Genomic DNA, 72089 nt, shown 5'->3' on the forward strand with positions numbered 1-72089 from the left:
TGCAGAAGATGTAGCCAAGGGTGAAGCTGAGAGGGGGACAACGAGAAAGGGAAGGTTAGTTGGGAACTAGTACCTGGACGGCACGAGTATCGGGTTGGTGCACACAAGGAGGTCGTGCAGAGCGTCCAAATGTCCAGTGCAATGCACACTAAAGGAATGGAAAGAATTAAGAAGAAGAAGGTAAGCAGCAAAATGTAGTGAGTAAAAACAGAGAAAGTCAGCAATAGGTGGGGACCCTTAGATGGTTCAGGAGTACAGTTCCTGTTTAAAATGCTGTAGGAATCCGCCCTCTGGTAGCATTCAGGGTCTCTTATCCGTCTGTAGCTGCGGAACGGCAGCAGATAACAGGAGGCCGAGTCGGCAATATGCGGGCAGAAATATAAGCAGAAGCGGATGCAGTAAGCAATCCAGATGGCAAGCAGAGGTCGGTAACGTGCGGGCAGGTATCAGCAGAATCAGAAAACGGAATCAGGCCAGTATTCAAGCCGAGGTTGGTATCCGGGGATAAGCAGGTAACAAGGACAAAGGCTGGCAAGGAGACAGTGGACAGAAAACAGGTCAGCAACAGGAAATATACACAGCCAAATGGCATAGCAAACAGGGAAACGCTTCGGGTCAGATCCTTAATCAGAAGCCCTAGTAATTTCACACCTTGATGGGAAACGCCCGCTTTACGGGAGGTTAGCTCAGGGGCAATGTGCTCGCCTTGGAAGGTTCGATCCCCGGGTCTGTGCTTAGAAACCTCTGGGTATTAAGCGTGTTATAAATAACCTATCATATCTGGCTAGTTCCATGGCAATCCAAGTTTCAGGGTGGTTGCAGAACCTCTTTGCATTGGCAATACACACAAAAGAACACATTATTTTCCTTCTGTAGCCTGTAGCGTGGGAAGTATTGGCTGGGGAATACCAACAATTACTCCAGGTGATAATACAATGATGTTTATTTAAATTAGTGCTTGTTAGGGCAGACTTCAATTTTTGGGGTTATTTTGCCTAACCTTGTGGGTCCCCCAGGCCACCCAATCTGTGGGAGCAACTGGATGGTTGGCAGTTTTTCTAGCCAAGCCTGATTGGTTCACCTCCAAACCTTTGTGTGCTGCCTGGAGTGTGATTGCTGGACTGTCTAAGGCTACCCCGTGAGTGAATGTGCTGCTGCTGAGGATCCTGGTGGGTCTTACTTACTGAGCCCTAGGAGGTCGTTTGTCCTTTACATCCCTGTATTTCTGGGCTAGTTGAATTCCTTGCTGAGCTTCCTTTGCTTCCAATCATTATTTCAGCAATGTCTGTTCACTCCTCCCTGCATGCGGGTTGTTGTCCTAAAAAATCTGGCACAAATGCCTAAAGGTGGGAGTCCTCTCTTTTGTCCCTGGCCTGGAAATCAAGTGGCTGGCTGCTACTCTTCCCAACCCCTTGGGGTCCAGACTTTGCCCCATCAAGGCCCTTGTTCATGCTGGGTGGCTAGACAATGCTGCTGCACTGACACAGTCTTCTTGAATGCTTCTCTGGCTGTTGTCCCTTCTAGACTGTTGTGACCTTATGGGTTCCCATCCTAAGTCTTTCTTATTGTTGGGATTGCCTCATCTGGGTGCTGGTTGCAACCTGAGCTCAAGTCCTACTGACCGGACAACCTAGGCAACTGCTAGGCAGAACGAAACCTGACATAGAAATCTACCTATGGATCTGTTGTTCCTGGGTCTCACACAGTAGAACCGGCACAGATAGCACTCTTCCCTGGGCCCTTAGACCCCTGTTGTTTGGTCGCGTCTCTATGGTCGGATTGGAAGGTGCCTGAAATGAGCCGGGCTGCAGCGTGGTGACCTGCCTTGAGGGGGGCCAGTGCACGACTGGAAGCCAAGTAAAGAGGGCATTTCCCATCAAAGTGTGAAATTACGAGGGCTTGGACCATCGTGTGGAAATAATGCATGGGGAAGAAGAGTTTGATTTTGATAAACGTGGTTTATGTAGCCACACGGTTTGTGAATCTTTGGCTATGTGCTTTTGGAAGGAAAGGCTACTATCAACAATGAAGCCCAAGGATTTTGAGTTTGACAGCTATGGGGTGAATCCTTCTAGATGCATAGCGTGCAGCGATTGTTGCACAAGTTGTCAGGTAGGGGGACCGATAAGGATGATTTTGGTTTTGGTGAGGTTCATTTTGAGGTTGGCATTTGACATCCATGTTTGGAGGGTAGCCAGGCATTTGCAGAGGCGAGCAATATCCTGGGGCATTGACCTTAAGGTAAAGCTGAATGTTCTTAGCATACTGATGTATGGCTATGTTGGTGTCGCTTAGGAGAATTCCCAAGGGTTTCATGTATAGATTGAAAGCAATTGGGTACATGATGGGACCTTGTGGAACCCCACACATGGGAGCTGGCTGAATATGAATGAGCCCATATGTATGGCCTGGTGTCTGGCAGATAAACAGGACATTAAACATTTTAAGATAGTTCCATAGAAGTCCATACTGTTGGCAAGGAGGGAGAGAGGTTTTAGGTGTTCGACTGTGTTGAAGGCAGCCCAAAAGTCTGAGATGACTAGGGGGCATGAGTCGCCTGTGTCCATGATTTGCAGCCCATCGTCCACCACTTGCATGATTGGAGTCTTGGTCCAGCATTTGGTGTGGAATTCTGACTGGTAATAGTGGAGAAGGACAATCGCAGAGTACACAGGTTTTTAATGCCCTCCTGTTAACTAATACAATACCGACCAGCTGGAGAAATGGTGCAATTGTGCCAATCTACAAGAAGGGCTCTAAATCATCACCATCATTGCACTGCCCAATTACCCTACTGGATGGAACGTCAAATATGTTCTCCGATGTGATCATGAAAAGGCTTGAGGAATGGGTCTTGGGAAAGAATGTCCTTTCGGATACCCATCTAGCTTTTAGGCCTGGGCTGGGAACTGTTAATAAGTGTATAAATTTGTATTTGTTAGTCTCCAAGTATGTCCTTCTTGCAGGATCACCAATCTACGTGGCCTTTATGGACCTGTGGAGAACTTTGCGTTATATGGGAATTCCTGGTGCCTTCCTCCGTACATTAGAAACCCTACACTCTGACTCTACGGTCCATGTCAGGTGTGTTATGAGTTGCACTATCAGTGTGGAGCAAGGGGTTTGGCAGGGGTGCACACGTGTACCCCTTCTCTTCAACTTGTACGTAATTGGTCCACCGTCCTTCCTGGAAACTGTTAACGCTGACCTACCCTGGTGTGGAGCCAGGAAGATTCCTACCCTGAGTTATGCCGATGATGCAACTCTGCTGCCCAGGAACCTGTTTTTCTTGTCATTGTCTTGTAGAGAGGTATGCCAGGTTTATGCCTTATAGGGGATTGAAGGTTAACACTTACAAATGCGATATCATGTGTTTTACTAAAAAACCTCTCTTTGATTCTACAATCCACCTTGAAGGCCGCAGACATAAGGTTTGCCAATGCTTTGAGTATCTTGGCATAACATTTAGAAGACGGCTAAACTGGAAGGACAATCTAACAATCAGAATGTGTAAAATGAAACAATCCTCTGGCAGCATTTTCAGATTTACCAAATCGCTGCAACAGTTTTCCGTTAGCCTGTTACAGGGGTAAGAATGTGGCTACAGGTGTTTATGGCAGAAACCTTTGGGGTGCAGGTGATGTGGGAGGACTTCAAGCAGAGATGAACTCTTATCGCTCGTCTTCTAGGAGTACCTCCTACAACAGGATCTTTTAACACTCATCTTGAAACAGGTCTCCCTTATGCCGGTGACACTATGAAGCTAAAACCTGTTCTTTTTTGGCTCTCTTTATGGAAGAGCAAAGAAGATAATCTAATTTAAGTTCGGATTAGCCTCTTATTGTCCTTAGGTAACTTCTATAGAGTTGATTGTTTATTTTATATTTAAAAAACTCCCGCCTCTGTGTGGGACTGGAATGTGGTTTCTCCAACACAGCATGTATTGCTGATATGTCCGCGAAGAAACTGAAACAGAGACTCCTGTATTTGTGGAATAGTATGAGGGAGGATACAAATCTTGCAAAATTGACGGTAAGACAGAATCTTCCCCTCTCACCACTATCAGGTAGGGCTGTGTATTTTGATTTTGTGAATAACTTTTACCACAGCTCTCTCCTGTCATGAGCGAGACCAAATACGCTGCAGTTAAAAGCCATATGTTGCCATTGGTCAGGAACTAAGTACGTAGATGATAATTACTGTCTCTGTGGTCAGGCAGAATCTTTAGCCCACTTTGTTTTATTGTGTCCATCGTATTACCTGTGGAAACTATACCTTCTATCATTTATTTTGAAGTTTTGTCTTAATCACTGGAAAACAGCTTTTAAACGCAAGTTATCTGCAACATGCTTGAATAGAAGAAACCGACTGTACTCTCCATGATACTAAATTATTGATTGGTATTTATAATGTATCTTTTATAATTCACTTTTTAACTATGATGTATTTGACCCAGATTTTAATGTATGCTATTTTTGTTCTAAATTTGATGGATTATTGTTCTTAATCCGAAATAAACTATACATACAATACGATAAGATAGTTAAAGTTGGTTCTTTTATTTTTTTTGCTAATGTGTAAAGTAAAGAAGTATATGCATAAATGGTCGCCTCTGTGTCTTCAATAGAATCAGACATTTTTTATTTTGCTTTCCTTATATTATACAAGCATACATTTGTATATGGACAGTTGATTCAGAAACAAAAAATAGTTACATGACAGTTCCAAACATATGGGTACGTTATGAAAGTCCAGTCAATTGCCATGTTTTATTAAAACATGTTAGAAATAATCTGCAACTATTCATTCAAAAATATCTATTTTTGCATTCTTTGCACTTTGATGGCATTTCAACTGGTTGTCGTGGATAACGTGAACTCCATAGAATTTGTTGTAGTCTCATGCAACTTGTAACACTCATTTATGGTCTTAACATGATGCTTTATCATATAATACTTATCGGAATGGATGTATATCCTGGGTGCTGAAAGTTTATTGAATATTTTAGTAACTTGCTTCAGGAATATCTCAGATTTTAGTGTGTAGAGGACAAACATCTGAAGGCCCTGTGGATAAAACAGAAAATCTGGGTTATTAACTGAATTGCTGATAAGTTTGGGAATTGGTGTATAGGGTTCAGCAGTCACTTTCTTACATGTTGCTTAAAATCTGTTACATCTGAACACCAATGTACACAAGTCACCTAATATAAAACCACACAGTAATCAGAGAGATAGAGGATAGACCTAGACCCACTTGACTTTTTCAGTGTAAAATTATTTTATTTCATCAAGCTTATGTATCAAAAAATCATTAAAACAACATCACACAAGCAATCTACAATACAGTGTTTCACATTTACATAGACGCAGGACTAAATTGCTAAATATTACATGCCTTCCTTATCGTTCATTTCCAATGGCTATCCGTCCGCAACTGTAACCCTTCCTATTTTGTAAGCAACTGACCAGATCTCAAGTATCTTGTCACTTGAATTATTGTGCAGTGTACATACATTTACACTGATATTTTTCAAAATATGTCGACACAGATGTGTTTCGGCATCACAAGCAAGTAGAGAATTGAACAGAGGGTCCCTGGAATGCCCCTCTTGACATAAGCATGACAGCCCAAAGAGCCAGAAATGCAAGATGCCAGTCACTGTTTGGCCACCCACTAGGAGGGCCAGTGACATCTACATATGCAAACAGATATTCTGTCAGACAACCATTCAAACCTTGTTCAGCTGACGTCTTCCTGGATACAGGTGCCTCAACACTGGTCATGGATGCAGGTGTCTCACTGGACCTGATTGACTAATGATAAATATCTAGCTGCGCTGACGTCCTTAGAGACACCACAACATAGTAATGTTAGCCATGAAGCAAACTTGCATCCCTGCACAAAGTTACATGGACACACACATGCACACACGAAGAACATACTTACACATTTATGTAGATAGAGGACAGATATATATGCGTATTGTCAGAAACCTTTCTCTTTCACTAGCAAAACGCAGAAACGTAAGAAGAGCAAGAGATGCAGAGCAGATGCAGAGCAAGTTTTCAGCTGCTTATTGCAACTACCCATATGGAACTACAGGATCGTATAAGGAAAGACCAAGTACCTCTAACGCATAAGGTAAATAATACAATATAGAAATATAGAAATCGGAGCATAACTATAGAAGAATTACATGAAGCCACAGGCTTCAGAATATGGGCTGAAGGAAAACAGATTTTGCAGCACACTGTCCAGGACTGATGCTTGTAGCTAAAGTCAAATTCGGGCACACCATTCCTGGCCAGTGAAGCAGACAAGAACTGATACATGTGTTGTTTTACAATGTTGCAACCTGAAGGCACTCTCTAAAGCAAAATGGTTATACCAGTAGCAACAATGGGGACACATAGGGCCTCATTACACGGTAGGCGGTAAGGGTTTACCAGTACTGGTATTTTACAGGTACCGGTAAACCCTTACCGCCTTACTACGAGGTCCCTTTGCGGGTTGGAGAATTTAACGCCTGCTTTTTGCAGGCGTTAAAAACCAACCCGCAAAGGGACCAGGGAGCTAATTACGGTACCGCAATTTGCGGCACTGTAATTAGCGCCTTCCCCATTCCCATAGAGCCCTATGGGGCAAAAATGGGGATGGGCAATGGGGGAAGGGGGAATTACCGCCCCACCAACCTTGGAATAGGGCGGTAATTCCCCTTTCCACCAAGGCGATGCCGGTATTTTACCCGCATGGACCAAGGTGCTAATAGCACCTTGGTCCACCGCCTACCGTGTAATGAGGCCCATAGTCTTTCTCATCACATTGAGAAGGTACACAGAGCACTGACAACAGAGCTGGGTCCCAGGCCTGAGGTGGCTTGCTTCAGCCAATCAGGGAACACAAATCCATGGGTGGATGGCAAAGGGCAAGGGCCAATGGTAATCCTGTGACCCTGCAACGGTGTAATAGATCATTTTTGGGGAAGGCTTAGGCAAAGCCACCTGAGATGTGAGGACCAGTCAACTAACCTCTATAGGTGCCGTCTATAGGCAATAGCACCCCAACCACCCAATCGTGTGAGCTCTTAGGTTTTTGGGGAAGAGCCGCGACTTGTGATGCCACACCCCAATAAAAGCCCCTGACACAGGTTCAGGAGTTGTGAATGCTAGAGATTTTCCTATTTCCTGTATGATCCCTGTTGGTTATGGAAAATAAAGAACAGTTCTAACTTGCCCTTGGCAGAGTCCTCCGCCTGTGAACCCGGGGAGGGTTAGTTTGGCCCTGGGTGCTCTGAACAGTGCTTGTGTGGTGTGAACCCCGGTCCTCTGGTATACCTAAACAATTGGTATCAGAGGGATGGTTCACTACGCCCGTTTGGCATAGAGCTGCCTCTTCCGTTGCAGTGCCTGAGGGGCTGTGAGGCGCCCGTGGAGCACGAGTTACACAGCAGTGCACCACGTGCTGAGGCCGTCAGGAGCTATCTTGGGAAATATCCTGGCCGCTGTCCGTGAGGAGCTCAGCAGACCAGAAGGGCTGTGTGGCAGTTATGGGCAGCGCTGGTGGCCGAGCAGCGTCAGTACATCACGGAGTGTAAGTATCGACTCAGCCACACTGCAATTGAATGGAGTGGCAAAGACATGCTGGGTGTGGGGTGATGATGAGTTTTGTTGAGTATCGTTGAAGTATTGTGAAGTATAGTGGAGAAAGGAGCGCAGGTAGAAGTCATTTGTTCATGGTTTGGGAACATTCGATCTTGAGGTAAAAGGTTCAGGTGGTTAGCCTCGACTATTGACTTAAAGGTACGGATGACAGAAGTTATGTAAATATTGGATTTTATGTGGATTGGGCGTTTAGCTCGGGTCATGAATTATGGTAACCCCGTGCATAGGGCTTATCAAACGAGGCTAGCGTAAATTGCGGAAGGTGTTCTTCTGGTTAAGTGTCGCAGAGGCGTTTTATCTATAAGGCGATGCTGTAGGTAAAGATTTAAGCACATCAAATATTGGTATCCCCTGTTAGGAGGCAGGACGATGGCCGTGGGTACGTTGTTTTTTTAAAAATACCTGTGTAATGGGACAATATCGTTGTGAGCTCTGTTAGCGATTTCCATCATTCCCTTACTTACTGAAGAGGTGACATCATCAGGAAGGTCTGTGTATAGGACTAGGCGAGCAAAAGGAGGTGCAGAATTTGGTTTTGGCGATACAAAAATTGATGGAGTAAGCTGTTCTGTGGCGATGCGCAGAAGACGCATGTGCAAGATTGGTGGGTGTGCCTGAGGAGGCAGAGAGTTGCAGAAGGGCAGTGCGCGGAGCATGCCTGAGAAGTTGGTTGGGAGGCAGAGAGGCTTGTGATATTTTGAAGAGAACTGGTATCTGTATTATTGAAGAAAAACAAGACAAATTGTGTTTTTATGTCTGAATAACAACGGAAGTGTCAAAAACCTCGACTTGAGGTAAGGTAAGTATTAAAAAGCAATGTATTATGGTAAAGGTGCAGGGGACACACCCCTACAGCATCTATGTAAGGCCCTTCTGCAATATAAGGACAGGATTTGTAAATATAGCGTGGAATGGACGCAAAGCACAGAAGGTAAATTGGCTAAGCCATGGCCAAAAGGCAGGAGCTTCTCCAAATATGTGCAGCAACCATTACACACACACACACACACATTCAAGAGGTTTATAAGTGAAAAAAGCTGAGCAATAGTATGGCGATATCTGACCTGTGGAAAATGTTTCAGGACCACGGAGGGGATGTGATGAGGCGTCACTGGATGCTGAGACAGCAGGAGGCTCTGGGCGAAAAGCCCTCAGCCTCTGCTTCCCCACCTCCTCTTGAACATGGAAACGTAGGGGCACCGCCACCATTCACCAAGGAGGGGGGCAGAAAGGGGTCGTCCCAGCAGGAGGTTGAAAAAGGGTACACAGCCAGACACAGACACACACAAGGGAGGGGCTGGAAAATGTAGCATCGAATGACTGAGTGGGAGGACAAATACTCTTGAAATTATGTGGGAAAACAGCAGGGGAAACAGGAGGTGCGAGTAAGGGAGTAGCTGGTTGCAAGGAGAGCAGTGAAGAACGAGAGTGGCAGAGATAATGGAAGAGGGGCAAAGGCAAGAAAAAAGAGGAACGCAAGAGTGCAAAGAGAAAAGGAAAAGGCAGAAGAGAAAGAGCGGGAGCAGCGAGAGATGAGAAGAAAGAGAGCTTGAGGAGATGAGAGTAGAAGAGAGGAAGACGAGAAGGAAAGCAAGTTTTGGTAAAGAGGTAAAGGAGAAAGTGGGAAACAGAGCGGCTCGTAAGAGAGCGCAAACGCAAGGAGTAGGAGGAGCACGCAGTGAAGGACATAAGGCTGAGAGTGGGATTAGCAAGTTTTTACAATGACGAAGGAAGCGACGAGCAAGCAGAGCGAGATCGCGGCAGAAAAAGTGATAGGGCAGCTATGTTGCCAGACAAACAGCAGGAGCAAAAGATTAGGTAAAGTACCCAATCATACAGCCGCTCTCTGAAATCCCAAACTGGGTTTTGTGTTAGTTGTAATTTTACTATGTACAGTTCCTGTGAACCAATCTTGGAAAAAATTTGAAAGTCAAATATGTAATGGTTTTTCAATGTTGATTTTATCCATCAAGCAAAAAGTTTTTTTAAAGAAAAGAGTGACGAGTAGCCACTAATAATGTTCTTAGTGAGGAAGAGTTTGCCATAAGTCACTCTATCCGTAGACTTATATTGTGCCAATGCATTTCGGAATACAACAAATTCTTTCATCAGGGCAAGTCTAAAACATAACATTTAAATGCAATTGTGCCAATCATCCCATGGTTAATATCCATATATAATAAATCCCATATTTAGAAAAACGTAAGTATGTAAACATCAACATGAACAGTCATCATCCAAATAGTTGAAAAAATGTGAAGGTAAACACATACCCGACAATGTAATGAGCAGGATCAGTAGGCAGGTTGAAAAAGAAGCCAATCAGATCAGTATAAAGTTAAGTAAAGACGTCCTATAACAAAATGGAGGGAATTGGGTCCATTACCTGATGTAGGTGAGTAATGGCGAAATCTATGTTTCAGAGGCCAGGCTGATACAAGGCGTTCGGCGAGCAGTTGCTGTAAATAGTAAAGTAAGTTTATATAAAGGGCCTAACCAAAATGTAGCTAATCGCTTAAAGTAAGAGCAAACGTGGATTGTTGCTTACCATATGTAGAGAACGGTGCAGAGAAGTTCTCTCTGCGTCTGCCGGAAGCAGACTGTCCTCGTTGCATCGGCGCGTTGCTGAGCAACCTGGTTTTATAAGACACGTGATTAAAGGCAGACTGTCCTCGTTGCATCGGCGCGTTGCCGAGAAACCTGGTTGTGTAAGACACGTGATTGCGGCTCCACGATAAAGAGCGCGAGCCACGATCTGTGTCTGTGAACAGGTCAATGAGCTTGAATATGATAAAAATTACCTAATATAAGGACCTCATGGGTTAGTAATGAATAAAGTCATCACATAAAAATCAAAAGGAATGGATAGTCTGTCGTCCATGGACATAGAAAAAATACTAAGAGTGAATGATCAAAACTAAAAAGGCTCAATCGGATGGCAGTAATGGCTGTTTCATGAACACCTCAGATGAGGCTGTGTTGTTATAAACGTGCCTAAATTGGATAAATAGAACCTAGGGAGCAACCCTATGGCTGTATCTTATATTGATAGTGTGTGCCTTAATGCCGCTAGTGGTGTCGTCCAGGCAGACGGCACCTCAGGTCCTGGAAGAAAATTCCAGGATGCGCAGCATGCAGGACACATCATGGGAAACATCTCTTATTCATATACACATATTAAACTAAAACCATTTCGAGTGACCCTCAGCATTGAGGTCGTATGTATATTGGTGTCAATTCAAACCAAAAGATGCAAAATACAATAAGAGAAAACGATTAGAGAAAACAATTAGAGAAAACAATTAGAGAAAACAGTGAAAATTGATCTCCTCATTTAGTCCATTGGGTGCCAAACTGCCAAGTTTGTCAATCCAATATGTCTCTCTGCGATTCAAACGTTGGCATAAATCCTCATGAGGGCTATTCTTGGTTAGAACTTCCAAAATCACGAATTTTATTTGTGACACGTTATGTCCATTGGCCATCCAATGTCGTGCCACGGCTGAATTGGTGTTTGCATTGCGAATACAGGATCGGTGTTCACCCCACCTCAACTTGGCTGTTCGGGTTGACTGTCCCACATAAAATTTCCCACAAGGGCATTTAATGCCATAGATGATATTACTGCTGTCCCATGTGGCAAAAGTCTTTAGCATAATCTTCTGCGCCGTCCTTGGATGGTTAATGGAGTTCCCTTTAATAACAAAGTTACAGTTGACACACTGTAAACAAGGAAAAGTCCCAGTTCGGTGTGTCATAGGTTCCCTTGCTGTAGGTTTCGTCTGCACCAGTTCATCTCTTAGGTTCCTACTGCATTGGTATGCAAAGATAGGTTTTTCACTAAATAAATCTTGAACTCGGATGTCATTCTTGAAAATCTCCCAGTGTTTGATAATGGTTTTCTTGATTTTGTTACTCTGCGTAGAAAACTTGGACACAAATGCCGGTGACTTTAATTCTCTCTTATTCTTGGGATTCTGTCCTGATAATAGAGTCTCTCGTGATAAGGCATCAACTCTGTCAGATGCTAGATCGAGTTCATTCTGCTTGTATCCCCGGCCCAGAAATTTTTCTTTCATTTCCATCTGTTGCATTCTGTAGTCTTCAGGGTCACTCACTATTTTCTTGACCCTAAGTAATTGACTGTATAGTAGGTTCTTCAATAGGCTCGGCTGATGGAAGCTGAGGCGGTGTAGGAGATTATTCTGATCCGTCACTTTCCGAAACAATGAAGTGCTGTAGCTGGTGAGTTGCTTTCTGACTTGCACATCAAGGAATGTTATAATTTCATACGAGAGCTCCCTAGTGAACTGTACCCTCTGGTCAATGCTGTTTAGATACACAAAAAATGTTTCAAAAGACTCTCTGGTTCCTTTCCAAATTCCAAAGATATCATCTATGTATCTCGTCCAAATCCGGATATCCTTATTCCATTCTTGTCTATTCAATACATGGTCTGTTTCAAATTTATGCATGAAGCTGTTGGCATATGAGGGTGCCATGGTGGCTCCCATTGAAGTCCCTGCAGTTGTAGAAAAAACTGGTTGCCATATTGAAAATAAGAGTTCTCTGCAATAAATTGTAACAATGCCAGTATGAATTCCTTCTGGGCACGTATCTCTGGGGATTTCACTAACAGCCATTCTACAGCTTCTATACCCAGGTCGTGGGGTATAGAGGTGTATAAACTCTTCACGTCTATAGTAAACATCAGATCTTCAGGCAAAGGTGTCAATGAGCTGAGTTTTTGCAGGAAGTGGGTGGTATCCCTAGTGTAGGTGTTGGTCTCTTGTATCAGTGGCTGTAGGAAGAAGTCTATGTAGATCCCTAAAGGTTGGTTAATGCTCTCTATCCCTGCGACAATTGGTTTACCTGGTGGTTTGATAGCATCTTTATGGATCTTCGGCAACGTGTAGAAATTAGGTATTCTAGGATGTTCTTTTAAGAGAAATTTTTGTGTATGCTCGTTGATCCAATCCAATTCGAATGCTTTTGCCAAGAGGCTCTTCAAGTTCTGTTTGATCGAAAGGGTAGGATCTGTAACGCTCACCTGATTCCCACGGAGGCGCGGGTCTTGGCAGGAAGGTGTCTGTAACACGAAACGTGATGAGCAGGATTCGGTGGGCTTCTGGGGTCGAACCTCTCCGCACTGTGTGTCGGACTCGAAGGGTGAGGTTTCTGCAGGTGAAATAATATGGGGGTTAAAGGTCTCGGTTGTGAATGTCCCTATCTCTCTCCTCCCAGCCTGACTGTTGAGCCCCCCTCCCAGGTCACGTGCTCACCTTAGATAGGTGAATGCTGGGCTCTCCATCTGCGTCTAGTGCAGGGTGCCGTTGCCAGTTCCTTCACTGGTGAAACGTTGGCCTCTTGACTTCAGAGGATGGGTACCGTCGTTGTCTGCACGAGCGGTAAGTTTCTGGACACCTTTAGTCTTTATAGTCTTTTTATGCGTGGCGGTGAAGCGCCTGGAATTGCGTAAGTATGGCAAGCACTCTTACTGTCTCTTTCTTTGTCTTTGCAGACGACGATGCAGAATGAAGAAATCCGGAATTCGCCGCGTGCCGGTAAGTGTAACACTGCTGTTGTCTATGAAGATGCAGCGTGAAGAATCCGGAATGCACAGCGTGCCAGTAAGCAGAATAATGCTGTTTATCTTTGCAGGTGAAGATGCAGTGTGAAGAAGCCGGAATGCACAGCGTGCCAGTAAGTATGATAATGCTGTTTATCTTTGCCGGCGAAGGTGCAGCATGAGACACGGCCGCTGCCGATGGATCAGGTAAGTAAGCACTGCGTGTTAAAGTTCGTTCTGCTAACCTGTTGTTTCTGGTCTTCTGCAGGTGCTGATGTTGATCGGGTACAGGAATGGTAAGTATAATTCTTGCAGGTTCAGGATCCAAAGAAGAAAGGCTGGAACAGACTTGGTGAGCGTTCTGCTGCAGATGCAGAATAACGCGAAGCACGTTTCATCAATCGGGTGTGGTTTAAATAGCCTAGGAGTGATGAGGCATCTCCTTCCACGGCCCCGCCTAGGTAAGAAAAGAGTTCCTGCTTCCAGAAGAGTTCCAGTGCTGTATCCAGGGAGTGGAGCTGCCCCACCCAGGTAAGAAAGTAGTCCCAGTTCACCGAGGACTTCTAAGAGTCTGGTAAGTAAGCAGCATGGTCTGCCGCAGGTAAGTCCACCCAAGCACCTTCACACCAATGATGAGCCCGGCGCTTCCAGTGCCGGGACCTATGCTTCTGATGAGCCTGGTGCCACCGGCGCCAGGACAAGGTCCAAAAGGTCCCTGTGGGGACCGGCTGGTGCCTAGGATCAGGGTTAGGGGCCTGCTTCCAAGGACGTTGGGCTGGTCCTGACTCCTTGGAAGCAGTGATCATGACAGTATCCCCCCTCAAGGCCCCTCCTAAGTGTGTCTTTCCCGGGGGCTTTGGCTTGTCGGGGTGATTCAGATGGAATCTCTTGACCAGACGAGGCGCGTGGACATTTTCTGAGGGTTCCCAAGACCTTTCCTGTGGACCGTATCCTTTCCAATCAACCAGATAGTATAATTTAGACCTGGAAATTTTGGAGTCTAGGATGTTCTTCACTTCGAATTCGAGTTCTCCGTCTACCAAAACGGGTTCTGGGAGTTCAGTCAATCGGGTTTCTGGCTGTACTGGTTTTAATAAGGAGACATGGAATACTGGATGTATTTTCATATGCGTAGGTAATTCCAATTTGGCAGCCACCGGATTAATTATGGCAGATATGAGGTAGGGCCCAAGGTATCTCGGGATGAAAGTGCGGGGTCCTTTTAAAGGCAGGTGCTTAGTGGATAACCAGACTTGATCTCCTACAGCGTAGTGAGGGGCCTCTTTACGGTGCCGATCGGCTGCCTTTTTGAATTGAGCTTTAGCTCTTTGCAGATGGGCAGTGGCTTCCTTAAAGGCACAGGTGATCTCCGAATGCAAGTGATGCACAGCAGGTGCTTCAATTTCTTGGGGAGGATCCAGGTTGGAGGTTCTAGGATGGTGTCCATATAATAGGAAAAAAGGAGTCTTCCCGGTTCCAGAATGAGTCGAATTGTTGTAAGCGTATTCAGCGATCCAAAGAATGTCCTTCCAGGGTTTTTCTGTTTGTTGGAGCATGCAGCGTAGATATTGTTCTAATGTCTGGTTTGTCCTTTCGGTTTGTCCGTCAGTTTGGGGATGGTGACTGGTCGAAAGTCTTACATCAACTTGGGCTAGACGACAGCAACTGTGCCAGAAGTGGGAGATGAATTGACTTCCCCTATCGGAGACTAAAACCTAAGGAAAACCGTGTAAGCGAACGATGTTTGCCAAGAATTCCCGGGCCAATACTGAGGCTGAAGGCAGACCCTTCAAGGGTATGAAGTGAGCCATTTTCGAGAATAGATCCACGACTACTAAGATGGTAGTATATCCCAAGCATGGAGGTTAGTCCGTGATAAAATCCATAGACAGGGTATGCCATGGGCAGGGAGGAATGTCAAGTGGCTGTAATAGGCCAGCTGGTTTTTGCTTTTGACTTTTATTCTGGGCACACACACCGCAGGAGATTACAAAGTCTCTAATATCCCTTTTCCACGATGGCCACCAGAAATGTCTTTTAATCTTTTCCATGGTTTTGGTAATGCCAGGGTGCCCCTCCATTAGAGAATCATGATAACCGGAGATTACTTGTTTTTGTAGTTTCTCACAGGGCAAGTACAATCATCCTCGGAAATATGGTAGGTCTTGATCTACTGAGAATTCTTTTCCCTTTAATTGCCAGTCCTGCAAATCGGTCGGAGTTAGGAGCGATTTCACCGTGGTCTTGATGTCTTCAAAAGATTGAGTGCTGACCAAACCCAAAATCCTTTGTTCTGGGATTATGGGTATTGGATCTGGATTGATCAAATGTTCATCTACTCCCATCCGGGAGAGGGCATCCGCCTTTTCGTTCTTACTACCTGGTCGATAAGTAATTATAAAGTCAAATTCTGCTAGGAACAGAGCCCAGCGAAGCTGTCTGGAAGACTGAGCTTTGGCTGTCTTTAGATATTGTAAATTGCGGTGGTCAGTCATTACGGTGACTGTGTGTCTGGCTCCAAGAAGATAATGCCGCCAGGCTTTAAAGGCCGATCTGATGGCCAAAAGTTCCTTGTCTGTAATTGAATAGTTGATCTCAGGAGGCGAAAACTTGCGGGACCAAAAGGCAACCGGATGTAGTTGGTTTGTGACCGAATCTCTTTGTGATAACACTGCTCCCATAGCAAGACTAGAAGCATCCGTTTCCATGATGTAAGGGAAGTTCTGGGTGAGGATGTTTTAAAACAGGTGCAGAAATGAATTTAGCTTTTAAGTCTTGAAAAGCTTGTTCCGCTTCAGAAGACCACTCAAAACGTTTGTTTTTTTTCAACAGAGCGGTGATGGGCTGGACTATCCGGGAAAATTCAGGAATGAATCTGCGGTAAAAGTTAGCGAATCCTAACATGCTTTGAACTCCTTTTACAGAGGTTGGTGATGGCCACTTGATAATTGCATCAACTTTCTTTGAATCCATATGGACTCCGTTAGGTGACAATATGAATCCCAGGAACTCGACTTCCGTTGCGTTGAAAACGCATTTCTCAAGCTTAGCAAAAAGACTATGTTGACGCAATCTCTCGAGAACCTTTTTAACGTGTCTCTAATGTTCTTCTTCAGATGATGAATATACAAGGATGTCATCATTGTAGACAACTACACACACTTCAATGAGCTCTCTAAGGACATCGTTCATAAAATATTGGAAAGCAGCAGGAGCATTACACAGTCCAAAGGGCATCACTTGATATTCGAATAGCCCGTACTTGGTGCGGAAGGCCGTTTTCCATTCATCGCCCTCTTTGATCCGTACCAAGTGGTAGGCTCCTCTGAGATCCAGCTTTGTGTATATACATGCATCTTTGACTTGGTCCAGGAGTTCAGGGATCAAAGGTAACGGGTATCTGTTTTTAACAGTGATCTGATTCAGGGCGCGGTAATCTATGCAAGTCCTAAGGTCTCCTTCCTTTTTCGGAACGAAGAACAAAGCCGATGAAGCTGGGGATTTTGAAGGACGGATAAACCCGTTAGCTAGGTATTGGTCCAGGTACTGTCTTAGGTGAAGGTTCTCTGGCTCGGTGAGGGCATAGATCCTGCTGCAAGGAGGAGTTGTTCCAGGTATCAGATCTATTTGACAGTCGTAAGACCTATGAGGAGGTAGGGTGTTAGCTTGATCCTTCTGGAAGACGTCTTGGAACTCCTGGTATTCGGGAGGTAATTTGAGAATCTCCTCAGAAGAGATCACCGCTAGTGAAACATCAGGTCGAGGATAACAAGTGGTAGAACACTCTGGAAACTGAACCGTCTTTGCTCGCCAATCAATCTGAGGATTGTGCTTCTCTAACCAAGGGATTCCCAGAATGATCTGGAACTGAGGGGCCTTGATTACATCGAACACTATTCTCTCCCGGTGTCCATTGTGACTCAACAACGTCACTTCTTGGGTGGCATGCGTTACTGGTCCAGAGGCTATCTCCGTGCCATCCACAGTAGTGATGACGTCTTTTACTGCCTTAGGGACAAGGGGGAGATTCATCCTTGATACCATTTCACGGTCCACATAGTTACCGATTGCTCCGCTGTCAATGTAAGCTTCAATTGCATGCAAACGATCCGGACGTTCAGGACTAATGAGGACCATGGGTATCACGAAATGTGAGGTCACGGGACAGATCTTAACGCTCGGCAAGAGGACCTCTACTCTTGTCGGGCGAGGTTGTTTCCCTGCTCAGAATTTGTGGTACAGGTATCCGCGGCTCCTACAGTCTTCTTAGCTGGTTTCACGGGACAGTCCCGAAGAAAGTGTCCTGAATTACCGCAATAGAGGCATAATTGCAGCTGCCTTCTTCTTTCCCGCTCTTTCTGGGTCAACGGTCCTCTCATGCCCCCTATTTGCATGGGTTCCACAGTGTCAGCTCCCTTATTCGAGGTCTGTGGTTTAGAAAACACTCGGGTATCAAATCTGGAACAATCTGCCTTCCTGTTCTGTAGTCTATGGTCCAGTTGGACAACTAAGTCAATATAGTCCGAACATTCTTGTGGATGATTCACCACTTGCGCAAGCACATCCTTGAGCTCTCCACGCAGGCCTCTGTAGAAAAGCGTTATTCTCTTGTCCTCGGGCCATTGAGTTTCCACTATGAGTCTATTGAAAGAGGCTATATAAGTCAATAGGTCTTGGTTACCCTGTCGTAATGAGAGAAGTTCATTGTCCAAGGCCTGCCCTTGTGCATGTCTTGCGAACAGTTTCTCCATGCTGGACTGGAAGGCTTGAAAATCGTGTAAAACCGGATCATCCTAGGTGACTAAAGGGATCGACCAATCTGCAGCGCTGCCACTGAGATAAGAAAGCACGAAAGCCACCTTGGCCTGGTCTGTTGGGAATGCAGCTGGTCGACATAAGAAGTGCAGGCGGCACTGGTTGATGAACACTGCGAATTTCTTTGGATCACCAGCAAAGCGTTCGGGCGGAGCCAAGGGCACATTACCGGGCAGATTGATTTGCACTGGATTTGAAGCTGATGCAGAAGGATAACTCCCTCCTAGAACGGGCAAAGGTGTCTGTCCTGCCTGCGTTTGTAACAACTGCCTATCCAGGTCCTCTGTTCGCTCCTTAGAAATTATCAGTTCTCTTCTTAGGGAGCTCGTTTCCTGGCGAGCTGCATGTACTTCTGCTCTTAATTCCCCAAGCAACTGGGCTAGTTGATCAGTATCTGAGGTTTCCATTGCGCCTGGGTAGGAGTTTTGTGGTGGGCTTCGCGTTCTGTAACGCTCACCTGATTCCCACGGAGGCGCGGGTCTTGGCAGGAAGGTGTCTGTAACACGAAACGTGATGTGCAGGATTCGGTGGGCTTCTGGGGTCGAACCTCTCCGCACTGTGTGTCGGACTCGAAGGGTGAGGTTTCTGCAGGTGAAATAATATGGGGGTTAAAGGTCTGCGTTGTGAATGTCCCTATCTCTCTCCTCCCAGCCTGACTGTTGAGCCCCCCCTCCCAGGTCACGTGCTCACCTTAGATAGGTGAATGCTGGGCTCTCCATCTGCGTCTAGTGCAGGGTGCCGTTGCCAGTTCCTTCACTGGTGAAACGTTGGCCTCTTGACTTCAGAGGATGGGTACCGTCATTGTCTGCACGACCGGTAAGTTTCTGGACACCTTTAGTCTTTATAGTCTTTTTATGCGTGGCGGTGAAGCGCCTGGAATTGCGTAAGTATGGCAAGCGCTCTTACTGTCTCTTTCTTTGTCTTTGCAGACGACGATGCAGAATGAAGGAATCCGGAATTCGCCGCATGCCGGTAAGTGTAACGCTGCTGTTGTCTATGAAGATGCAGCGTGAAGAATCCGGAATGCACAGCGTGCCGGTAAGTAGAATAATGCTGTTTATCTTTGCAGGTGAAGATGCAGCGTGAAGAAGCCGGAATGCACAGCGTGCCAGTAAGTATGATAATGCTGTTTATCTTTGCCGGCGAAGGTGCAGCATGAGACACGGCCGCTGCCGATGGATCAGGTAAGTAAGCACTGCGTGTTAAAGTTCGTTCTGCTAACCTGTTGTTTCTGGTCTTTTGCAGGTGCTGATGTTGATCAGGTACAGGAATGGTAAGTATAATTCTTGCAGGTTCAGGATCCAAAGAAGAAAGGCTGGAACAGACTCGGTGAGCGTTCTGCTGCAGATGCAGAATAACGCGAAGCACGTTTAGTCAATCGGGTGTGGTTTAAATAGCCTAGGAGTGATGAGGCGTCTCCTTCCACGGCCCCGCCTAGGTAAGAAAAGAGTTCCTGCTTCCAGAAGAGTTCCAGTGCTGTATCCAGAGAGTGGAGCTGCCCCACCCAGGTAAGAAAGTAGTCCCAGTTCACCGAGGACTTCTAAGAGTCTGGTAAGTAAGCAGCATGGTCTGCCGCAGGTAAGTCCACCCAAGCACCTTCACACCAATGATGAGCCCGGTGCTTCCAGTGCCGGGACCTATGCTTCTGATGAGCCTGGTGCCACCGGCGCCAGGACAAGGTCCAAAAGGTCCCTGTGGGGACCGGCTGGTGCCTAGGATCAGGGTTAGGGGCCTGCTTCCAAGGACGTTGGGCTGGTCCTGACTCCTTGGAAGCAGTGATCATGACAGGATCATGGTCCAAAATGGCATATGTAGTCTGGTCTTGAAGCTGTCTCTTGCATTCAGCATCATAGTCACATGTATTCTGAATAACCAAGGCTCCCCCATATCTGCAGGACGGATGGTAATACTCTTGTCACTAAACAGGTCTCTAATCAGTCTCATCTCGTGTGGTTTTAAGTTCCTGTGCAGAGGATTTCTGTAGCTGATGCGTTCAAGGTTCCGGGTAACTAGTTTCTGGAATATTTCTAAGGATGGTACTGCAGAATGAACTCGATCTAGCATCTGACAGAGTTGATGCTTTATCACGAGAGACTCTATTATCAGGACAGAATCCCAAGAATAAGAGAGAATTAAAGTTACCGGTATTTGTGTCCAAGTTTTCTACGCAGAGTAAAAAAATCAAGAAAACCATTATCAAACACTGGGCGATTTTCAAGAATGACATCCGAGTTCAAGATTTATTTAGTGAAAAACCTATCTTTGCATACCAACGCAGTAGGAACCTAAGAGATGAATTGGTGGAGACGAAACCTACAGCAAGGGAACCTACGACACACCGAACTGGGACTTTTCCTTGTTTACAGTGTGTCAACTGTAACTTTGTTATTAAAGGGAACTCCATTAATCATCCAGGGACGGGGCAGAAGATTATGCTAAAGACTTTTGCCACATGTGACAGCAGTAATATCATCTATGGCATTAAATGCCCTTGTGGGAAATTTTATGTGGGACAGTCAACCCGAACAGCCAAGTTGAGGTGGGGTGAACACTAATCCTGTATTCACAATGCAAACACCAATTCAGCCGTGGCACGGCATTGGATGGCCAATGGACATAACGTGTCACAAATAAAATTTGTGATTTTGGAAGTTCTAACCAAGAATAGCCCTCATGAGGATTTATGCCAACGTTTGAATCGCAGAGAGACATATTGGATTGACAAACTTGGCAGTTTGGCACCCAATGGACTAAATGAATAGATCAATTTTCACTGTTTTCTCTAATTGTTTTCTCTAATTGTTTTCTCTTATTGTATTTTGCATCTTTTGGTTTGAATTGCCAACAGTACACATACAACCTGAATGCTGAGGGTCACTCGAAATGGTTTTAGTTTAATATGTGTATATGAATAAGAGATGTTTCCCATGTTGTGTCCTGCATGCTGCGCATCCTGGAATTTTCTTCCAGGACCTGAGGTGCCGTCTGCCTGGACGACACCACTAGCGGCATTAAGGCACACACTCTCAAGATAAGATACAGCCATAGGGTTGCTCCCTAGGTTCTATTTATCCAATTTAGGCACGTTAATAACAACACAGCCTCATCTGAGGTGTTCATGAAACAGCCATTACTGCCATCCGATTGGGCCTTTTTAGTTTTGATCATTCACTCTTAGTATTTTTTCTATGTCCTTGGACGACAGACTATCCATTCCTTTTGATTTTTATGTGATGACTTTATCCATTACTAACCCAGGAGGTCTTTATATTAGGTATTTTTTATCATATTCAAGCTCATTGACCTGTTCACAGACACGGATCGTGGCTCGCGCTCTTTATCGTGGAGCCGCGATCACGTGTCTTACACAACCAGGTTGCTCGGCAACATGCCGATGCAACGAGGACAGTCTGCCTTTAATCACGTGTCTTATAAAACCAGGTTGCTCGGCAACGCGCAGATGCAACGAGGACAGTCTGCTTTCGGCAGACGCAGAGAGAACTTCTCCGCACCGTTCTCTACATATGGTAAGCAACAATCCACATTTGCTCTTACTTTAAGCGATTAGCTACATTTTGGTTAGGCCCTTTATATAAACTTACTTTACTATTTACAGCAACTGCTCGCCGAACGCGGTGTAGCGGCCTGGCCTCTGAAATAAATTTCGCCATTACTCACCTACATCAGGTAATGGACCCAATTCTCTCCATTTTGTTATAGGACATCTTTACTTACCTTTATACTGATCTGATTGGCTTCTTTTATTTTATTTTTCAACCTGCCTACTGATCCTGCTCATTACATTGTCGGGTATGTGTTTACCTTCACATTTATTCAACTATTTGGATGATGACTGTTCATGTTGATGTTTACATACTTACGTTTTTCTAAATATGGGATTTATTATATATGGATATTAACCATGGGATGATTGGCACAATTGCATTTAAATGTTATGTTTTAGACTTGCCCTGATGAAGGAATTTGTTGTATTCCGAAATGCATTGGCACAATGTAAGTCTACAGATAGAGTGACTTGTGGCAAACTCTTCCTCACTAAGAACATTATTAGTGGCTACTCGTCACTCTTTTCTTTAAAAAAACTTTTTGCTTGATGGATAAAATCAACATTGAAAAACCATTACATATTTGACTTTTGAATTTTTTCCAAGATTGGTTCACAGGAATTGTACATAGTAAAATTACAACTAACACAAAACCCAGTTTGGGATTTCAGAGAGCGGCTGTATGATTGGGTACTTTACCTAATCTTTTGCTCCTGCTGTTTTTCTGGGTTTGGGTGTCTCCAGGCCTTTTTCAGCCAGCTCCTGTACATAAGTTCTAACTTCCTAAAAGAGATTCATTACACCAGAGACCTTTAAGAACACCAGAAAAATTCAATACCCCTGTGGTGCCCACTCAAATTTGCTTCATGTTGCCAGACAAACCCAACACTGGGTCCTCCGATAGAGGGGGAACTGTAAGAACTTGATAGACCTGGAAGGGGAACCACGGGGAGAAAAGGTACTGAGGAGACTGAGCTTCCATGACGATTTCAGCAGTGACTTGGGAGACACTGAGTCAAAAGATGACTTGGCAGGGAGTGAGGACGAGGGAGCAGGGCGACCTGTTCGTCGATTGACAGGGAACCACACCGATTGGAGCTCCACATGGGGAGCAGACAAAGATACAGGGAATTGCGGGGTGACAAGGACGAAAGACCACAATGGTTCAGGGCTACATCACGCAGCATAGATGACATAACCCTGTATGCGCAGACCTAGAGACCTTCCAGCACGAAGGAGGGGAGAAGTGGCAAGGGCATTCACTGCCACCAAAGACACTGGGAGAAAGGATGGGGAGGTTGGGCTGACACAGTTCCCCTTACTGGAAGAACAAGGGGGCGACCTCAATACATACATGGAAACATCGACAAGGAAAATTTGAGATGTAGCGTACCTTCGTTGACCACAGGTGCCACGGAATGGATATACGAAATGGAAAGTATGACAGCAGGACAGAAGTAAGCAGTGGAAGACATAAAAGGTTTACTAGTGGTGACCCTCAGAGAGGCTGCTGATGACGTATGGAAAAGGGCCGGATACCCAGGAGTAACCACCCAGAACACGGTGCACAATGGTTAACCCTTTGGTAACTATCGAGCAGCCAAATTGGCAAGCTCTACGGGTGCAGTACCCAGATACATCAGATATTAGTGCGATTATGGCACGCAGAATGGGAGAAGACGAAGACCCCCTATAATATTTTCAGGCTATTCAAGCGTTATGGCACCTTGAAAGAACCGTGGGACAAAACAGTGGCATTATTCTATCATATATTATTCTAAGGCTTACTAGAGCAGGTGTAAAGGCAACCAAAGAAGCTGGTGGGGATGGAGGCAAATCTGCGGTCAAAATTCAACTCAATGCAAGAAAGTGTGAGGAAAAAGCGTGAGGAAAGGAAGCAGGAGGAGCCGAAGTTAGTGCAGAAGAAACTGTCTAAATACGCCATGGAAGAGGCAGTGTTAACCAGCCAGCACAGGAGGACAGAGCGCCCCGCCGCCCGCGGGAGGAAGCTTCATGGGGCAGGGGGGGATGCACTGTATGGGTTCCGAGGAAGAGGGGGGCCACCAAGGGGACGTGGGTATGGGGATCAAATGCAACAAAGCCAAGGGGAATTTTCGGGAGGGTATCGTGGGTACGGGGAACAAATGCAGAAGGGTCTAGAAGGGTTCTCTGGAGGGTATCAGAGGCAAATAAGAAAACCACCCCAGTGCTGGGTGTGTGGATAGATAGGACATATCTCTAGGGTATGTAGAAGCAGAGGCGGATGCCACAGAATGGGAGATTGCAATGCCAGCCAGCATATCCAGGGGAACAGAATGAGTTCTATGCCCAGACACATCTAGGACAGGCACCAAACACATACCCACAGACACACTAGTCCATGACACAGACACCACAAATTCAGGCGACAGCACAACAGTATTCACAGATGTCCCAGGTACAGCAGATGCAGAGTGGTACAGCCAAACAACGGGACACTGGCACACACAGACTACATGGCAACGACTCCCATTAAGAAACTAGTGGGGGTTACTGTGGTGGGGGGGGCAACCCATTCGTAGGAAACTGAATGTCATTATACCCTCAATAGGACAGCCCACAGATGGACCTGATGTGTTCCATCCTATCAATTACTCCCAACCAGGCAGAGGAACCACCATAGGGGTGACGATGGGTGACAAAACGTTCTCTTTTCTTGTAAAACCAGAGGCGACTAGATCCTGCAGGCGGGAGGGAAGAATAGAATGTCAGGCGACGTCATGAATGTTCAAGGATCCTCTGGTTCTCTGGGGTGACAAAAATGGTTCCATTTACAGACGATATTGCACTTTCTATAGGAGAGGATGACCTAGCTCTACCCTTACTGTATTCTGGACAGACAACGGTAAACAAAATGGGGAGAGACATCATGAGCAAACTGAACATGACCATCTCGTTCACTGACAAGGGGATAGTGTGTTCCACACCTGGGATACACCTTCTAAACGTGAGGGAGATTATTCAAGCTTATTGTGGACGCGAGGTACAGACGGATGCCAGCAGATGAGGAACTATTTTAATATGGTACTGAAATAATAATAGCATGGCTTCCAGGGTTTCAGGAGAAAATGTGGCACCTTCCAAATGAGTACGTGTTCAGGCCAGAATTACCATTAGAAGAGAAGGAAGGAACAATGGTACCACTAGAATCAGAGCCAGTAATAGTGGGGGACGACTGGATAGCAGTAGATGAGACAGATGATACACAGAGACCATGGCGATCAGTGATCGCCGTGGCAGAAGGGTACAGATTGACTACAGTTACAGATGACACACTGTTCAAAGACAATCGGTCAGATCACAAGGTAGTGCTTGAAATTAGCACAACATACTGGGTGAAAATACATTACAGAGAGGTACCACCGAGAATGGTGATGATGCTACACTGCTGACATTTCTCGAAGAAGACTTGGCAAAGGTCACTAGCATCTTGAGGACCACAAGTCCCTATGATGTGGTGCTTCTGAAAGGGATAGGAGCAGTGAAAATTAAACTGAAGCCAGGAGCCATTTTACCACGAGCTAGGCAATATCCCCTGTCCAGGTATGTGAGCTCTTAGACAATTGCAGCACTAGTTAAGCAAGGGATCCTAATACCATCAGACTTACTGTGCAACACAGCGGTGTACCCTGCAAAAAGGCAACATGCTCATGGTGTTTTATACAGGACTTGCGCCCTTTGAACCATATTGTAAAGGCAGAGTTTCCTTTAGTTCTGAATCCAGCGTCAATTTTTTGTAGCATTCTCACGGAAGCTACTTACTTCATGGTTATAGATTTGAAGAATGATTTATTCTCTATACCACTACACCCAGACTCACAAGACTTAACTTTGTTTCTATATAGAAATAAGAAGTGGAAACAAACTAGACTTCTACAAGGGTACTGCGAATCACTTTCCATTGTTCCGGAAACTCCTCAAGACCTACCTCTTCTCTTCCTCCTTCTCGCTCCCTCTCCCCTGCTAACCTCCTTTCTCTTTGCTTCTTTCCCTCTTTCCTCCTCTTCCCCAACCTGCTCAATTAGCTGACTGCTCGCCTGGCTCACATCCAGAGCCTGACAGGTCCCAGGCTCACTCGACTGTCCTGCACTTGCCTCCGGGCATCTGCACTCTGCCTGCCACTACTGCAATATGCTCCATGACAGGGGCAACCACTGTGCACTTAACCCAGGCCCCTGCTGGACTGGGCACACTTGTCCCCCTCCCCGTCCCTTGCACTTCCTGTTATGCGCACTTGCACGACCTGACCTTGAATGTTCTAAGACTTGCAAATCTGTCTGCCCGGTCCTCCCTCTGTCTCCTCTACCTAGCTTGGTCATGCTCGAAATACTCATGCATAGGCGCATTGGATGACCAACTACCAAACAACCTGAAATGTCGCCAGGCCAATACTGTAGTTTTTTGATCTGTATGCCCCTCTCCCCCCATTTCCCCTCACTCGTTGTCAAGCATGTCACTAGTATATATTCCTCTGGCCTATTATGCTAGCTATTGATGTTAGATCATTTGGAATCTTCAAGGCCTAAGAATGACGACTGTATTCCCTTGTTCCCTTCCTGCCTTGAAGCGCTTTGGAGCACTTCACTTGTGTATAAGTGCTTTACAAATAAACAATAACAATTACAATTACATTATTCAACAGAGTACTTTAAATAGACTTAGGAAATGTAAACCAGAAGGTGTCTCACCCTCTTGTCCCCGCGGATCTCTCTCTCAGATGGCTAGGGCACGGCCATCGCCTTTGGATCCAGACCCTGGCGGTGGACCAGTGCGGGAGTATCACCTGGGTGAGGGGTCCTCGGGGAGTGGGAGTAGGACACTGGATGGTGAGATGCGTTATCCCTCTCTTTCTTTTAACACATTTACCTCATCCTACTCAATGGAATATTTGAAAACTCACCCTCTTTACCTGCAAAAACACTTTTACACAGACAGCCCTCTCTGGGAGAAAAGACTCACACCTGATCCGTGTACCTGACATGTCCCAATACTTTGGTCAAGCTAGATCAGGCAATTATCGACAATCACTCACACCTGACTTCCATTACACTTCCCCACACGGATAAACGGCGGAGTACGAGAGCACACTCTGAGCGAGTTTAAACACTCAAGGTACAGCAGTTTTCCGGTCAGCAGCTGAACGAGGGGAGAAAGATGGTCAGGCACAAGAGGTTCGTGAGCGGGGCAACACCCTTGACCTTTTTGGCAGGAAGCAGTTACTTTCAAAAAACCTTCAAGGCAGAAAACGTAAGACCAGGAAACCAGGCTGAAGAATCCTGCATTGTGTGTCGGAGATAATGAGGGTCCTCCCACATAACTGACGAAGGCGGGAAGGAGCAGCAGACACTGTGGTATTGTCCTTGGCTGCAAGAACAAAGGAGTGACAGAGAACAACACATCCAGTGAGTTGGGGAGACCAATGCCAAACCGGTTTGTTTGGAAGTCAAGGTTGCAAGCGGCAACATTTTAAAACAAGCGCTGGAATGAACATTGTTAAACGCTTGTGATGAAAGATCCAAGTGAAGCTAAATTGCTGGTGAATATTTGAACATTAGAAGGAAAGATACAATACCACTGCCAGAGTGGTCTGGCACTGTGAATGTGCTCAGTCAAAGGTCTCTGTATGGTATCCTGATAAAAGAAATGAAAGTAGAAGATTGATGTGAAGTGTAAATTGTGTGAAGTAAATCGAAGTGGTCCTGTGACGATTTAAGCAAAACCCATCGCACATTTGAAAGTCTTTGATTCTAGTATCAAGAGGGATCTGAGCCGAGATGGAGGGGAGATCCATGGTTCTAGGCCGAACGAGGGAGACCAAGTTGTAAACATTGTAAAAAAGTACTCTGAGCCTGGATGAGGTAGACCTGCGATCCTAGTCCGAAGGAGGGAGACCAGTCTTGAACTTGTGAAAGTGAAAACCCTAACAAAGCAAAGGAACTTTTGTGTTTTGTTTGTTCCATCAGGCACTCTGCAATAAGAGACTGTCAGTGTGAGAGAGAGACTTATGCCGAGGCCCTGATGCCTATGTGTTGAACTGCTACCTCGTGGCCAAGAAGCCAGAGTGTGTGCAAAACCTGCACGTGCAGCCTTGCCCCGTGCTGAAAACGTGGGGAAGGGAAGTCAACTGCTCAACTCCCCTGACATATCATTTATTGAACACTTTTCTTTTGCATACATTGTTATCCCACACCATTTTGTATTTAGAAGTAAGGATTGGCAATACGTTTATTAGTATTGGCCCTTTTATTTTGACAGACTCCACTAGGACTGCGTTATTATTATTTGATGGTCGTATGTTGCTCCCATATTTAGATTTTGGTTTATATAGGCATTTTACTAGCCCATTGAAGTTCAATAAACACCCTTGAACTGTGATCACTTGTGTATGTCTTCACTGTTTGATACCATGCCTTCCTTATAGTTGTTATACAGTACGTAGAAGACATATTGATTTGCATCAAGACAGAGACACAGTGTAGAGATGACTCTGTGCACATGTTGACTGTACTAGCAGAAAAGGGGTACAAGGTAGGCAAGGATAAGGTAGAGTATTGCCAGAAAGAGGTATTTCACATTGGCCAAATTATATCACAAGACGGGCGAAAGATGACACCAGAAAGAGCAGAGGCGATACGCAAGGCAGCAAAGCCCACAAATATAAGACAAATGCAGTCGTTTCTAGGACTATGTTTTTATTGCAGAGCGTGGGTATTTGACTACAGCACTTACACTAGGCCCTTGTTAAGTTCACTGAAGGAAGCACAAAGAGGGGAGAGTACATTACAATGGGCAAAAGAAATTAATGGGGCATTTGACGAACTGGAAGAAGCAATTTGCACAGCTCCAAAGTATATTTTTCTTACTCTCACACTCCAATGGAGTGGTTATGACTGCAGTACTGACACAGAAGACAAGCATGGGTACAAACCTTTAGTATATAACAGTGGGAAATTACACCCAGTAATGAGAGGAAACTATGCATGCGAACAGGCATTGGCTGCTGCCACATTCGCAGTAGACGAATCAGCGAGCAATACCATGGGATGCAGCACCACTCTTTATGCGGAGCACGCTCTCATTGCAATGCTGGAAATGCCCAAAAGTACATTGACTACACAGAGAGATTCAGGGTACAAGGTGTTACTGTGTAACCCAGCCCTCAAGATAGTGAGATGCCGACTTATCACCCCAGTGACTTTCATCGCAGAACCGTGAAGCACTGCACAGCCAACATGGAAGAATTCACAACACACCTAAGGTACAGGAGAATGCACTTGGGGGCGAGGGGGGAGATGAGCTTTATATTGATGGGTCGTCAACAAAGACATACTGGGACAGCAGTAGAGAGATTAAAAGTGAACAGGATGAGCAAGGTTGTGAAAAGCGCATGTCTACCGTCACATTTATCAGCACAATCAGCAGAATGAATAGCTTTAATATTAGCACTAGAGCACAGCAAAGGCAAGGAAGTACAGTGTATTCAGATTCAGCCTATGTGACATCCACAGTGCATTCTGGGCTGTCACGCTGGATGAGGGGGGCTTCGGACGTGCTGATGGATCTCCGGTGCAGCATGCTTTGGGCAGACTGATAGAGGCACTCCAGTTTCCACTGTGCATAGCCGTGGCAAAGTGCCAAGCACACACAAGGGGGGAGGAGACCATCTGTAGGGGTCAACAAGGCAGCAGACGCGGAAGCAAAACGCGCTGCCTATTTTGGGGACATTTTAGAAATTGATGCTTTGTCCCCAGCGCACAATTATGCGCAAACAATGATACTAAAGGAAGGATATAACACATTACCAGTGACACAGATTATGGAATTGCAGGGAGCTGCACCCAGGGAAGAAAAGGAGTTATAGATAAAGAGGAGATGTACAGTGTCTCTGACAGACACCTTATGGCAGCAAAATAAGACTGGAAAAGTGGTAATGCCTTTCTCATTATTGCACACTGCACTAACACAATTACACAATTCTACCCATATAGGGAAGGAGTTGCTGCTGCTCATATTGGAGAAGATTGGTTATGTCCTAACTTGGAGGAACATGTGGAAATGTGTCATTTGTAAACAAACTAAATACATACTGATTAATTGTCTAGTTTGTAAACAATTTTCAGCGGGTCATACACTTAGGGTAGTGGGAGCATCCATACTTCGCCCAATGGGTCCATTCCTGCACCTGCACATCGACTATGTTGACATGCTTATAGTAGGCCAGGGCTACCGCTACATGATAGTGTTTGTGTGCCCGTTTTCCTGATGGATCGAAGTCGATCTTGTTCCCATCCTGATGCCCTTAGAGCAGCAAAATACCTGGCTCGAGAAATCTTCTCACAATAGGGAAGTGTGTGAGTTCCTGCAGTCTGACAATGGTCCTCACTTCACCAATGAGATGTTCCAACACATCACAACCTTGTTGGGAATACAACACAAATTCTCTTGTGCCTATCGCCCAAAAGCAAACTGGATGTGTGAGTGCCTCAACAGGCTGCTCAAAGAAGGCATCGCCAAAATTAAAAATACGCTTAATAAAAGTTGGCTGCACTGTCTTCCATTAGCATTATTCTCATTGCGCAATAAACTAGGGTCCGACCACCATTTAACTCCACATGAGGTGGTGACAGGACGGCGCATGAGACTTCTCCTGGCTCCTCCCACTAGGGCTTTAAAAGATGCAGAAAAAAATTCTGATGTATTCAGTCACGAAATGTACAAGTATGCCTCTTTTATTTCTCATCAACTGCAGGGACAACTGGAAAGGCCTGAAGCAAGAGGAGAAAACAATGACCCAGAAGAAAATAAGGACCTTTTGAAGCAGCCACAACTGCATCCGGGTATCAGGTTCTGCTAAGGGACTTTACTAGAAGGTGGTTTAAGCCATGTTTTACAGGACCTTATACAGTGCAGCAGATCACTGATCGAGCTGTAAAATTAGAAGCAAAGAAGACTTGGAACTACCGGGCGACATCAAGCCCTGCAAAGCGGTGGCCTCTCCTCGCACCAACAACGAAAGGGCCAATGATCGACAAGCAGAAGCACAAAACAATTGCCTCGAAGCATCACAACCAAGCTGAGGCCAACGTATGATTACTCGCTCCAGAGCAAGAGAGATAGGGCAAGGACTTCCTATACATCTAAAGTGAGGGCACACTGTCTGTTTATTCTTTTTCTTTCCTCACACTGACCGCATTCTTCGTGAAAGTGAGACTTTTATTACTGCATTGTTAGTATTGCATTGTCCCATGCTTCACCTTGTTCCTCATCCCGAAACCTTCCAAGGCAAATTTGGCCAATTTTGTGGGAGATCCAATAGTACAATAAGGTGCCATCCTAATGTGTTTTCTATGTTTTTATAGCTCATCTGGCCCAAGTATACCCACACCTATGGATAGGAAACCCTTCTATGCTTGCAGTACTTCATGATCCTAGAATACGCATAGTTCGAAAACAACTATTCCTTCTTGCAATGAACCAACATCAAGTTCGCGGTGCTTGAATTAATAAAATACTAATACAATAATGCCTTTTATAGCGCATTTCAGTCGGGCAACAAACATCCTCAAGATTACACAGGAATTCAAAGAGGTGTAAGTGATGGGGGGCATTATTAAAAGAATTCTTATTGCGTACTGTGTCTTATTGTCATGTGGTATTTTTGCCCTCATCTTTTGGCGAATGTCTTATGTTGCAAGTAATACTGCTGTGACCTCTCCTAAAACAACCCTAACCCCAGCAGGTGGAACGACCGTGTCAGGTGGAAAGGTAAGCACTGTAAGTACAGTAGGGAGAGGTAGACGCTGTGCTGATGCAGACATGGGAGGGGTGGATCTCTGTCTCACAGATACTGTTCGAGTATCTAATAACATGTGGTACAAGAACATGACTAAATTAGGTAAATAAACCACAGGGGAGAGCTGCTATATCTGCTCAATAATCCCTTATGCCATGAGTGCTTGTGTATGTGCAAGTGTACACAGCGGAAGGATGGAAGGAGGAAGTAGTAGGCAGCAAGGCACAAACGCTCCTACAAGTTCCAGTAAACACAGTACAAGCAGAAAATGATAAATGCCTGAAAGAACGGGCTGCAAGTGCACAGTTACTGACCTGGGTGTACAATGAAGCTGGAGCAATGCCCATAATACCACTGAAGAAAGCAGCATTTTGTTTCGAGAATGATTGTGCAGTAAAGGTTGTAGAACACAAAGAGTACAAGTACACAGGACAGCATCCAAGCATGAAGGTTAGGACGGCAGTATTAATGGATCATTATTGGGCGTATGAGAAGCTGCCACCCAACTGGGGAGGAGTATGTTTGTTGGTGCACATCAATTTGCCAGCACTAGTAGTACCAGAAAAGGGCATCAAAACTGAAGACTTCCCTAAAATGAACAATACAAAAAGAAAGAAGAGGTCAGGAGAAGTGAGTAGAGAGAAAAAAGAGAACTACTTCTCTTCAGCATTGGAAGCATCTCTAGATGACTTACTACCTGAACATCGATTGTTCAGTAGGACAGCGATGTTCTTCACATCAGTAGTTCCAGTTGTACAGACATACGCAAATGCAAAATGGCACCAGATTACGAGATGAGAGCTGATGCACACAATAAACTCAACTGTAAATGGCTACAATGCGATTAAAGAAGAGCTCCGAGCAGTAGGGTTGACGGACCTCCAGAACAGATATGTTCTAAACCTTCTCACAGCAATGGAAGGAGGAGTTTCCGCCAAGATCGAGTCTTCTTGATGTACATTTGTGCCCGCAAACGATGAAGTAAATGGTACACTAACAGAAGCAGTGACCAGGTTATGTTATTGTCAGGGATGGCACTCTATTAAGAGTGGCACAGGACACCCAGAAAGGGTTTGGGTGGTTGTGCCAAATAAAGTGGACAGACAAGAACACACACAGCGGAAATGAAAGAGAACGAAGAGTAGGCAAGAGTAGCAAGGGAAAAGATACAGAATGAATACCCTCTTGGGGTGTATGCAGATATAGGAAAAGAGTCTTCCACGAACCTTGGAAATACTGTAGCCTTTTGCACAGTTTGCTATAACAGAGGCCCAAGCTGTTTGCTCATGACTTGGAACAGCAGCTATAGGTGTCTGTAATGTAGAAACGAGACAAGGGAAGGGGCAGAGGTTGACTGATGGGAACCAACAGTCAAGCTCTGTACAAAAGGGTCTACAAACAGTACAAGAGAAGATACTACAGACAAATCCAGGAAAGGAGATGATAGCAAACTAGCAGAAGGAAATGAAGGGAAAGTCGTGTAACAGGATAGGATAGCAGAGGACAGTAAGGAACAAGGTTGAGAGCTCAGAGGAACAGGAAAGCAATGAGTAAGCCCACAGGAGTAGAACTGTAAGGTAGAAAGCCCAGAGGAAAAGGGCTTAGGGCAGCAGAGTAAATCAGGCTGCCCGGCCAGGAACCCAGAAGGACCGGGCAGCAAGGAGTGGGCCCTGAGGGGCTGGGCCGCTGACAGTAGAAGGTTGCAGAGGACTGTAGAGGGCTGCTAGGCCGAGAACCCAGCGGAAAAAGGTAGGTAGTAGGCAGCGGAGCGAGATAAACTGCAAGTAGGAAGCCCAGAGGACAAGGGCTGTAGGCAGCCAGAGTGAGGTAGGCTGCAGAGCAGGGAGCCCTGAGGACAAGGGCTAAGTCAGCCGGAGTGAGGCAGGCTGCAGAGCAGGGAGCCCAGAAGACAAGGGCTGAAGGCAGCCGGCGTGAGGCAGGCTGCAGAGCAGGGAGCCCAGAGGACAAGGGCTGAGGCTGGAAGGCAGCAGAGCGTGATCGGCTGCAATGTGGAGAGCCCGGCAGGGCAAGGGCGGAGGCTGGAAGGCTGCAGAGCGTGATCGGCTGCAATGTGGAGAGCCCGGCAGGGCAAGGGCGGAGGATGGAAGGCAGCAGAGCGTGATCGGCTGCAATGTGGAGAGCCAGGCAGGGCAAGGGCGGATGCTGGAAGGCAGCAGAGCGTGATCGGCTGCAATGTGGAGAGCCCGGCAGGGCAAGGGCGGAGGCTGGAAGGCAGCAGAGCGTGATCAGCTGCAATGTGGAGAGCCCGGCAGGGCAAGGGCGGAGGCTGGAAGGCAGCAGAGCGTGATCGGCTGCAATGTGGAGAGCCCGGCAGGACAAGGGCGGAGGCTGGAAGGCAGCAGAGCGTGATCAGCTGAAATGTAGAGAGCCCGCAGGGCAAGGGCGGAGGCTGGAAGGCAGCAGAGCGTGATCGGCTGCAATGTGGAGAGCCCAAAGGAGCAGGGCTGTGAGGCAGGGAGCCTGGAAGGCAATGGCAGGAGGCAGCGAAGTGTAACAGGCTGCAAGGCAGGAAGCCCAGAGGAGCTGGACTGAGGTAGGGAGCCCAGAAGGCTAGGGCTGTAGGCAGCAGGGTGTAGCAAGCTGCAAGGCAGGGTCCAAGCAGGAGTGAAGGTAAGCAGCATACAAGATCCGTAGGAAGATGCAACAGGTGGAGGAAGGACTCTCAGATGCAAGAGGCTGAGCCACTGCAGGCAGCAGCCTTTTATACTGCCTAGCCCAGCACAGAGGCAGGCTAATTGGTTGCACCTGGCGAAGCACACCTGCAGGCAATCGGCCACCTCCCTTTCTGTTCCTGGGCTGGTGGAAGCAGGGCAAGTCCCTAGGGCTTCTGGGGGGTGTAGTTCCTTTGATAACCAATAGGAACAGCCAGGAATCGATGCTTGTAGCCAGGTGCATTATGGTATGCGTAGTTTGTTGGAAATAATAATACAGCACCAAAGTCTCGCAAATGGGAAATAAAGTTCCCAAAGTAAATATAGATGGATCCAAGAGTATGTTGTAAATAAATGATAAACATATAGTCCAAATTGAGCGTAAATGGATGCGCCCATGGCGCAGGCATGACAGTATGCCCCACTCCAGGCCCCTCTCCAGGCTCCCTGAAGACCGACCTACAGGAAGAATGTCTGTCACACCGTACAATAGTCTTAATCCAAAAAGGCACATCATGAAGCACCAGAAACGGGTTGCAAGGTGAGAGTCTTGAATGACGGAGATAGTACCAATGTTCAGAACCTTTGATGTAGCAATCAGAATAGACGAAGTCTTAACACAGACCCCAACTGTGTGTGCATGAAAAGAGGAACTGCGAAAAACTGCTGCAGGCTCCATGATAGATTTTGCTTTGACGGGCAACAATATGGTGCTGGAAAGTGGAGCCATAGGTACAGCAGAGTTGGTAGCTTTAGGAAGGCTTTCCAAGACATCCGGAGCAGCAATGACAACGTTAGGGTTAGCCGCAGAGAGTTCAGGAGTCACAGCGGCGGTTTTCCCATGATTAGTAGACCGATCAGAGGTTACAGCAGCAGTGAGATCTTGAATGGCTGTAGAGAGTATCAAGGCTGTAGCAAATGGGTGCGTGGGTGTCATGAGAGAGCCAGCGGGCTGGAACGCACCTGAGACTGGTAGAGTAGAGTCTGGCAGTCTTAGTGCTATAGATACACCAGCAGGAACAACTGGAGCAGTAGTCTTAACAGGAAAACCCTTCGCTGACTTTGCAACAGTTAGCATGGCGGATGTAGGATCAGGAAGAGAAGGTGCTGAGGGATCAGGTTGTGTAGCAGAGGATTCTGCTGCACCGAGCACAGCTGCGAAGGAAGTAGAAATCTGGGCATCGGGAGCATCAGAATTAGCAGTAGCTTCAGGAATCACAGTAGCTATAGCAACCTCAAGATTTGCAGCAGAGACTTGAGGAGTCTCAAATGTGGCAGGGAGTTTAGGAACCACAGCAGCAGGAAGATCATGAATTGCAGTTGGAATTTCGGGTGCTGTAGCAGCTACAGACAGTTCAGGTGTTGCAACTACTGGTGGATCGGGTACCACAACCACTGGCGATTCAGGGGGTATCGAAGAAACTGAAGATGTTGATTGCTCAAGAGTGTTGTCTGATAGCACAGCCACACTTTGGCAAGCCCCGCTTGCCAACTCAGCATTCTCGGTGTGAACTGCGCTAGTCTCTTCAGCTGCCATTGTCATTTCAGAAGAGGTTGTAAGTGTGAGTACTGGACAATAGGCAAGGGTGAGGGCGGAACCATCCTTTGACTCAGAGGGATTTCCAATCAGAAGACCACCCTTGTTTTGTGGTGTAATGACTGTGTGCGTGATTTGACCCACCGGAGGGGTTAATTCTTTTCTGTCAGTACAACAACCTGAGTTTCTGTGGCCGGAAGGTGAAAGAGCTGTGTCAGTCTTTAGAAGGGATACATATGCTATATTTAGGTCTTCCATCTGCTTGGTATAAGTCTGTATACTTTTCTGTATGGCAATTCCAGGCCTTATCATGTCGATCTCTAAAGATAAGATGTCAGGTGTTGGACATAGTGTCAGATGGTCTGGTGACTTGTGTCCCTTCATAAGATTCTTAAAATGCAAATAAACAAAGTCATCATAGAGGTCTTCGGTCTTTCGTTTAAGGCGTAGGAGTTGTTCGTGTAGCAGGTAAGTATCATTAGTTTGATCTAAAGCTTCAGAAGCTGGTGTGGCAGAAAATTCAGTTGTAGCAATGGGAAGACTGACCTTAGGGTTATTGTGGTTAGTAGATACTGTGGAAGCATTAAGACAACCGATGGTTAGTATGGGTCTTTTGTACCCAGGACCAGATGCACAAACCTCAGGATAATGACTACGTTGTCCTGTCAAATAAGGGTTTCCAGCATTCTGGGGAGCTTGCCAAGCTGATCTTGCGCATATCACTCTGGCAACAGCGTATTTTGGTTTAGAGTCTCCCACAATGAGTGCTATATCCTTGTCTGTTGCGGTGTTAGAAGGCTTGTCAGAAGACGCAGGAGTGTTTTTCACTGTTTGGTTTAACAAGATCTGTAAGAATTCATTATCTTGCTGTAGCTCTGCAACAGATAAGGACTGCGGGTCATAGTCGCAAATGTCATAATAATTGTACATGGAAGAAGGGTCAGCTAGCCAGTGAGTATAGTACCGTGCTTGTAAATCTTTGTTTACTAAGGCGAGACTGTCCTTTAGACTAAGGTTCTTGTTTGCTGTCTTTAGGGAAACCTTAGGTTTATGCAAAGGTTTCTTAACCCGAAAGGAAAGCATCTTTGTTCTGTGTGTGCCTTTCCGGCCTATGGAACAAGACATTTTTGGCTCTTGCATTCTGTCAGGAATGGCACTCTATTAAGAGTGGCACAGGACACCCAGGGTTTGAGTGGTTGTGCCAAATAAAGTGGACAGACAAGAACACACACAGCGGAAAGGAAAGAGAACGGAAAGTAGGCAAGAGTAGCAAGGGAAAAGATACAGAATGAATACCCTCTTGGGGTGTATGCAGATATAGGAAAAGACTATTCCACGAACCTTGGAAATACTCTAACCTTTTGCACAGTTTGCTATAACAGAGGCCCACGCTGTTTGCTCACGACTTGGAACAGCAGCTATGGGTGTCTGTAATGTAGAAACGAGACAAGGGAAGGGGCAGAGGTTGACTGATGGGAACCAACAGTCAAGCTCTGTACAAAGGGGTCTACAAACAGTACAAGAGAAGATACTACAGACAAATCCAGGAAAGGAGGTGATAGCAAACTAGCAGAAGGAAATGAAGGGAAACTCGTGTAACAGGATAGGATAGCAGAGGACAGTAAGGAACAAGGTTGAGAGCTCAGAGGAACAGGAAAGCAATGAGTAAGCCCACAGGAGTAGGACTGTAAGGTAGAAAGCCCAGAGGAAAAGGGCTTAGGGCAGCAGAGTAAATCAGGCTGCCCGGCCAGGAACCCAGAAGGACCGGGCAGCAAGGAGTGGGCCCTGAGGGGCAGGGCCGCTGACAGTAGAAGGTTGCAGAGTACTGTAGAGGGCTGCTAGGCCGAGAACCCAGCGGAAAAAGGTAGGTAGTAGGCAGCGGAGCGAGATAAGCTGCAAGTAGGAAGCCCAGAGGACAAGGGCTGTAGGCAGCCAGAGTGAGGTAGGCTGCAGGGCAGGGAGCCCAGAGGACAAGGGCTAAGGCAGCCGGAGTGAGGCAGGCTGCAGAGCAGGGAGCCCAGAAGACAAGGGCTGAAGTCAGCCGGCGTGAGGCAGGCTGCAGAGCAGGGAGCCCAGAGGACAAGGGCTGAGGCTGGAAGGCAGCAGAGCGTGATCGGCTGCAATGTGGATAGCCCGGCAGGGCAAGGGCGGATGCTGGAAGGCAGCAGAGCGTGATCGGCTGCAATGTGGAAAGCCCAGCAGGGCAAGGGCGGAGGCTGGAAGGCAGCAGAGCGTGATCGGCTGCAATGTGGAGAGCCCGGCAGGGCAAGGGCGGAGGCTGAAAGGCAGCAGAGCGTGATCGGCTGCAATGTGGAGAGCCCGGCAGGACAAGGGCAGAGGCTGGAAGGCAGCAGAGCGTGATCAGCTGAAATGTAGAGAGCCCGCAGGGCAAGGGTGGAGGCTGGAAGGCAGCAGAGCGTGATCGGCTGCAATGTGGAGAGCCCAAAGGAGAAGGGCTGTGAGGCAGGGAGCCTGGAAGGCAATGGCAGGAGGCAGCGAAGTGTAACAGGCTGCAAGGCAGGAAGCCCAGAGGAACTGGACTGAGGTAGGGAGCCCAGAAGGCTAGGGCTGTAGGCAGCAGGGTGTAGCAAGCAGCAAGGCGGGGTCCAAGCAGGAGTGAAGGTAAGCAGCATACAAGATCCGTAGGAAGATGCAACAGGTGGAGGAAGGACTCTCAGATACAAGAGGCTGAGCCACTGCAGGCAGCAGCCTTTTATACTGCCTAGCCCAGCACAGAGGCAGGCTAATTGGTTGCACCTGGCGAAGCACACCTGCAGGCAATCGGCCACCTCCCTTTCTGTTCCTGGGCTGGTGGAAGCAGGGCAAGTCCCTAGGGTTTCTGGGGGGTGTAGTTCCTTTGATAACCAATAGGAACAGCCAGGAATCGATGCTTGTAGCCAGGTGCATTATGGTATGCGTAGTTTGTTGGAAATAATAATAAAGCACCAAAGTCTCGCAAATGGGAAATAAAGTTCCCAAAGTAAATATAGATGGATCCAAGAGTCTGTTGTAAATAAATGATAAACATATAGCCCAAATTGAGCGTAAATGGATGCGCCCATGGCGCAGGCATGACAGTTATGTTATTTGGCATTTATATAGCGCTCTATATATCATTGGTATGACCTCAAAGCACTGGTAGGTTGAACGCCCTTGTGGACCGCATTATAGGTCAGATGAGAGAATAAGGTATCATAGGGTGCTTGGGTGCACCGATTGTGTGCCCAGCTGATGCGATTACCTGATGGTAGCTGCATCCTAACGTTTGGGTATGGTGGTTTTTGAAATCAGTTGGATGTGTGCAGTCTGGAGAATGGTCACCAAGACTGGGTTCTGGCTGCGTTAGACCTGTGCAGGACGCTTATGTGTGCAACTAGGCCGATTTTCATGGGGTATAGCTGTGTTTTATCAGAATGTTGAGGTGTTCATGAAGTATTGTTCGTATGTGAGCAGCTAGGCCAAAATTAATCGAGGGGTGTAGCTGCGCTCTAATTGTGAGTTGGTGTAGAGTAGAGAGTGAGCATAGTGATAGGTGAGGTGAGTGTCTGGGCGGAGGATTTGATCTAACAAGCTTGCTATTCCGTATTTCAAGAGCGTGTTTGCGATTGCAGCGTTCAGAGTAAACTTATTAGTGACTTAATATGCACATTCAGTGGAGTCATTGCTCAGGATCTCTTTGAACATTTGTCATCGGGTGGCAGGTCTCAGCAGCTTTAGATGGTCTTAATCGGCATTATGCAAGAGCCAGGTTTTTACAGCTTTGCGGAAGGCGATGTAGTCTTGGGTGTGTCGAATATGTGGGGGAAGTGAGTTCCACAGAGTTGGGTCCAAGGTTGAGAAGGGGGATCCTAGAATATGAACAGTTGTCAAAAATACATGCCAAAATGGAGGAGGAAGCAAAAGGTACAGGAAAAGATCAAAGCTAGCTGTTGTGTATAGTTTCATGGATGCCAACATGGATGGAAGACTGACTCAAAGTATTAATACTAAGAGCACTAATATTGGTACTAGTAGCACTGTGTGAGATTAATATCTGCATCACGCAATGCCGCAAAAAGACAGAGAAAACAATAGGAAGAAAATAATAGTAGTTATAAATGCAAAGGGTGAAGAAGATAAGATAGTAGAAGAAAGAAAGAAATAAGAACACAGATAAAGGAGTGCCCATTGTTCCTGACGGAGATGATAACATTGGATGATCCCATGGACAACAAGATGTACTGAGCAAAATGGGCATGGTGCAACCCAGAAGGAGACTGCAGTTACATGACCTGGAGTTTCGATGACTATGCAAATTACTATGGACATCTTGGAGGCATAACAAAGATATGACTACCGAAAGCAACAGTGACTAGGTTTGGTGGAGTGGTCAACAAGTCTGGACCCCCATAAGCATGACATCCCGAGGAGCCAAAAATGCAAGATGCCAGTCACTGTTTGGCCAGCCCCCAGGAGGGACAGAGACATCTACATATGCGAACAGATATTCTCTCAGACAACCATTTAAACCTTGTCCAGCTGATGTCTTCCTCGATACAGGTGCCTCAACACTGGTCATGGATGCAGGTGCCTCACTGAACCTGATTGACTAATTATAAATATCCAGCTGTAATGGCATCATTAGAGACACCACGACATAGTAACGTTAGCCATGAAGCAAACTCGCATCCCTGCTCGAAGTTACACAGCACGAAGTTACACGGACACACACGTGCACACACGAAGAACATACTTACACAGTTCTGGTGATAGGGGACAGATACATATACATACTGTCAGAAACCTTTCTCTTTCACTAGCAAAACTCAGAAATGCAAGAAATGCAAGAGATGCAGAGCAAGCTTGCAGCCACCTATTGCAACTAACCATACGGAACTACAGCATCATGTAAGGAACCTGGAAGGACCAACTACCACTAACCCATAAGAAAAATAATACAATATAGACATATAGAAAACAGAGCATATCTATAGTAGAATTACATGAAGTCACAGGTCTGAGAATATGGGATGAAGGAAAACAGATTTTGCAGCACACTGTCCAGAACTGGTGCTCGCCGCTAAGGTCAGAAACGGGCAGAACATTCCTGGCCCCAGAGACAAGGAGCCACCTGCAAAATAACAGAATAAAACCTCACTAATTGCAGACATAAAAGCTACATGTTGCGGTCTTCACCCATGTGATCAGGCCGAGCCAGACAATGGCCATTTACCCAGGGTGGGAAGAGGAGCGGTTCCCAGCGAAGCAGACAATAAATTATACATCTGTTGTTTTACAACGTTGTGACCTGCAGGCACTCTCCAAGGCAAAATGGTTATACCAGTAGTAACAAAAGGGACACAGTCGTTCTCATCACCTTGAAACGGTACACAGAGTGCTGAGGACAGAGCGGGGGGCCTGGCTTGAGGAGACCTGCTCCAGCCAATCAGGGAACGCGAATCCAGGCGTCGGTGGCAAAGGGCAAGGGCCAATGGTAATCCTGTGAGCCTGCAACAGTGAAATAGATCGTTTTTGGGGAAGGCTTAGGCAAAGCCACCTGACATGTGAGAACCAGTCAGCTAACCTTTATGGGTGCCATCTGTAGGCAATACCACCCCAACCACCCCATGTGAGCTCTTTGGTTTTTGGGGAAGAGCCTCGACTTGTGACGCCACATCCCAACGAAAGCCCCTGTCACGGTCTCAAGGGCTGTGATTGCAGAGATGTTCCTATTTCCTGTATGATCCCTGTCTGTTATGGAAAATAAAGGACAGTTCTAACTTGCCCTTGGCTGAGTTTTCCGTCTTTGTACCGGGAGAGGGTTTGTTGGGCCCTGAGTGCTCTGAACGCTGCCTGTGTGGTCTGAACATTGGAGGCAAGTGTTAAGAACCCTTGGGGCTGGTGTAAGGCTCAAGTCCTGCAGGAAAGGTTATGAGCTAAAGAATTTGTGAAGCATATTATGTGTAGTGTATTACATAGGCTACTAACATTTAGTATTGGGGACAACAAGAGGGGAAACTTTGGTTACTAACATTTAGTATACGGGTGAATATTGAGTGGGCTAGATTTATTAGGCACTGGTAGTATAGCTCAGTGGCAATGTGCTTGTCTTGAAAGCAAGACGACGCAGAGCAACACAGGTCTGAATCCCGGGTCCATGCTTAGAAACCTCTTTGATATTAAGCACGGTATAAAAAATTATTATAATTATAATTAGACCACAGGCTCTGAGTGTACTAGTGTGCAGCAGGCGCACAAACACCACTGTGTGATCATTGCCAGTTTCAGAAAATAATACAAAATTGAAAGCTGAGCAGCAGTGCTTCCCAAAGTAGCATGCGGTTTAACAGCGTAATGGGCCTCGAGAATAAACGTGCATTGTGTGGAGCAGAAAGAGAGGAAGGAGATGCAACATTATTGGGAGGCTGCGGTATGCAGAATAATGTCCAAAGGTCATTTAAACTGGGGGCTGGAAAGTTACACGAGCGGAATAAGAAGGGGACAGGATGGGTGCAGTAAGATTCTGGCACGTGTGTCGAGGACACCATGGAAGAGACTGGAAAATGATAAAGAAGATGTACGCGGATATAGGTTGAGAGGCAGTTTTCTCTGAAAGGTTTAAAAGAGGGAGCAAGGAGGAAGAGTTTTTTCTTTGGTTCTTCAGACTTTTGGTCCTGCTTTGGGAGCTGCCTGGTGAGGGACAGAGAGGTTGCTGGTGGCTGAAAGGAAGGGCTGTCCTGCATAGCTGGGTCTGAGGTTTTCTCTGCTCGGCTGGTGACCGGTGTAATTACAAAGGGAATTCTGGAAGGCTGCAGTTCGAATCAGGGGCAGTGTTTCAGCAGAAAATGATGTATCATACTTGGCTGCAGAAAGGGCCTAGTGAGTCGAGGATGTGACGATCATTCCGAATAACAGAGAGCCCAGTGTGAGAGTAAATAGGTCAAAAAATCTATTAGGACTCATTCTGCAGGGTTTTTTAATTGGCAAAGTGACAGACTGGACGCTGAAGGCAGACATTTTTTCTGCTACCACAGGATTAACAAAGTAGCCAGAATCCAAAGTATAAGCTAGGGGTTTCTTCATTCATGCACAGGAGGTGCCAATATTGTAATCTTGCTGCTAATCCAACGTTATGCAAGGGTAGGGGAGTAACTGAGACCTAAAACTGTGTTCATATTGCATTGCTTTCATAGCCAAAGAGTGATAGTTAGGATGTCACATGTTAAAGGGAAATCACTTACATTTGAATCTCTATGCTAACCCCATGAAAAGTACGTATTGTTATAGAGTGTGTTTTCTTTTATTCTTACATGTGTCCAATGCAAAAACATACCAGAATGTTTCCATGTTTACCAAATATGAGTTGGTTTGATTGCCTATCTGTTCTTTCTGATGAGTGAATATAAAAAGTGCATAACTGTGAAAGCATGTGGTGTTTATTATTGTGTCTAGCTTGTTTTCCTTTTGGTTTGCACCTAGACGTAAATGCACATCTAAAATGAAACACTCGGTACAAGGTCGTAGGTGTCTAGCTAAAATCCTGTGGTACAAGAAACATTGGCAGAAAGTGAAGTGTTAGGATTTATTCTAAAGTCCATTACCCTTGACAACTAGCCACAGACCATGGCTAGTGGCACTTTGGGTGGTTAAGAAAGGTTGCTGTGTAGCGGCTACAGGCCATGTACCTGCAATAGGAGCACTGGTCATGGCCACAGGGTATGACCAGTGGCCACTTAAGTGCTAAACGGGCCACTAGCCAAGCCACAGGCGATAATCATTGGTACCAGTGGGTTGCTTGGGGGGCAAAGGTCCAACCCGTGTCGAAGTAGCCACTAGCTATAGGCCATGTCCAGTTGGCTCATCCGAGGTTCAGGAGTTGCAATCAAAGTGTCCACTATGCATAGCCGCAGACCATATATAGTGCGTCTATCGGGATGTGGGGGATCAGACTTTTCCCCACCATCAAAGTCATTTGACATGGACAACAACCATCCCCAGAGGGTTTGTCTGGTGGCTTGGGGATTCCTGGGGTAGGACCATAGGCCAGACCAAGGTCTAGGTGCCACCAGGCTTGACCAAGGCATGCCCATTGTGTCTACCGGGGACTTGGGTGTTCCCAGGGCATAGACAAAGTAGCCACTGGGCAAGTCTACTGGCACAAGCTAGTTGGCATATCAGGTTGTGGGGTTTTTCAGGGCAGGGCTGAATGCCATGCTGGGGCCAAAGTATCATAAGACCTGGCCAATTTACCCATTGGCTGGTTTGAAGAGTCGCAGGGAAGCCATTCCATCCTGCCGCAAACAAAGTAGCCACTGGGCATATACATTTTTTTGTGGCATCTAGGACAGGCGTAAAGGCTCTGCCCCAGCACAAGGATCGACTCAATATGAACGCTGGCCATGCTCAGTGGGCCCACAGGGTAGCCCGAGGGTGTCAAAGACCCCACCCCAGTCAAAGCAGGTAAGAGTGACATGGCCACAGGGCACACCATGTGGGTACTGTTTTATACACCATTATAAAAAACATTTGAAATTCAGTGAAAAAACATGCTGCGTTTTTTGTGTTTTTGTTAAGTTTCCTTTTAAAAAATATTTAAATTTAGTAAAAAAATCATTTTTGAAATTATATTATGGTTGCAGCCCAATGCAAAAAAATCCCTCCAAAATTTGCTAGTATTGGTTTCTAAAGTAACCATAACTGAACAACTGTTGTTGAAAAAATTACCCTAGCTCTGCCCCACAATGCACTGCTCATGATGCCACATGTGCTAACAAAAACAACATGCTCGTACATCAACTTCCCACAGGACTTGAGCAAGAAAACTGAGCTAATGAAAAAGAGTAGTGCCCCAAAATTGGTAGCAACACTTTAAATTTAATGTGCGGGACAATGCAACAAAATACACGTTAACATATGTAATAATTAAGTTGAAGACCTGTTTTCCCAATGGAATGGCTACACAGAGGCACATTATGAGCAGGGCTTGTCAATAGCCAATTTTTACAGATGTTTCACAATGACGGTGGAACAATTCTGGTACCTCTGCAAATAATAATTGGCAAATGTTCTGGTTTTATTATCTCGAACTGCAATTATACCGTCCATTTAACAAAGCAATAGTATGGAGGAGGGAGCAGTAGTGTGGAGGAGGGAGTAGAAGTGTGGAGGGAGAAGTAACATCAAAGGGTGGAGGCAAGACTTAGGAGTGAGAGACATGAGAGGGACAGAGTAGAAAGGTGAAGAGAGGAGGAGTAGGTGTTGGAAGGAGGAGAAAAGTAAACATCAGAGAGTGAGAGGGATAGAGTGTCCGACGGGTACAACGCATTATCAATTTTTAGTCAGCTAACCATTGGGTAGTGTAGGGTCGGTCTGTCCAGGAAGTCCCTGAGGGAGGTTAGACAGATAAGGCATTTGGCCTTTAGGTTATTGCTTCCAGTATAAGACAGAACCTAGACAGTCAGGGTGCATATTCTTTTAGGTATACCAGAGGGACTGGGGATCACACTACAAGCTCACCCTTCCAGCTCCCAGGGCCCAACAAACCTTACCCCAGTGCACAGACGGAGGACTCAGCCAAGAGCATGTTAGAACTGTCATTTATTACAAAAGCAGGCAGAGATCATACAGGACATTCAAAATCTCCCAGACTCATAGCTCGTAAACCTGTGTCAGGCCATTTTGTTTCATTTCTGCGTAACAACATGGGGCTCTTGTCCAAAAACCTAGGAGCCTGCCTGATTGGATGATTGGGGTGGTACCACATATGGCTGGCACATATAGATATTACTTTGTTGGTCATCACATGTCAGGTGGCTTGCCTGCCCCTTCTCCAAGAAACTATCTATTACATTGTTGCAGGGTCGCAGGATTACCATTGGCCCTTGCCGTCTGCCATCCACCCCTGGATTTCTGTTCCCTGAAGGGCTGGAGCTGATCTCCCCAGGCCTGTGACCCAGCTCTGTTCTCAGTGTTCAGTGCACCTTCTCAAGGGGATGAGAAAGACTATGTGTTCCCAATGTAACTGTTAGTGCTACCACTTTCTCCTGTGAGAGTGCCCTCAGCATTGCAATGTTGTTAACAATTCCATGTTTCACTTCATGTCTGTGTTGCTGAGAACCGTTATCTTTCCACCGTGGAGAATGACCATTGTCTGGCTCGTCTGAATCACTTGGTTGGGGACCGTGAAATCGAGCTCTCTGGTCTGCAATTTATGAGGATTTATTCTGCTCTTCCACATGTGGCTCTATGTCTCTTAGCTTCAAATGTGCCTTTTTCTCTGACCTTGGCTACGAGCCATGGCCTGCTGTTCTGTGCAGCCTAGTTCTGCTTTTCTCCGTCTCTCGTCCCGTGGCTTCTGTCCTCATGTAACCTCATTATAGGTATACTATGATATCTATACCATGCTATGTTTCCTGTAGATTGGTAGTATTTGGTTCTTCCAGGCCTCTTACACTTTCCTGTAGTTCTATAGGCTTAGTTGTGATAAGAGTCTGCAAGCTTGCCCTGCATCTCTTCTTTTGCCTTGTGTTCAACATTTCTGCACTTGGCGAATGAGAAAAACAATAAAAGCTTTTCACAGTATTTATATGTATCTGTCATCTTTCTACAGAACTGTGTAAGCATGTTCTTCGTGTGAGCACGTGTGTTCGTGTAACTTCGTGCATGGCTGCGAGTTTACTTCATGACTAACGTTGTTATATCGTGGTGTCACTAATGACGTCAGCACAATGGTTTCCCGCTGTTAGTCAATCTGAACCATGGAAGCGACTGGATCCATGATCAGGGTAGCAGCACCTGTATTCATAAGGACGTTGGCTGGATAAGGTTTGGATGGCTGTCTAAGAGAATATCTGTTTGGATATACTGGCCCTCCTTGGGGCTGCCCAGACAGTGAGTTGCTTTGTGGGTTCTTGACTCTTCGGGCTGTCATGTTGATGGGGGTTAAGAGGGGCATTCCAGGGACCCTCGTTTCACTAATCTAGGGACTTGGGAGACCTAGGCTATGGAGGATTATTACCCGAGGGGAGGGTGAGGCCAATAAAGAAGCTTGAAACAGGGGAATTATCACATGGTAATCCCCCTGCTCCGAGAGCAGCCTCACGGCTTCTGGCTGACATCTTCCCCCGTCAGGGATTCAGGTAAGTGCTTTGCTCGGGCCTGTAACTATGGGCCGCATGACATTACCTGAAGTGCTAATGCCCCCCCCGTTCAGGCCTTATTGCTTCATTGTAGCTTTCTAAATGAGAGAGAGAAGAAGGCCATATGGACCTGAGAAATCATTCAATAAAAACCCTTTACTTGTCTCTGAGATGCAGAGTATTCTTTGAGGCATCTGTGACAGCATATCCTGAATGGATGAATACTTCTGTTACCTTGTTCCTATCACCACCTCTGCTCCCTCCTATGCCTCCGAGCTTGAAGACTGAAAGTCTAAATTCCCAATAAATGCTGGGCTTAGTGAATATTTTACTACTACATCTATTCTTCACCCTCTGTCACCCTCTCATCTTCCGTCTTCCTCCTACCTCACTCCCTTTGATGCACATCTGATTGACACACCCCTCACTTCAGGCAGCACTGCCGTGGCTAGAAATGGCAGCCTCCATAGCGAGTTCAAGTCCTGGGCATGAACCTCAAGTTGGTTTCTTATTAACCAGCTTCTATGACTTGAAGCATGTCAGATTGGAACTAAAACATTCAACATGATAGTGAATTGTTCATTTGAAAAGAGCACACCATATCCCAAAGCCCAGCATGTATGGTGCTTACTTTCTGAAACAAAATACACCTTCTTCACAGTTTTAGATTTGTTTGTAGGCTAAGCTAAGACGGTGGAATGTATGCGATGTTGATGATGCATAGATGTGAAGACGTGTAGGGTATGTTGCTGGTTCTGTTATAATCTAACAATTACCTGAAAAATATCATGCTTACTGAATTGCATAATCATATGCCTTCACTAGGCATAAACAGTGCAGGTCACATATGAGCACCTTCGACCAGAAAGTTTACATTGCACAGCAGACTATGGTGCTTTTTAACAATTTATTTGAGGTGTTATTCTTTGGAGGGAATTAGAAATTGAGCTAGAAATATACACAGTAAGTCTTTCTAAATGGTTGACCACTGGAGGCAATGCAGATAGCTTCCTAAATATATAACTCACTAAGGAGGTCTGTGCAATGGACGAATGGGCATGCACATGTACATTCTTTCCCTGGGACCACCCCCTTCACTTCTAAAATGATGTGAGGTTCCCAAACCCAAAAACGACACATCCTTATGTTTAACCTCTAAGGCTGTCCAAATGAATATAAATGGTACATATTTACTAATGCAATAAAGTTAGAATAAAAACCAGGCCCACTGTGCACTATGTACATGGTGATTCAAACATACACGTGTTTGCCTGTTTATCGCAGACATATTTGTCAAATATAAAAATCTGTAATCATTCTTATGTTCCCAAAATGCTCTTTGATTTTATGCAAAGCAGCCAGGAACCAGCATGGAGCTGTTTTTTCCCTGCCCCTTTCTCACAGGAGTATTTGGAAACAGTACAATAGGAGTGTTATAGATTGTGTATTTTGGGATGGTAAGCTTCTATCAGGAGATCATAAGGTTATTCTAGATTTTGTTAATGTGCTTTGCTCAATAGGACGAGTGTAACATGCATATTATGACTTCAAGGTATGATGGAAATGGTCAGTAGAAATTATATTTTTTAATCTTTTTTTTATTTTATTGTTTAAAGTGCTGACCTAGCTCGAGAGCAGCAGAGCGCTGTGCAGCGTGTGGGTAGCAGGCATTTGGGGTGGCATCTTTTAACAGTAGCGCAGTACTATGATGTCTGTGCATCGGTATGTGCGTCCATTGGAATTTGTCCTTGGTTAGGTGTGGTTGAAAGAGCCATGTTGTGAGAGATTTGCGAAATTGGAGAATTGTGGGGGCATTCCGAGCCAACACCGGGATCGAGTTCCAGAGGTTGGGTGCATGACAAAAGAGGGATTGTTTGTGGGTCCTGTCTTTGCGGACGAGTTGTGATTCAAGCTGGTTGGTCGATTTGCCTGTGCGAGGAGCATGTGCCACCAGATATGTGGAGCTTATCTGCCAGGTACACTGGTGTGCTACTCGTGACTGCTTTGAACATGCAGTCTTGAACAGTATCCTGGCTTACAGTGGAAGCCAATGTCATTCACGTAGGATGGGGGTAATTCGGTCAAATTTCTGTGCTCCCGTAATAAGACATGCTGCAGCGTGGTGGACAGCTTTTAGGGGAGCCAATTAAGCAGCTGGGAGCCCTGTCAAGAGAATATTTGCCCCATCAGTTTGCAAGACCACAAGTGCCTGCGCTTCAGTCCGTATGTCCTTTTTAAAAGAGCCACTTACAATGTTAGTACAATTAACCGATTATTTTATTCGCTTTTTCACACCATTTTATCTCCATTGTGTCCTTCCTTCTTGGAGTGGGTCACGCTCATATTAACACCAATATTATAGTATGCACAAACACTAATATAAACTACATTTATTTTGTTATACACATAGATCCTGCAGCCTGATCCTTTGGACACTTACATGGTCTGTCAGAACACCAGCATCTGCCCCACAGAGCCTTTTCGCGTCCCCTTCAACTCCTGCATCCAACGCACTCTTAGAGTGATGCAATATATGTCTCTAAATACTAGGCCTGTCCACAACTCGGTGTATGCATATATAGCTGCTGCTCTCATTCTATGTGTAACAATAAAAAAAAAATCACACCACCACCTTCAAGTTATCTGTGTTTTTCCTGGTTGCTTTGCTGTCAGCGACGCCTGCGGTGACTCCAGCAAAGGAGCACGTGGCAAGCAAACGTGCACCTGGCAACGCTACTCTCCCACAGAGAGGGAGAGAGAAACAGCATATTGTGCACCGGTTAGAGCAGATGTTTGCGGCAAAGCAATTTTACATGTGAAAGTAATGCATTATAGCATATGTGGCTTTTGACGTCTCTTTTCAAGCTTTGCTTTTCTACCATGGATGGTACAGTACAGTACAGTACTGCATCTTTCAAATTCACCAGGTCTTGTTTTAGAATGCATTGCTCATAGGATACGGCAATATATGAAGGACTGGACTGGCATTGCTATGTATATACATATTTTAGAAAAACACATACTGTACACAAACTACTGTAGCGTAAACACTATGTTCTTTCTCAATGTGTAGCCTTTTAAGCACGCTATCATCCTCAATGTGAACCCTTAAACACGTGAAAGCTAAATGATTCTATTTTCAAATGTGTTACTGCTAAGCTAAGGTTGTCCTCTCAAGACTTCCTTCCATCCATCCTAGTACATAAAGCCTGTTGTATGAACGAAAGTTCAAATAATGTTCGCCCACCTGATTTTACTATAAAATACGATGAGGGATTCTAAGAAACTTTAAAAGATAAAGCATTCTTCTTTTTTTTCGTCAGCTGGTCCATCTTTCTTTAGGTTCAGGTTGCTTTCCTGATTATTTGAAGTTTGGCTGTATCTCCCCATTATTAAAGAAAGGGAATTTAGCCACTGCTTGCTTGTCCAACTATATACTGGTATTCTCACTCCAAATTCTTGTGAAATTCATTAAGAGAGTGTTTTCTGTGCATCTTCACTCATGGATCAGTGATCAAAATCTTATGGCACATTATCAATCTGGTTTTAGATCTCGGTGCAGCATTGAGACTGCTACTCTGCATAACCTGGATGATGTGTATATTTTGTATATACATGGTTCTTGCGTATTAATATTATTGGACTGATTGGCTGCGTTTGATACCATTGACCACAATATATTGCTCAATACCTTGTCAGTACATATTGGCGGCCAAGTGTTGAAATGTTCTCAACTTATTTATGTAAGAGAAAGCAGCCAGTGATTATTGGAGATGATTGTTCTGACTTGACTGATGTGCCTTTTTTTGGGTCCTCGAAGGGTCAATTTTGGCTCCCATTCTTTTCAATCTATACATGGAACCCCTAGAGGATCTTGCTACCGAACAGAGTTAATATACATCGGTATGCTGATGATACACAACTTTATGTGAACATTTCTTCTGAGAATGATCTGGCTAGGCTGAGAGAATGGGCCTCATTACACGGACGGCGGTAAGGGTTAACGGTCACCGTTAATGGCAACGGTGACCGTTAACCCTTACCGCCGTACTACGAGGTCCCTTTGCGGGTTGGAGGATTTAACGGCTGCTTCTTGCAGGCGTTAAAATCCAACCCGCTAAGGGACCTCGGAGCTAATTACGGCACCGCAAAATTGCGGTGGCGTAATTAGCGCCTTCCCCATTTCCATAGAGCCCTATGGGGCAGAAATGGGAATGGGGAAGGGCAATGGCGGAAAGGGGATTTACCGCCCCTCCAACCTTGGAATGGGGCGGTAAATCCCCTTTCCGCCAAGGCGGTGCCGGTATTTTACCGGCATGAGCCATGGCGCTAATAGCGCCATGGCTCACCGCCTTCCGTGTAATGAGGCCCAATGTCTTATGGATATTGAAGCCTAGATGTCCAGCTATATTTTGAAATTATGCCAGTCAAAAATAGAGTTTGTGGATTCCAAGATGGCCGCCACACCTTGAGGACATGCGTGCAAGTGCTCCATCGTATGCAGCTCGAATTAGGACAGAGCCCCCCGCCCCCTAATGACAACATTGAAGCATGATGCCTTCCAGAGGAGACGCAGGCACTCTTCAACTGCAGCGTTTTATCACCAAAACTGCTGCGGTGAGACGAATGCGCCACGGGAAGGCTAGCCCTTTGGAAGGGTGTGGCCTGCAGGATCAAGTATCAGCCCAGCCCAGCAAAGTGGTGCCAACAAAGACTCTCCCCAACTGTGGGCCTCCATGGATTAGTAAGTGGACACCGGAGCGGGGCTTGGCGCTTAAAAACTGGTATGTTAGCTAGGCGTCGCCCTCCCACCGCGATCAGGCGATTTTAATAGCTGCGACTTCGAGTAAATATCTTTGCCACCCTGGGGATCCCTCCTAGATGCCGAGCACAGAGGAGGGGCCGCACAGTTGCAATCACAGCCTTCAGACTCAGCTCCATCAATATGAGGGATAGTTGAAGGGCCAGCGATCAAAAATATAAAGCACCTGTCATGGACCCGATATAATTCCTGGTAAATATCTAAGGAGGAAAGACTCTGGGTGTTCTCTGCCACCAGGATAATTTACAGCGGATCTTCTTTCACTTGGTGGGGGTTTCCGGTCTCCACAGAATCGTTACAGAACAAATAGGGGAAAAACGATACTGTATCCTGTGCATCACATGCTGAGGGGCAGAAAGAAGATTACCCAGGTGGGGTCCCCCAAGCTCCTCAAACTATGACAAATCTGCTACAAAGACTGGACAGTGGGCCAGGTGACACCCTTAGCCAGAAACACACCTGCAGCTAACCCGGCGAAGAGCCTAGCAGCCTCAACCCATAAATGGCTGCCTGCAAGGAGGACTTTACAACTAGTTTCCAGGATTTCAGGACATGTTTCTTGCTTCATTTCAGGTGCAGTTCACTTCCTTTAATATGGAAATTAGGCAGTCACTATCCGATTTCAGCAAAGACATATCTTCCCTGGGGGAGAGCGCAGACACCAATGAGCGTGCAATCCAGGAATTGATACAGGAGAGCAAACAGTCTGGTATTGCCTTAGAGGAGTTGGCCAGGCTTACACACAACCTTTAAATACAGTGTGAGGACCTTGAGAACAGATCCAGACGCTCTAACATACGGATATGAAATCTTCCAGAAACGATCTTAGATGCCGATTTGAAAGGCATTGCAATTCATATCTTTTCAGACTTAATTGCAGGCAGAGAGGCTGTTACTGTTCCGCTTGACAGGGTATATAGAACAGGCCCAAAAAAATTATGATCCTAGTGCTCGCCCAAGTTATATCTTGGCAGTTTGCTCATCATTCTCACACAAGAAACCCATTCTCAGAGAGGCAAGGGCTTTACTTATAATGGGAGTGAGATCCCACTATATCAAGATCTCTCACAGATTACCCTTCAGAAAGGCTGTGAGATGCAGCCGGTGGTGAGAACATTATATTCGCAAGAAATTAAATATAGATGGATGATTCCTTTGGGATTGTTTTTTTCCCTGGAAGGGAGACAACCTAGGATCACCTCTCAAGAATCAGCTATGGCCTTATTAAAAATCGAAGAAGATATCACCAGGGGCATGTCGAAGGCCGCTGATGGTCACTTGGCTCAGCAATCTAAACCCCGGAAATGGATGACTTCAACTCGATGTGTGTTTCAAGGTTTGAGAGAGGAAAGACAAACTTAAACACCAAGAGGATTATAATTGTAATTGTAATTGGTTATTTATAACATGCTTACTACCCAGAGGTTTCTAAGCACGGGTCAGGGATCGAACCTGCGTTGCTCTGCATGTCTTGTGTCCAAGGCGAATGCGTTGCCCCTGCGCTATCCTCCCAGGACACGCCACGACTCAGAAGGCCTAACTTAAAAACACCAGGATAATAAAGCTCAGATGAAGGCAATCACAAGGTCATGGATTAAGAACTGATTTTTTTGACTTCTACAAAGACGGAGCACACCACCTTGGAACTCATCTGTTCAGGTTACAGATGGGGGTACTAGGACAGCTTGCACATTGCCTTGGGGTTAAAGTTGATTCACGGCTGGGGTTTCATACTCCGGGCTATGTTAGGTACCATGGCTCGCACCAGGGGACAATTTAGTTATTTATTTATTTGTATTGCGCCGGTAGCTCGCAAGCCTCGGGGCGCAGAAACAAGGACACAGGTACAAACATAGAATGCGGTAGGGCACAGGACAAGACGAGCAAGACAAAAAGGCCTAAAGAGAGAGGGGGTGGGGCTTAGTTAAAGAAGTGAGTTTTCACCTGTTTGCGGAAGCGCATATAGTTTGCTTCCATTCTTAGGTGTGCGGGGAGATTGTTCCACAGACCGGCGACTAGGATAGGGAAGGATTTTCCTGCGCCAAATTTGCGCTTGTGTGGAGCCACTGTGATCTTGCCTTGGTCTGACGATCTGAGTGTTCTACTCGGTGCGTACAGATAGATTTTGGATTTTAAGTAGGCTGGAGCTTTCCCATGGATGCATCTATGAGCTAGTGTCAAGGCCTTGAATTGAACTCTGTTTTCAATTTTAAGCCAGTGTAACTCTCTTCTCAAGTCGCTAATGTGTTCGGATCTAGTTTTTTTCTTAATGATCCTCACTGGATTATTCTGAATGACTTGGTAGCTATGGAGGCATTGCTTGTTGGACGCCAGGATTAATGCGTTACCATAGTCCATGCATGATAGGATGGTGGCCCTTGCCACGGTAACGCAGTTCTCTTCTGACAGATAAGGCCTGATGGCTTTTAGTAGTCTGAGGTAGTAAGCGCATGTTTTTTTTTATATACAGAGCTTGAGCTTCAGTCCCTAGTGGAGCTTCCAGCATCATTCCCAGCGTTTTGACTTTGCTCAAGACTTGTATTTGTTTGTCTTTTATCTGGAATGAGCCGTATGCTGGCGATAGTTTTGCTCTGGCTTGTTTGTGGAGACTGTTGGGATTGTTGGGGTTGGGGGGGTTGTAGATTGGGGTTGGGCAAACAAAGTAGGGGGAGGGGGTTCCGCGATGCATGATTTTTAAGAATAATATCAAAGAATGCAGTGTCTGAACGATGTAAGAACTTCATGACATGTTACTTTTATCAGGATAATTCAAGTGTTTAACATTAAATATTAGGGGTCTTAATGCACCAGCGAAGCGCAGGAAGCTGGAATCTCTCCTGGGGCACGTCCAACCAGACTTGGTGGCGCTCCACCAGACACATATTTGTCAGGCTGATAAATACAAACTCGATCACAACGCTACCCGGTTGTATTACAGGTAAATGCAGTGGGCAAGGTAGCTGGGGTGTTGATAGCAATTGGCTCTGGCCCCCACATTAAAGTGCCTCAAACAAACATCCATAAAGAAGGCTGTTTTAGTTTTGCAATCGTGGCGCTCGGTCTAAAGAAATTAACAGTGTCTTCGATTTATGCTCCTAACAATGGCCAGGAGGGCTTCCTAAAATCCACTCTTACACTATTGGAATATTTTAGTGAGGACGAAATAATTCTTATTGGAGATCTCAATATGGCTTGGGATCCTGTCTCTGATCATAGCACGGTTACCCGTTTCACGCAACCCCTGCCATTCAAATTGCTAATACAAACATTTGCACCAGTCTTTCTCACGCATAAATTATGCCTGGATTATGAAGCCCCTTTTAGGTATCATCACCCAAATTACCTGTCAGGCGATTACACTCTCAGATCATTACCTCTTATCATAGACCTGAACATAGTTGGGGGTAATCAGGGGTTATGGGCTTGGCGATTCCTGTCTAAAGTCATGGCAGACTCAGTGCTGAGAGATCAAATTTAAGGGAAGATTGGAGAGTTCTTTGAGTTTAATCCAATGCAGGAGACTTCAGTAAATGTGACATGGGATGCTTTCAAAGCAACTCTTTGCAGAGTTTTAAAAGCAGAAGCAGCTAACAGATGCAAACAAAAAAATGCATATGAGATAGAGTTGGAGGAAGAGCTGCGATGTGTAATGGGGAAAATGGAAACAAATGTGGGGTCCTCTATGCAAAGAGCATACAGAACCGTGGTGGGCAAGCTAAACCTAATTCAAGAAGAAAAGTCCTTATTATATCTTAAGCAAAAGTATTTGTCCCAGCTTCTCCGTTCTGGCTTAGGTGGAGAGGCAGAATGGGCCACCATTAGTGTGCCGTCATGCATTCGCAGAAGCATACTGCCCGTGCTAGTTGTTTTCTATCTTGGCCGCCGCCTGAAGCACTTACTGGACTTTGGATCGCCATTCAGTGTATTGCAACACGTCTCTCCACTCCTTTTGGTAGGACGCTCAGTTTCCTTCTTCCTAGCCTTCTGCCTTCTGTGCTGCTTGATTACTATTCCTCCTGACTTCCTTGCTTCGCTCTATCTCCCCTGGATCATTTTGCTTGCTGCTTCACTCGCAACGCCTCTGTTGCCATTCCGTCTCATTGCTTTCTGTTCCTGCTGCCCTTGTGCGCCATCTCTTCCTGTGGATTTATTGTTGCGCTTCCTGCACTCTCAATCCTCCTAAAATGGACACTGCTGTGGTAGAGACATCAGTTTATTTTTGGTGCCTTTGGCTTTTTCTCCTATTTGGGTTTTCCGGGGAGCTAGACTCTTGCCCAGGCTGATATCAGGCAGGCATAGTGGCTACTCCCTGTGGCGGACCTTACCTCTACGAGGAGAGAAAGACTTGTGGGACAGTATTATGTAAAAGCCAATAGGGAAGACCGCTTATTAGCCAGACAATTATGCCAAAGAACGGCATCATAAATTATTCTGATGATTCAATTAGCCTCAGGTGCAAAGTTTACATAAACCCTGCAAATTGTTTTGCAGTTGTATACATTCTTTTTGGATTTTTACCAATTGGAATCTCCTGACTTGGGAGTTCAGGTTGCGTACTTAGATGCGGTTACCCTGCCCCGGATAGCCCCGGAGGATGGGTATCGCCTTGAGCTGGATATCACCAAGGAAGAAGTACTTAGGGTTACAAATGTTCTTCCCCTGAATAAATCATTTGACCCAAACAGATTTCCTGCCTTGTTTTATAAGCTCTATCGGAAGGTGTTGACTCCCAAACTCACGCACTTATATAATTTGTTTAAACATTCAGGTCGCGTATCCTTTACTATGGATGAGGCAAAGATTGTGCTGTTTCCGAATCCTGGAAAAGATCCTAGCAGAAGTGGATCATTTCGCCCCATTGCCCTTATAAATTTGGATGCTAAAATGTATACTAAAATATTGTCCAATACGATAGAGGATCTACTCCCCATCATACACCCATATCAATCAGGTTTTATAAAACACATGATAATTTAAGGCACACCTGTCATATTCTAGAGAAGGTTGAAAAAAAAGATATTACAGCGGTTTTGCATTCTCTCGACATGGAGAAGGCCTTTGACCGGGTTGAGTGGTTGTTTCTCTTTCTAGCCCTGGCAATGATGGGCTTTGGCCCGAACTTCATAGAGAAAATCAGGGCGAACTATAGACAACCGTCTGCTTGATTGTTGATTAATGGCCAACTATCTCCGCCCATCTCTCTTCAACGCGGGACCAAAGAGGGCTTCCCCATGTCACCATTGCTATACGCCATTTGCCTTGAGCCGTTCCTTGCCAGGGTCAGACAGACAGATGCCGTTCAAGGGATTAACTTCGGAGGGGTATCACTTAAAATTATGGCTTATGCAGACGACATGCTGCTCCTTCCATCTGATCGGGTAAACACCTTTCAAGCAGTGGAATGAGAGTTAGGAACTTATGGGTCGGTAGCAGATTTGAAAATTAACCATACTAAATCGGAGATTTTTAACCTCTCCCTTCCCCCGAAAGAAGCACACTCCTTGCAATCACATACACAATTTGGTTCGGCACAAGATGGTATTAAATTGTTGGGCGTCACCATAACCCCTCCGATTGCCAAGATGTATGAGGCTAATTATCCGCTTTTGCTGAAGGAAATTATGGAGCAACTAGTTAAATGGGTCAGTTGACGGTCTCCTAGCTTGGTCAAATTTATTCGATATAAATGGTTATCCTCCCCCAAAACACTTTATTTCTTTCCGGCACTTCTGATCCGGGTACTGGGTCCCTTCTTCAAAAAGCTACATAAAGCGATATCTGCATTTGTATGGAACTACAAGCCCCCACGGGTAGCTTATGACGTCTTAATGACCCCTACACATGGGGAGGCCTGGGTCTTCCGAATCTTTGAAAGTTTTAACAAGCTGCTCAAATCAGAATAGTGAAAGATTTGTGGGGAGTAGACACTGGAAAACGGTGGGTCCAGATGGAGCGAGCGATAGGAGGTCCACAGTTCAGGGCTACCTTATGGCTCCCTAAGTGTGATCGTTCCCCCAATATTCACAAGAGCAGGATCACAAGCTTAGTAGAAGCAGTCTGGAACTTAGCGGTTAAGCAATACCAATTCACGACGTTTCCTTCACCTTTCACACCTTTGTTTTATAATCCGCAGTTTACTCCAGGCCTCGACCCACAGGCGTTTTCTAGATGCAAGCAGGCAGGCTGTACAAAATTACGAGATCTATTTCACGGTAAAGACCCTAAACCCTTCATCCAATGTAAACAAGAACTGGGGTTGAATGAATTCGCTCGTTTCCAATATTTCCAGGTTCGGCATCGGATACTGGCTCCACCGAACAAACAAGTGTTAACCAGAGAGTTAAAATTGTTTGAAAAATGTGTTATTTCCAAGCCGGGGTATAGGGCTTTTATCTCATACTTATACAAGATCATGTCTGAGGCTACCCCCAGCATCTCACCGTATTATAAATAACGTTGGCAGCTAACGCTGGGAGAACATTCCGGAAACAGAATGGGAGGGGCTCTGGAAAGATATCCCCAGACTTACCTGCTTGATCCAAATCATAGAATTTTGGTACAAGTTGTTAACTCAATGGCACTATACTCCAGTCCACTTGCATAAAATGAGATTGGCTACTTTGGACCAATGTTGGAGAGATTGTGGTTTGCTTGGGGTTTGGAGGCATATATGGCGGGGCTGCCCGATCTTAACGGGTTATTGGACTGAGATAGATAGACATATGGCTCAAATTTTTTGTTTGGTAAAGCCTAAAACTCTTAGGTCAAGCGTACTGTTAATGTTGGAGGCGAATATGTGACGGCGCTCTAAACAAAATTTAGAACTTTTGTTATATTGCAAATTGCAGCTTTATTTGGGATAGCTCAAAAGTGGCAATCTAAAGACCTGCCGCCGCTCAGCGAATGGTTCTCCAGAGTCTGGAACTTTGTTGCTCTGGAATGGATCACATACAGGAGGATCAATCAAAATTTGCTCAAGACTGAGCGTGGTGCTAAACTTTCTGCAGAATGGCTATAATATTCGATACTGCCCTCAACATCTTCAAATTCTTGGCATTAAATGACTTTGTGAACATTGCAATATGTACCATGCACCGCACCGTTTGATAATGTCTGCTATTATACGAAAAAGCAATAAAAACCAATACAAAAAAAATGGAGTTTGTGATTTTTGTCTTCTTTGACCCGCACCTTCGTCCTTAGATGCTTTAGTAATGTCCAGATTTTGGATTCTTCCATGAAGCTGTGTTAGGCAGAATCCTGTGCAGTGCCCTTAGGGACCACTACACACAATTAAGACTACAGGTGGTAATACAAGTTCACCTTTGGTACAAGCCTGTACTACTATGTTAAAGTGGTAGCAGTAGCGGAGCAGCCAGGCTTATCTCAAGAGTATTTGAGCAGTAGCAGAGATTACACAAAGGGACCACAATTACTGTGACTCAAGCAAACACCGACTCAAGGTTTCAGGAAAAAAATATAAGTACATTTATTTTTAAACCATTTGTTATCAAACTCAACACTTCTATAAATTCAAAACCACAAGTAAAATACACTACACACGACCAATTCACTTGGTACAGTATAACTGAAGGTAAGTACCCTATGTTTTAACGGACCGGTGTTGTGAAACAAAAGACGTTACCGGGAATACATATGCGATCACTTTTTGACAGTAATGACAGTTCGGTCTTACTAAAGATATGCGTATCCGCGGCTAGAAATGTTACCGGGGCAAAAACACACTTAACACCTGAGTTAACCGGAGAGAGTTGGGGCAAAAATCATAGGCAATACTTTTGTCAGGGCAGACACAATCAGCGAACACTTGCTGACAGAAATACCAGAGTCAATAGGCCGGAGCCAGGGTCAAGTGGAACCAGGTTCCTGTTGTCGAGGATCACACAGTCAGACAGTTCAAGATTCAACGTTGCCAGGAGTACTTGGATATTGTCAACAGAGGAAGCAAAAGTTATAAGAAGGAGGGAAGACAAGGGCAAGCCTTGGATGAAGAGAAAAGGAATTCACCCTAGCTCCTCGAAGCAGAACACCTTACCTTATTCAAGGAAGAAGCTGGTACCACGGCAGTTGTTCCTGGTAGTTTCCTGCAGACCCACGGTTCCTGGTGCTTCGGTGGTGGTGACGAGAAGGAGGACGTCTGGAGGGGTCTGCACTACGCAGGGATGAAGCCAGCAGCAGCGACTGTGAATAAAAGGTGCTCTCCTTAAAAAACAGGAGAGGCTATTCAGATGGCTATCCAGACCACTACAGCAGTGTGCAGTGATTTCGACCAAGAAGAGGATCCTCTGGCTCTGGAGGATGAGCTGGTTGATCCCACCAAGCTCAAGGGAAGAAGACCCCGGACTAGATCTTCTCTGGTCGAAGGGTAGATAGCTCAGGACTGCAGCAGGGCTTCACCGGGACGGGAATGTTGCAGCAGCCATCTTCTTCTCCGCTTCTCTTCAGTTCCTTGTAGTTCCAGTGGCGACTCTGACTTCCAGCCCAAGGGTCCTGCCTTTTATGTGAAAATCCCCCATTCACACAGCCTGGCTGTCAATCACGCAGCAGGGGGGTTGTCCAGTCCGGACAACCACCTCAGCCAATCATGGCAAGTGCGACTTGGGGTTCCTAGGATACCCTGTGCAGGGGGTGACTACACCCCTCCCTCACATTCAGCCCACCTAGATACCCAGGCACCTAGAGGAGGGCTTCTTGGCAGAAGCCCGCCAAAAGACAGTGAACAAAGAAGGCAAACCTGGTTTGCCGCGCAAAGTAAAACACAAGAAGGACTTTAACAAAAAGAAATGGCGAATAAACCCGACCTGAGCCAAAAGAAAGAGTATTTGGTCAAGCGGGTTTATGTTTGAGGCTAATATAATAGCCTAAAACAGTACCATGTTTATATAGTATAAACACGGTAGAAAAGTTAGGGTAGAAACCACTGCCACTAGCCAAGTCTAAATGTTAAAAGAGCAAAACAAGGCTCTAGGAGGTACAGATAAAAAGGGCTAAAATGTAACCCTTTCCAATACTCCATGTAAGTTGGGGTGTACTGGATCTGTGGTTAAATGTACTCCAGAGTCCACAATCCCAAAAACAGATGAAATACACATGGCAAAACATGGTTAAGAGTGGGGGAAAAGCTCACACTATTACCAAGTGGAAAAAATAAACTCCAGAATTCCTCTTGATACCAGATTAACATTATTGCCCCATGTTAATACATTTGCTAAATCTGCTCAACATCAGCTATTTTCTTTAAGAGTGGTAAAACCCTTTGTTTCTGCTATTCACTTTCATATTTTGGTTCAGTCTCTTGTTTTGACTATGGTAATTCGGTCCTGATTGGACTTTACTATTTCTTTTGTAGCTCCAATTAAAGCAGTTTTTAATGTAGCAGCATGGCTCGGTTCTGGAGCTCAGAGGCATGACCACTTTACCCCGGTTCTAATGGAATTGCATTGGCAGCCTCTTAATGGGAGAATTATTTTCAAATGATTGTGTTTTGTACATAAAGCATTGCATCAAAACACTAATGGAACCTTAGTAGAGTGGCAGAGCAGTCAGGTTTATCAAAAGAGAAAGATGTGAGCTGCAGGTAAGTACACACAGAATACTTGTAGATACTTTTTAAAGGCCACTGTTTAGTGTGTAGTTTCTTGCGGTTACAATTGTTATAGCATTTTGAAATTAATGACAGTTCTACCGTACTATTGGTAATAACGCGCACTCGCGCACACACAAAGATATACCGTGGTTGTATTTAGTTAGCAAAACCACCCAAGATAATGATGTTTAGTAAGGAAAACAGTTGGTTAGTGTAACAGTAGCAGGACTTAAGGTTATAGAGGCAGTTTCTTCGGACAGCATGGCTTTTAAAGTCCAAAACGCAACCCTAGCTGAAAGGCAGTCCGGAGAGGCTAAAAGTCTCGTGAAGCAGCTAAATACAAAAGTTCCTGTGGATACTTTCTAGTCTCTAGTCTTTAAGATGCAGAAAGATGAAACCAACAGTGGAGACCCTGTTAAAGGGCTCGCTAAACGACATAAACAGCAGCTTGGGTCAGAGGCGGTTGCCCTGAACACCTCTACCTGCTCTGGAGCAACTTTTCGGATTAAGGTAAGAAATACTTTTTTCTCCCCACAGTACCTTAGATTTGAAGACATGTTTGTGGCTGGATTCTCCTCGATGATGCAGCGCTGGGCACAACCTCTGGATTCTTTGGTCTGGTGATGAAAAGCAGGACAATGGACAGGATCTCTCAGCAGCAGTCTCGAGGGAGGACCTTGGGCATGGATTTATCCAGCTCTTCTGGTCAGTCTGTGGTTTTGGCACCTTTTCTTCAGCATCAACAAAGGACACGATTTGCCCGGCCAACCTTCTTCGCTTCCTGGAGTCCAGCACTCTGCTGAAGGGACTTGGATGAGTCGGATTGTGTCTCTGGAGGTTCACCTGGAGCTCAGCAAGGACTTGGATGGATTTGGCCTTTTAAAGACAATGAGCTTCATTTGGTTTTGAGGTCTCCTGGTATTGGGGTTCCTCAGCTCTGGAGAGACACAGTACCTCAGGAGATGTCTCGGATTGGATTTCGTATAGGGACTGGTTGTCCCCACCAGTCAAAGGGAAGGAGTCGTCCTCTTCGGAGTTCCTCTGTGGAACAGCAAACAGGGTCAGGACAGCAGTGTTGGAAAGGGTCTGCAGGTGTCTCTGCTCGTCATCTTCTTTGGTTAATTCAGCTTCCAGTGGTCGAATTGCCTTTCACCTCAGGAACCCCACCTTTTATTCAGTTTCAGCACACAGTTCTCTGCAATCTCTCTCAGCAGTTTACAGAAAGGGACAGGTGGCTGTCCAATGAGGACAGCCATACCCCCAGTGGGAGCTGGTGCCATTCAAGCATTCAGGCAAACAAAAGGCAGGCGAGTGAAAAACTCCTCCCCCACTTACTGCCTGCCCAGACACACTGGAGCCTAGGCGGGGACACCCAAGTGTTCCCACCAAAGGCAAAACCCTCACACAGACCTCACCCTCTCAGAATGGTAGAAGAAAGGCTAGCAAAGAAGAACCATGCTAGAAATGGCAAAAAAAGTAAGAAGCCCCCAAGTTAGTACTTAGGTGTCCATATTGTGCACAACCGGGACTGTGAATACAGCCAGCGGTAAACAATAGCACAGTAGTCTGTAGAACACGCCCACTGCCACCAGCCATAACTAGAAGCTTGTCTATGTGACTAAAAAGTCACAGGAGCAGAGAAAAGAGGGATACTGAGCATCCCCATGGCACTCCACAGGAGGTGGTGTGTGCCAATCTCTCAGAATATATGTTTTAGGATAGATGCAAAGAACTGTAGAAATTAAGTATAAGGGGGGGCGCTGTTGAGCGACCAGCAAGATGGCCGCCTAGCTCGTAAGCTCCAGGACCCACAAGCTACAATCTGCAATAAACTGCGCAATCCGGCCAGCTGTGCCCTCCAAAACGAAGCCTGACTGCCCCCTCTACACAGGGCACAATCTGTAAAAAAAACGCTGCTGCTGGCCCTGCGCCTCCTGAGATACAGCAGAGAACACCGACCGCCAGCGCAGGCCTGCTGGGCCTGCCTCCCTGTGAACCGGAGGGCGGTGTGGCCTCGGCGGCCCGAGGGTCGCGCTGGCGAGACGGCGTAGCAGCCCACTGAGGTGCCCCACCGACCTGCAGCCGGACCCGGAGCTGCCGTGGGGAAGGAGGGATATCGCTGCTGGTCTGTGCCTCCGCTGGGGACGGCCTCTGCCTTTCCGCCGCGGGGCCCTACTAAGGGCGGGCGGCAACGGTAGGTGCATCATAGGGGGAGAGGCTGCGGGGCTGCCATCACCGCTGTGGCCTCGCCTGGAACCCCTGTACTCCCCAGCTTATCGGCGGTGGGGGCCGCGGCTTTCCCTTCTCCTCCCTCGGCCCTGGCGTTCCCTGCCACCGTGCCGGGCACGAGGGGGAGCTTGTGCCGCTCCGCTTGGTTCAGAGCTCGGAAGCACTCGCCGCGGCTGGCCCCTGCCTGGGGGGGCCCGGCACAGAGGACCAAGCAAACGCGGGCGGCTCCCGGCTTCCCCCGCGTGCGGGCTGCCTGTTTTTCCTGGTGTCCGGGCTCCGCTGGACGGGAGCAAATAAAACCCATACGGTGGGCGCAGCTGTCAGAACTATTACGTGCCGACCTCTCAGGAAGTGGATTCAACACTAGAATACCTTCGCATCTGGAGGCCCCGCACATCCATGTGCTGCTAGTCTGCTGTGGTAGAACTGTGACAAAGTGGGCGCTGTTAGATCAGCATTAACGCCAATATATCAGCGCAAGCAGCTCAAAACACACTACCTTGTCATTTGTGTCGCCCCCCCATGTCCACTCCATCAACGGCATGATGCTCTGTGGGCCCAATCACTACGCACAGTGCTAATGACTATCCAGGAGTTCTCCAGGCCCCGCTATTACTGTCTGCTGCACCTGTGGCTTTTGCGAATCACTTGCTTAGCCCACCAGGATATGACCGTTCTGCCCAGCTGTGGCCTGCATCTCCCCTGACGCCGTTGACCATCCACGGGCTGCCCACCCCCAACTAGTCAGGGCAAACACTTGCATCACTGGGCGCATTTCTCTACACGTCACAACCACTTGCTAACTGTCACCTTCACCCTGAGTCTCTTAACATATGAACCCCACCAAATCCGACAGATTGGGAGCTACCCCCTACTACAAGCATGCCCAATAGGATGCGGGGAACCAGCAAAGTAGGCGCTATGGTCAAGTTTGCCAAGGCAACGCCCAGGGCGGACCAAGCATCCTCCTCCACACCACAAGATGATGGGGTTCCCCCCAGCCTGACTTATGTGCAATAATGGAGTCCATGGCCAAAAACATTGCGGTCTTCCATGAAAATTTGGATGACATTAATGCGAACGTTGCCTCCTTAAGAGCCAAACTCGATCAGCATGGGGCCAGGATCACCGAGACGGAGCAAAGAATGGGAAATAACGAATGTCCATGCCCTGCAAAACACGGTCACGGAGCTCGTCCGTGACATGAAACAGGTCAAGGCCAAGTGCTATGACCTCGAATCGAGGTCGCGAAGAAATAACATTCGCATTGTAGGGGTGCCCGAATCGGCGCTAAAAGGGCGGATGGAACTGGCGGTCGAACAACTCCTCAAAGACCTCCTGGGTAGTCCTGTGATGTCACCATTCTTTACGGTCGAAAGAGCACACCGATCGCTGGCACCCCGGCCTAAGCCTGGAGATTTCCCCAGGCCTATAATCGCTAAATTGCTAAGCTACAAGGACAGAGACCTCATACTACATCTGGCCAGACAGAAAGGGGAGCTGAGGCTAGATTCACAAATTATTAGGATCTTCCCCGACTTCTCAGTGGGGGTTCAGATGGAGCGACACCAGTTTGGCAGTGTAAAAAAAATGTTGAGACAGGAAAATTGAATACGCGATGCTCTTCCCTGCCCGCCTCAAATTCACCCACCAAAACAAACTGTACTTTTTCACTGTTCCGGACAAGGCAGTTAAGTTCATCGAGGCACAAATCCCACTGGTGGATCCCCCGGAGGATCCAATGGACGACGACTAAGATCTGGGCTCCCATGCCTTAGTGGTAACCCCTACAGGCCGTGGTAAACCTGAAAACGGCCCCCCGGTGGGCCAACTAGTTCCCCTTTCCTTGCTCCTCTTTGGGCCTAATACCTTGCATCAACATCTCAGGAACACTGCCTGTAGAAAGGAATATATCCCCATTTGGCCTGTTTGCAACGTCCTTTTCCTGGCCGTTCCTCGGAAACTGAGCCTCACTGTTAGATGCCGCCCTACGGCATCACTTGCTTTGATCTAGCTACTCAATAATATGTTTGCTTTACCGTAACCTATGTTCCATCAGCCGTTTTGAATATGCATTAATATTGTGGGTCCGATGGCAGCGGCAGCCCCCACTGCAGCTGCAATGCCGCTTGCGGCAGAATGTTCATATATGAGCCCCTGTTGGGCTACTGGTCAAGCGTTGCCAAGTTGGGGGAGGCACGCAGTTGGCCACTGGGGGGGTGGACACTATCACACTGCTTGTTCGGACTGGGCGGTGAGGGTGGGGGGTGTGGAAGTTGGGGAATGTTTCATGAAAACTGGCAGGAAGGTTATGACAGGTTCTGAAGGGAAGCGTGCTTGCGCCGCAGCGACACACATGGTTGGAGACAGAGATGGATCCTTTAGTTGGGATGTTCCATAATCTGTCACTATGGCTATTAGAATGATGACATGGAACATTCGGGGATTAACAAATTTCACGAAGTCCCACAGGATCACGGCATACGCACAAAGACACAGGGTCAAGGTGCTCCTCTTGCAAGAAACCCACGCTCTGAAACTCCTAGCATCAAGCCTGGTGCAGACCTGGGGCCCCAACAGATTCTATACCCAATACTCTACTCAATCCAGGGGGGTCTTGACTCTTATCCACAAATCGGTTAAATTCACGCTCCACACAACCCACATTGATTCACACGGCAGATACGTGATCCTTCATTGCACGCTGGATAATGTAGAATGCTTGATAGCCAACTCATATGGTCCCAACACCGATTCCCCCGAATTCATAGATGCAGTAATCGATATCCTAGCGAGATATGCAGAGGTCCCAATCATATGGGCGGGAGACATGAACCTTATACTCGACAATGTCCTGGATAGAACGACCACCTCACGCAGGGTCACCTCCCGTGCCGCCAAACAACTCCTTAAGCATATGGGTTCCCTAAATATACATGATGTGTGGAGAGTCCTCCACCCCCAGGAGAGGGACTACACTTTTCACTCAACAGTACATAGCAGTTCTTCCAGAATTGACATGTTTCTACTGTCAGGGTGCCAGGTAGGTAAGGTGACAGATGTTAAGATCCTTCCACGAACGCTCTCTGATCACTCTCCTGTAATGATACAGATACAACTGGGTAAGACTCGGACCGCCCGACCCCCCTGGCGCTTTAAATCTGATGCGCTGTCTGACATCGTCTTTAAGGCTGAGATCCTATCGGACATAAACGCCTTTTTTGAAAATAACAATACACAAGACACCACTGAGGGTACACGCTGGGAGGAATTTAAAGTATATATTAGGGGGATGTGCACCTCCAGGGAAGCAGGGGTTCTCAAGTCCATAAGGCAGGCCCTAAACAACTCGGAAATTAAGCTTAAAGCATTGGAACGGGAATATGCTTCTACACCAGCCCCGGCAACCCTAGTGAAAATTAGATTGGAATTAGAACTATTCGAATCTCATGCCCTAAGCGAGGTGCGATACTATGCTCGCCCCGTGGCCTCCGAAGGTACGGTGAAGGAGACAGACCTGGGAGACCCCTGGCTAAACTAGTGCGTGCAGAGGGGGGTAGAGGTCGGTGGATAGCATTCTCGATGAACAGGGCTTACGACACTGGTCTGACCAAACCATCATAGACATTTTCGCCAGCTTCTATGCCACTCTATATGGCCCCCAGCCAGAACACACAGCCCATGACCTGGACGACCTACTAGAAAGCAGTCCCATGAGTATCATCTCCCAAAGCACAAAGGAGCAACTTGATGTCCCGTTCACCATAGATGAGATAGCCCGGGTAATTTCAGACCTCCCCAACAACAAGGCCCCTGGTCCAGACGGCCTGTCTTCTGAGTTCTACCAGAAACATGTGGCCATTCTGGCTCCGGTACTATATGGGGTCTGGACCGAATCATTGTGGGTAGCTACTCTTCCTCCCTCCTTAAGAGAAGCCCTGATCACTGTCCTCCCTAAACCGGGTAAATCCCCAGATGAATGCGGCTCCTACAGGCCTTTATCGCTTATCAACACGGACACAAAGATTTTTGCTAAAATAATAGCGAACAGGTTCCTTCCATTCATGCCCCATCTGTTCCACGCAGACCAAAATGGATTTGTCCCTGGCCAATCTACAGCACTTAATATCCGCCGTATATTCAATGTGATGGCCAGAATCGACCCATAGGCGGACGCAGTGGCAGTCACACTAGACGCCCAAAAAGCGTTCGACATGGTCTCATGGCAATACTTGTGGGCCGTGTTGGAGAAAATGGGTATTGGACCAAATATGATCTCCTACATAAAACTCTTGTACACAGATGCTATGGCCAGGATGCTGATGCTGGTCAACTCCAATGTCTCCTCTCCCTTCGTGCTACATAGGGGCACTCACCAGGGATGTCCGTTCTCCCCCATCCTTTTCGCTCTAGCCATCGAGCCCATGGCGGATCATGTTAGGAATAGAAATACTCGTAAAGGTATTCGACTACGGGACACACCTGAAATCATCTCACTGTACACTGATGATGTACTTCTATACGTGAGGAACCCATCTACATTTCTAGACCCAATCATCCGAGACATAACTAAAATTGGCACATACTCTGGCTTCACCATCAACTATTCTAAATCAGAAATATTCCCTCTCACTGCAGCGACCCAGCAACCATCCTGCGAATTCCCCCTACGTTGGTCCCCAGGGGGCATCAGATACCTCGGGTGCAAGTATCACTGACCAGAACCTCGTTGCTGGTGGATAATTATGAGACAGCGGCACAGCACATTGAGTCCAGAATGCTCACATGGCGCAATCTCCCATTGTCCCTTGCAGGCAGGCTGTCCCTACTTAAAATGATCGTGGTTCCCAAGCCCCTCTATATCTTTGCTAATGTCCCGGTGTGGCCCAGGAAACACTATTTCAAAAGGCTCCACTCTGCGTGCGCCCAATTTCTCTGGCATTCTGGAGCCGTCTGAAAGAAGTGGCAACATATGACCCTACCCTACGAAAAAGGTGGTTTCGCAGCCCCTGACCTAACATTGTACTGGATTGCGGCACAGGCTCAGCATGCCACACACTGGTATGCACACCAGAATCCGCCCCCACATGTCAAATTAGAGAAACTCGCTAGCGATGGGAACAATATCATGACCTTAGTACTACACCGTACGTACCAGACGGATGCCCCTGCAGACCCCGTGGCCACCACGATCAGAGCGTGGAATAGCATTCTGGACTCAAAACGAGAGCATTGCCCGTATTACAAATGGCTTCCCATATGGCAATACCCTGGTATCCCCCCCACACACGACCAACACCTCCTCCGACACTGGGGAAACCTGGGCTATCGTGCACTAACTGATCTATTCCCGGACAGTAAATTTATTACCCCTCAAACATGGCGGCCTGCACACTCCAACTCGGTGCTGGAGCTATTACAATACTTCAGGCTAAGAGCGGCGGTCCGTGCTATGTGGCCCTCCTACCCAGACAAACCCCCAGACTCACTAGAACTCCAATACATATCAAATTTTGCAGGAGGAAGGGGTATAATATCCTCTCTGTATAAAATGCAACTAGTGAAACTAGAGGAAGCATCCCCAAAACAGCGGGAAGCTTGGGCCAGGGAGCTAGAAAGGGAAATCACTGAAGAGATCTGGAGTAAAATGTGTGCGCACACGCGCAAAGTCTCCCTTAGCGCTTGATTCCGCTGCATACAATACAAACTTCTTAACAGACTTTATTATACACCGTTCAAAGTTGCAAAATTCTCTCATACCCTGACTCATGCATGCCCGAAATGTAAATCTGAAGAAGCAGATCACATACATATGTTTTGGTCCTGTACTGCACTGAGTAAGTTTTGGCTGGATGTGACGAAAGCGCTCTCAGAGGTGATTGGGTCCCCGGTGGACCTTGACCCACTGGCCTTGCTATTCTGAATTTGGGTTGGAGAAAATGCCAAAAAATGTAAAAATTCCTAAATGTGAGTACTTGTGTTGCAAAAAAATGTATATTACAATGCTGGAAGCGGCGCTCCCCCCCCCACCATGGAGATGTGGCAGAAAGCCCTTACTTGGGTACAAACATGTGAAGTAGAGTATATTGGATCACTACCCGCGCCATCTCGCCCCAAAAATGTGTAGACTGAATTCTGCAGTTATTTAAATAGCAGAGGCGAGGTGGAGTGGAGCTCCACCCCCCCACCTGGCCCGCCCGTCTCATCATAAGAACTGAGCACCTCATGACCCCCCATCCCACCATGCTTCCCTCTCCCCCAATCGGAGCTGCTTGTAATAGATCAGGATGTAATGCTTACTTATAACTTGTGATTCTTGTTTCACTCTGTGTAAAATGTGCTGTACCTGCCTTAGCCGTCTGCCAATAAACAAAAGTTAAAAATAAATAAATAAATAAATAAATAAAAATTAAGGATAAGGTAAGAATCCCAAAGGAGAACCCAAAGGGTTCCCAGCACCACAACCCATGCGTGCTGCAAAAGTAAAATACAGATGCCTTAACAGATATGGAGGAAAGTAAACTCCATAGAAAAAGTAACACACAGATAAAAGCGTTCCGCCTCCACTCATTCAGGATATAAAGAAAAGGTCCAAAAGTCCAGCAAAATGTTTGGAGGTCTCACTAGGAGAGGGGATGAAGCATAAAAATGATAAATATCCCTAACAGGACCTTATCTATCCATGGTCCAGATTACATAACAACCCACAATAACCTTTTTGTATTATAGAAAAGCAGTCAAATCCTAGGTGTTTCCTAAGCAATGTTTCCAGCATGTTCTACTCTGTGTGTGATGCTCATTTATATGTAGGGGTTCTTCACTGATCCCCACCACAAAAACATGTCGGCAGGCACAATACAAAGAAATCCCTCAATCAAAAAATGGCTAGGTCTACAAAGTTTTGAAACAGAATAAGTCTAGCATGCCCACTTTTCAGTGTCTTACCTGAGTCGCATTCAATAAACAGAACACAAATCCGAAGATATTTGCAGTTGTGTCATCACTCTGTATCAGCAGCAGGTAGCCGATAACCCAAGTGGTTCCTAGCATCAAAGCAACTGAAAGGGTACTTCCTATCTTCTTAATGGGCGATACTTTTCTTGTACTGAAAAAAGTACAAAAGGCATTTGTGCTAATTAATGACACCTGTTCAACCTATCACCATACTTCGAGTATAACGATTAATTCTTTATTTATTGGTATACATACATGTTTTCTGTTAAAATTAATAAAACATATTGGGCCTCATTACGACCCTGGCGGTAAGGGGTTTACGCCAGCGTTAGCTGCGCCGACCCCTTACCGCCAATTACGAGGTCCCCTAGCGCCATGGTGCTTTTAACACCTGCTTTTAGCAGGTGTTAAAATCCATGGCGCTAAGGGACCATGGAGTTAATTACGCCACCGTAATTTACGGTGGCGTAATTAACGCCTTCCCCACTCCCATTATGCCCTATGGGGCAAAAATGGGAATGGGGAAGGGTAAATGGGGATTGGGGACTTACCGCCCCGCCAAGGTCGGAATGGGGCGGTAAGTCCGCCAACCACCATGGCGTAAACGTAGTTTACGCCATGGTGGTAAAGTCACGGCCCAGGCGGTAACTTACCGCCTGGGTCGTAATGAGGCCCATTAAAATGAATGGGCCCCATTACAAGTTTGCCGGTCCGGGAACTATGGTACCGGTAAGCTTGTTATAAACGGTGCCAGTGCATCTAACCTCCCCATTCCCATTCAACCCTATGGGGCAATATGGGAATGGGGAGCATCTTTTTTCTGGCGCCTGCGAATGGGCAATTACCGGGTCCGTCTGAGTCCCAATGACCCGGTAATTGCCCATTCACGGGTGCCGGTAAAAATTGGAAGTTTGGCTGCAGCCTGCCGGTTTTACCGGCAAGGCTACTGCCAAACTTGTAATGAGGCCCAATGTCTATATGTTTGGTATACAAAAGTAAGCATAGCTATCTTTAATTTTGCTGTTGCACTGAGACCTGAGAGACTATTACATTATTTATTAGCACCCTGGGAGGCGCCATCCACCAATAAGAATACTCGGAATGCGGGCTGTATTCACCAAGGAAAGCCCGCGCTCCGGGCATTGTCATTGGTGTCAGGAGCGTCCCTTCCCTGCTCCCCCTTCACCATGTAGCACCTGTGTAGTTTCCCTACACGGGTGCTAATGGTGTCTTTTTTCCAAAAAGGAAAAGAAAAAGAAAACTTACCTCTGTGGTGTGTCTCGGCTCCAGCAGTGCTGCTCTTCAGGAAGTCTGTTGTCCATGTTGATGACGTCACTGTTATCAACATGCAAAATTGACTTCCCTGTCAGCACTCCCGGAGCCAATCTACAACATAAAGGTAAGTTTAAATTGTTTATTTTCTTTTTTTTAAAACACCACTCGAACACATGTAGGGAAACTACACAGGTGCTAATGGCGATATTAACAGAGGCGGCGGGCCGATCCTGTCGGTAACGGCACCGCCACCCTTGTTAAGGGACCCTCGCTCCGCTCTGGTCTTTAACTTGGGCGGCGGACCATTAACAACAGGGTCGGCCAGCCGCCTTGGTTAATATCAGCTCATTAGGCCCCAGTGCTATGCCCTTCTGAAGGATTGGACTGGGGATACATAGAAGCACTTTTTTGTTTGGAGCATTCCAAAGAT

This window comes from Ambystoma mexicanum, chromosome 7p (genome assembly GCF_040938575.1).
Source record: "Ambystoma mexicanum isolate Mex_15411 chromosome 7p, UKY_AmexF1_1, whole genome shotgun sequence".
Lineage (NCBI taxonomy): Eukaryota > Metazoa > Chordata > Amphibia > Caudata > Ambystomatidae > Ambystoma > Ambystoma mexicanum.